Below are 72,089 nucleotides of genomic sequence, written 5' to 3'. Positions count from 1 at the left end.
TTGATGCCCAAAATCTTTCTAAACTTTTGGAGTCCAGTTTATCTATTATTTTTCCTGTTTCTCATGCTTTTAGTATCACAGCTAAGACTCTATTGCCAAATCAAAATAATAAAAATTAACCCTTATATTTTATTCTAATAGTTTTATGAATTTAGCTTTTCCATGGAGGTTATTGATCCATTGTGAATTAATTTTTTATGTGGTGTAAGAATTCAATTTAATTCTTTTGCATTTGGAAATCCAGCTGTACCAACACCACTAGCTGAAGAGCCATTCTTTTCCCGTTAAATGGACTTGGTACTCTTCTCAAAATCCAATTAACCATAAGTTATGATTTTATTTATGAACTGTGAATTATATTCTACTCATCTATGTCTATCATATACCAGTTTTGTACTTAATTTCACATTTTTTGTTAAAGTCACCTGTTTGCTAATTATATGAGTGCATTGGGGTTTCCCTGGTGGCTCAGTGGTAAAGAATCTGCCTGCAATTCAGGAGACCCAGGTTTGATCCCTCGATTAGGAAGATGCCCTGGAGAAGGGAATGGCAGCCCACTCCAGTCTTCTTGCCTGGAGAATTTCATGGGCAGAGGAGACTGATGGGCTCCAGTCCACAGGGTCACAAAGAATTGGACGCAGCTAAGCGGTTAACACTTCATACCTCTCATGCCCTGAATCTTTTGGTCATTTTATCTGAGGAGCTTTGAGAATTATTATTTCCTTATTTCTTTTTAAAAATTGTTTTAAATCTTATTGAAATATAGTTGGTCTACAATGCTGTGTTATTTTCAGGAGTATAGAATAGTGATTCAGTTATACATAAGCATATATCCATTCTTTTCCAGTTTCTTTTCCCATATAGGTTATTATAGAATATTGAAATATTGAGTAGAGTTCCCTGTGCTATATAGTAGGTCCTTGTTGGTTATGTATTTTATATGTAGTAGTGTGTGTATGTTAATCCCGAGCTCCTAATTTATCCCTATCCTGCCATGTTTTTCCTTTGGTGGCTGTATGTTTGTTTTCAAAATCTGTGAATGTTTCTGTTTCTTAAGCAAATTCATTTATATCATGTTTAAATTGCATTCCACATAAGGGTAATATCATCTGACATTTGTCTTTCTCTGTCTGACTTCACTTAGTATGATGATTTCTAGGTCCATCGTTTTTTACTGTAAATAACATTATTTCATTATTTTGTGTGACTAATATCCCATTGTATATATGTACTGCATCTTCTTTATGCATTCCCCTGCCAATGGACATTTAGGTTGCTTCCATGATTTGGCAGTTGTAAATAGTGTAACAATGAACATTGGGGTGAATGTATATTTTCGAACTACGGTTTTCTCTGGGGAAAATAAATGTTTTGTGTACGATTTTGAGTGGGATTACTGGATCAAATGGTAGTTCTGTTTTCAGTTCTAAGGGAATTTTAGTCCTCAAGAATCTCCACACTCTTTTCCATAGTAGTTGTATTAGTTTATGTTCCCACCAGCAATGTAGGAATATTCCCTTTCTTGTATGCCCTTTTCAGCTTTGTTTGTAGATTTCTTGATGATGGCCATTCTGACCAGTGAAAGACAACACCTCATTGTAATTTTGATTTACAGCTTTCTGATCATTAGTGATGTTGAGCATCTTTTCATGTCCTTTTTGGCCTTGTATATGTCTTCCTTGGAGAAGTGTCTGTTTAGATTTTATGCCCATTTTTTGATTGGGTTGTTTTTTATTTCTTTCTTGTGTTTCAATTTGTCTCCTTTAAAGACATCAGCAGTGCCATCTATCTCATCATTTTTTGCATAAACATTAGTATATTTATACAAACCACTGACAACCAGCTTTGCAGGATGCTTATCCTTAAGTTAGAAATCTATCCCAATCTCAGATTTTCTGCATTGAACTCAGCTGTTCTCCAAGTATAATCTTTAGAGAGTAACTGGGAAAAGAATTCAGAACTGCTAAGAGATGTCTATTCTCATGGATAGGAGAGAGAAACTCCTGTTTGAGTTAACTGGAAAATTGTGCAAAGCAGAGAAGAATAACACTATTGTACTGGCCCTTTCTGACAAAGGACATGGGGATCATAATTTCATTTGACTAGTAGTAGCAAGAAGGTGAAACTATCCTGAGTGTCTAAGTTATCTTACCTACCAAGAACTGTCTGAGGAGAGAACAGGAAGGTTACCTAACACTCTGATAAAATGGAAATAACAGAGGATGATAAAGTAAGTGTAAATATTACAGTGAAATACCGTCATAAATATGTTCATGTAGACTAAAACTAAAAGGTACCATAATTACTCCCTTCTGTTATTTATTTAAAAAAAGTCTTGGTGACATATTATGTGCTTGGTATCCTAAGAACTGGGGTCATAATTATGAACTTAATATAAATACTTTAGATAATGAGATAATCACAAAATGTATAATTATAGGAATGATTAGTTAATTATAGTTGCAGCAAGTATTACAAAAGAAAAAATAGAGTGTGCAATGAAGGAGTAAAAATAGGTGCCAAGATTAACTTTAGAATTTGGAGAAAACTGACCTGAAAAAGAAAATTTATGCTAAAACTTGAAAAAAAGAGTAGGGGAAGCCCAGTAAAAATGGGAGAAGAGTCTTGAAGATCCTGAAATGGGAAGGAGCTTACCATGTTAAAGAATGAAGAGATGCTCAACCTAGTCTTTATTTTTATATAAAGAGAACTCATGGCTAGATTCCACTATAGTGCAAAATAGGAATAGACTATCCTTAACATAAAAGGAAATATTTTTTGAGCATACAAAAAAAACTACAAACCTGAAATACACAATAGGTATTATGTGTATGTGTGTTGTATCTATTTTCTATATATTATGTCTACAGTCAAATAGGATTCTGGCGTGAAAGACTCTTGGCTTAAATATACTATATCCTCTTTAAGAATCTCTAATTGGCTCTCTGAGACTTATTTGTGAAGAAGAGCTGCCATTCAAGATCAGTCTTTTAACTATCTATATGTTTATAAGGGCAATTTTCAGGAAGTTGTTTATCTGCAGCTGGATTCCACTACCTTAAAAGTGTTATTTTAAAAATGTTGTTTGGTATTGCATAGCTTATTTGCTCAAACTGTGCCATTTTACTTGATAAGGTCCAATTCTGTTGGTTGTTAAGGTTTCATTATACCCCATTTTTATATGTTCTCTTCTATTTTGTATAGAAAAAATCTCCAGGTGAGTGACAAAAAAACAGTTGGCTATTTTAATACCTATAAAATAAGGAAGGCTTTCAAAGGTCTTCATTTAACTTTATGTATTGGTGGAAAATCTCTGAGTCACTGCAGCATATGCTTATTGGATATGAAGGAATTAAAACCACAGTTTTCTCCAAGTCTGTAATTCAGAATACTGGCTCTGCTCTGAATACTATCTTCTTGTTAATAGTATACCTTTTGAATAGTTTGCATGTAAGAGGCCAATAGTCAAGAGTTGCAGCTGTTCAAGAGATTAGAATCCGAGATAGTATTTCCTGTCACTATATCTTTCCCTAAGATTTTCATGTGTGTTATGGGAAATAATTATAATCAAATAAATTTAATAAGCATGTGTTTATATAGCAATTTTACTTCTTAATTTTCATTTCCTGTGAAAATTAAATAAATCTTTAATGGGGAATGCATATGGTGACTCTGTAAGAGAGTAGAGTCTAGAATTCAGTCTTTCCTAACTCAGATCTAAAAGAGGAGAATCTAGAATTCAGTCTTTCTTAATTCAGATCTCAGAACTAATCTGCATAGGACAGCTTTATCACATCATTTTGGATAATGCTGATCTAGAAGAATATATCTAGAGGATTGAAGAACAGTTGTCATATTGAGAGGAAGAGGTGAACAGCATTATGGAAACCCAGCAATAATGAACTCAGTTTTTTAATAAAACAAGCAGAGCACTCAAAAGTTATGAAATATGGATGGAATATGGTCTAAAAGCCAAAGAAAAAAAGGAAAAAAAAATGTGGGATTGGACCTAAAGTGACTCATGATCTTCATACAGTTTGAGCTGTCATACACCTCTGTAGAAATAGAGGAAAATCTGGTTCTCAGCCATGAGAGTATCCCCTTTTCTACTCCTCCAGCTTACAGTGATTAGAAAGGAAGGGAATGCAACGCAGTTTTAATGGTTGTCACAGTGCATAACTTTGGTTTGTCTTCAGGCATATATAATTAATGTTCATATGTTTAGTTGCTGAATCTGTATGCAACTCCAGTATTAAATTATATTATGCTTGGAAGGTTCCAATGAAAGAAAAGGTCACAGTGGGGTCTAATTCGATGTATTCTAATTTGATGTCAAAAGGCTCTTTTGACAGTAAACTCAAAATACCACACAGGGCAAAACATAAGTTGTGTGACTTTATTGTAAAACTAGGAATGTCTTCAAAAAGAGCAAATGACTGTGTTCCTGAAACCTGCTTTTGTATGGCAAAAATATAGCATATAATTTTATCTCAGGCTTACAAGCAATATTTGTTTGAAAGTTTACTGCTTTTACCTTTAAAATTTCAAAATAGTGAATTTCTTAGAATTTCAAGCAAGCCTCATGCATCTCTGGCTGATTAGTGTCTAAAAAAAATTTTCAGTGTTGTATTCTCTGTGAATGTCATTCAAAATTACAGGTTTCAGGTAGCTGTAAGATTAGCTTGTAGTCTTTTTAGGATGCAAAATAATAATAGTTATAAGCTATTTATCAGCTATGCTTATATGATAAACATACATTATAATACAATATTTTTTTTGTAACATGAACAACTAAATTTGTGGACTTGTGAAAATTCATTGACAGTGTCTATTGTCTTTTCTTGCTGATGATTCAGTATAAAAATACGATCTACATGGTTTTATAGACCATGTTAGTTTTGGAATTTTCCACTATGAATACAGGGGAAAGGAAAAATAAGTCATTGTAGTATAGCACTTTTCCTCTTACCATTCCAAATAAAATATCAGGAATTAAATTTTTTAATCAGGTATTTTTAAAATTTAACCATTCAATTCTAGCATAATAAAAAATATTAGAGCATAATGGTGATTCCCTTTTAAGTCTTCCTCTTAATCAACTTAGGAAGTAGTCAAACCACCCACCTGTAAGATACATTGCCTTTTTTCACATCAATGGGGTCCCTTTCTCCCCATTTCTCAGACATTCCCTGTCACCAGTTTCTTTTCTCCATTGGCCCTACTGGTAGGAGTCAAATCTGTAACTTGTAATTCAGCTAAAACCTAAACAAATTTTAATAGCACAAAATGTTACAGAGCATCAAGCCAACAGAGTTTATTTGTTTTGGAGAAATTTGGGGCATCAGACAGACCAGTTTAGGCATATATTTGGTAACCTATTTCTGAAATATTATTTATAAATACTTCATTCATTTGTAGAATTCCAGTGATCTGTAAAGCCCGGACACCTCATTTGCCTAAAGGTTGGGAACATCATAGGTCTTTCTGATAGCCATCTCTATAACTCTAAAGACTTAATGGCCACATTGTAATGACCCTGATCATTTCTGAACGTCAAACATAATTTCTAATATTCTAGAAATGTCTTGTTTTCCCTTTAGCTTCCATAGGCTCTGGTCCCTATTGCCCTTTCACCATGGCAGACTGAATTCTGCATTATGGTGTTGTTAATTTATCAGTATGATATTTTTAAGCTGTGAAAACCTGTTGTACTTGGTTTGCAGTTATTTAGCACATATATATTATATTTATTGATTCTGGGGAAAAAAACATTTTTTTGACTGTGCTGGGTCTTTGTTGCAGCATGTGGATTCTCTGTTGCAGCGTGCAGTCTTCTTTAGTTGTGATGTGGAGGCTTAGTTGCCCTATAGTATGTGGGATCTTACTTCCCCAACCAGGGATCGAACCCATATCCCCTACATTGGAAGACAGATTCTTTACCACTGGACCACCAAGGATGTCTCTGGGAAACATTTTTTAAGTATAAAGAAAAAAATTTTTTTTTCTATAGATATGCAGAAAGCAAATTAGCCTTGTGGCCCATATACTTAGAGTCTTGCTTTCTCAGAATTCAGAATTCTCTGGAAGGAGAACAGTGGAGAAAGTTTGTTAGTGGCAAAGAATTGATCTGGAATAGAATAAGCCTGGAAAGAAAGTCAGTTCTTTATATAATTTCTCATCCTAACACGCATTAGCTGCATTGCATCATGTTAGCAACTTTTTCCTTTCCTCCCCTGACAGCTCAGCCTGCTTTTCTTCATTGAGACACATCACCTTTGAAATTTAAGCGTGGGACATAGACAGTGAGAATAAGAGGAAGGAGAGTAATGTTTAATTTGAAGAGTAGGTGATGGCAAAGGAAAGAAACAGCTAAATACTACTTTTCCTTAACTACTTATTTTCCTTCTTATCTCTTTCCTGCGGTTCTGCTTACAAAAACCTTTCTGTCCTTGGTCAATAGCAGCTTCATGCTGATGCTGTTCATCATCGGGAGTAATTTGAGTCTTCCTGCCTTCTATTGGTCGGTGTTTATTTTTACCTGAGCACTAGATTTATTCTCAGTCATTTCCTCTCTGGGATTACTGCTTAGAAAGCAAAAGTAAGTACCATCTTGATTCAAGTGGAATTTAATCTTCTGAGTCCTTCCAAGGCAATACCTGGCTCATTGCTACCTGTTTTACCCAAACTCTAGGATGGCAAGTTGAACAAGTGGGAAGAGGTTGTTAAGTTTCTAAAACCTAAATGATCCAAGTATAATTGATTTGTCCCAGATAGCTCAAACCCTTGTAAATAAAGGCGTATATTATTCTAGTGGCCCTTGCCTGGTTTTAGGAGGTCAACCACCAGAAAGAAAATTGTTAAGGGAAAAACAAAAGTTTTAGAAACAACAGTTTAAGTCAATCATGGAAAAGTAGCAAATGAACAAATGATACTATAATGATTTAATAAGCAATGGCTCCTGGACTCAGGACACTAAATAAAACATATATATCTTAGGAAAATCAAGCAGTCATGGAAATAGTAAAATTATTTTTGTCTCATTCACTCATTTTTTTTTTTTTTTTTCCCCCTAGGAGCATATGTATTAAAAGTTCAAAATCTGGTTATATCTGTCAGCTGAATGAATATACCTGGGTTTTTGCTAGGGTAATAGTGATGGAAAACTCTTAATAGATTTGAGAAGAGAAATAGTATAAAGGTCAAGAAATTTTTTTGAATGGGCCTATACAAATTCTGTCTTTACCCAAAGTTCTCAATGTCAATGTCTAAGTCAGTTGAAAGTGAAAGTGAAAGTCTTTCAATCATGTCCAACTCTTTGGGGCCCCATGGACTGCATCCCACCAGGCTCCTCTATCCATGGAATTCTCCAGGCTAGAATACTGGAGTGGGTAGCCTTTTCCTTCTTCAGGGGAATCTTCCCAACCCAGGGATCCTGCATTGCAGGCAGATTCTTTACGAGTTGAGCCACTAGGGAAGCCCAGGAGTACTGGAGTGAGTAGCCTATCCCTTCTCCAGGGGATCTTCCCAACCCAGGAATTGAACCAGGGTCTCCTGCATTGCGGGCGGATTCTTTACCTACTGAGCTACTGAAGCCCTTTCAGTCAAAGACCTACAAAATGCCACTTTTGAAGTTAAATGTGTATTCTCAAATGGAAACTAGTTGAACTGAAAGCAACACTAAACTACTAGTTAAAGGAGATAGATAGAATATCTCCAGAGACTCTTTGCTTTTAGGCAAAAGTTAGAATAATCATAAATTGTACGTCAGACAAAACCTGAAGAATAGGAAGCTATAAGGTACCATGAAACTAAAGAAGAGGGCAATCGAAATGTAGTTTAGATTTTATGGTAAACGAAAGCGAAAGACCAAGGTGGGCCAGAGATCTCCACCCATCCCTTTCTAGAATCAATTTCTTTTGATACCATAGACTCAAGGAGTTTGAGAAACTATGTGTTGCTTCTTTGCAGGAATGAAAACTAAGCTCATCATTGTATTTCCAAGATAATCTCTATATTTTGGTTACTTGTTAGAAAATAAAACATTCCAAACTTTATTGCCTTAATTTTTTTGTACAATGATTACAATCAAGGTATGCCTATGTTCAATGATAAATGAATTTTATTGGTTATAGAACTTCAAATGATGGTAACATCACTCTCTGAGCCCTTTTCCTTACCTACAAAATGAGAATTATACCTTCCCCTTAAGTTTATTTGAAAGGTTATAAGGGTATTTTAAAATAGCATATGAAAAGAATTTGGACAGAAACTCCAAGTAAATGCCATTCTTGAGAAATTTTATTGAATTTTACAGTTATAAACTTGAAAATACAAAGAAAATACAAAGAATTTTCAGAAAAAAATCAACTACCATCATGGTCTAACAAAATCTAGTAGAAAATAGCTGCTATTAATAATAAATTTTAGAAACAGCCATTTGAAAGTCTCAATGTATAGCTAAACTAGTATTTTAATTTTATATTTTCCAATGAGTTCATGATCATTTGCAATAATTTGAAAGATTACATAAGCTTTCAAAGGAGATGACAAGGAGAAATGCATTCATCTTGTTAGATAAAGATCTTTCTACATAGGGTTTGAAAATTTCCATCAGTTCTTAGATGAAATCATTAGAAATGCCATAGATAGATAAATACTTGAACTTTTTGGATCATAAGCTGTCAGTTGATGAAATGTTGGAGCTATAAAAATATTTTTAAGTGAGTGAAAATACTCTGTATGGCAGTGAAGCGTGTATTTCATTATACATTTGCCTAAACCCATAGAATGTAACACTGCAAGTGAATGTTAAGGTACACTGTGAACTTTGAGTGATTATGCTCTGTCAATGTAGGTTCATTATGGTTAAAAAAAAACAAAAGTATAATTATTGTGAATAAAGTGAATAATGGGGGAGGCTATGAATATATGGGGATGGGGGTATTTGGGAAAACTTTCTTTCAATATTGTTGTAAAACTAGTATTAAAATGATATTAACAAATAATCTTAACAACAAAAAAGTATTTTTAATATAATTCTTATGACTCTGATGATGTGATAGCCTCATCCATCCCATTAGATCATTAACAATAACAAAGATGATAAAAAAATAGCAGAAATGTGATACCAATCCATTTACAGGTATACATTTTAGAAATATAAATTAAAAAAAACAACTTGACATGTGTTCTTTGTTAAGCTGCTTTTTAAAATATGTATTAATCATTTAAGGAGTATAGGCCATCATATCCCTCCTTTGCTTAAAAAAAACATGTAGACTGCATATAAATATATGAACTATCCTTGATAACTAAAGAGGATATGGCAACCCACTCCAGTACTCTTGCCTGGAAAATCCCATGGACAGAGGAGCCTTGTAAGCTACAGTCCATGGGGTTGCAAAGAGTCAGACACGACTGAGTGACTTCACTTCACTTCATACTTGATAACTTCAAAATAAAGCTGTAAATAATCATTTTAATGTTCTACCCAAATCTGTGGAGAAGGAAATGGCAGCCCACCCCAGTACTCTTGCCTGGAAAACCCCATGGATGGAGGAGCCTGGTGGGCTACAGTCCATGTGGTCACAAAGAGTCGGACACGACTGAGCAATGCCACCACCCAAATCTGTATATAATATGGACTCCTATTAAATATAATCATTAAATGTCTTCCTATTCTACAGAATTTGCCATCCTAAAGTATGCCTTTTTGGCATAAGGGATATTTTATTTTCAGTTAAGCTGCATCTGATCAAAGCTTTCATATATACTACTCAGAAAGCAGTATCCATGGGGACATTTTGAAATTACTATTTAGCAGATGTTTCTCATTGTTCATGGGAACTTATGGATTCTCATTGTTCACCAGGTGAAGCAGGACAATATACAAGAAGAATCCTGTTTTGTCTCAGGAGCTCTCTGATTTATACTTTACTCAACCATATATTGGTTTGCAAAATGTACTGTTCTAGAGATAAATAGATGTCCTACCCAATGATGGTTAATTTGATTTAGAATGCTTGAGAAATGAATGATGTTTGTAAATATAGCAGTTCTTACTTTGCAAATCTACTCTCATTTTAAATGTTGATTCATAGTCATTTTGACAATATTGATTCTTCCAATCCATGAACACAGTATATTTCTCCATCTGTTTGTGTCTTCTTTGATTTCTTTTATCAGTGTTTTATAGTTTTCTATGTATAGGTCTTTTGTTTCTTTAGGTAGATATACTCCTAAGTATTTTATTCTTATTGTTGCAATGGTGAATGGTATTGTTTCCTTAATTTCTCTTTCTGTTTTCTCATTGTAGTGTATAGGAATGCAAGGGATTTCTGTATGTTAATTTCATAACCTGCAACTTTACTATATTCGTTGATTAACTCTAGTAATTTTCTGGTAGAGTCTTTAAGGTTTTCTATGTAGAGGATCATGTCACCTGCGAACAGCAAGAGTTTCACTTCTTCTTTTCCTATCTGGATTCCTTTTACTTCTTTTTCTGCTCTGATTGCTGTGGCCAAAACTTCCAAAACTATGTTGAATAGTAGTGGTGAGAGTGGGCACCCTTGTCTTGTTCCTGATTTCGGGGGAAATGCTTTCAATTTTTCACCATTGAGGGTGATGCTTGCTGTGGGTTTGTCATATATAGCTTTTATTATGTTGAGGTATGTTACTTCTATTCCTGCTTCCTGGAGAGTTTTAATCATAAATGGATGTTGAATTTTGTCGACTGGAGGAATCAACCTGCCTGACTTCAGACTATACTACAAAGGCACAGTCATCAAGACAGTATGTGACTGGCACAAAGACAGAAATGTAGATCAATGGAACAGAATAGAAAGCCCAGAGATAAATCCACGAACCTGTGGACACCTTATCTTCGACAAAGGAGGCAAGAATATACAATGGAAAAAAGACAACCTCTTTAACAAGTGGTGCTGGGAAAACTGGTCCACCACTTGTAAAAGAATGAAACTAGAACACTTTCTAACACCATACACAAAAATAAACTCAAAATGGATTAAAGATCTAAATGTAAGACCAGAAACTATAAAACTCCTAGAGGAGAACATAGGCAAAGCCCTCTCCGACATAAATCACAGCAGGATCCTCTATGAACCACTTCCCAGAATATTGGAAATAAAAGCAAAAATAAACAAATGGGACCTAATGAAACTTAAAAGCTTTTGCACAACAAAGGAAACTATAAGCAAGGTGAAAAGACAGCCCTCAGAATGGGAGAAAATAATAGCAAACGAAGCAACAAAGGATTAATCTCAAAAATATACAAGCAACTCCTGCAGCTCAATTCCAGAAAAATAAATGACCCAGTCAAAAAATGGGCCAAAGAACTAAACAGACATTTCTCCAAAGAAGACATACAGATGGCTAACAAACACATGAAAAGATGCTCCACATCACTCATTATCAGAGAAATGCAAATCAAAACCACAATGAGGTACCATTACACGCCAGTCAAGATGGCTGCTATCCAAAAGTCTACAAGCAATAAATGCTGGAGAGGGCGTGGAGAAAAGGGAACCCTCTTACATTGTTGGTGGGAATGCAAACTAATACAGCCGTTATGGAGAACAGTGTGGAGCTCTCTCTCTTTTTTTTATCTTTTCTTTTTTTTTTCCATTTATTTTTATTAGTTAGAGGCTAATTACTTTACAATATTGTAGTGGTTTTTGTCATACATTGACATGAATCAGCCATGGATTTACATGTGTTCCCCGTCCCGATCCACCCTCCAACCTCCCTTGCTCCCCGATCCCTCTGGGTCTTCCCAGTGCACCAGGCCCTAGCACTTGTCTCATGTATCCAACCTGGGCTGGTGATCTGTTTCACCCTAGATAATATACATGTTTCGATGCTATTCTCTCGAAACATCCCACCCTCGCCTTCTCCCACAGAGTCCAAAGTCTGTTCTGTACATCTGTGTCTCTTTTTCTGTTTTGCATATAGGGTTATCTTTACCATCTTTCTAAATTCCATATATATGTGTTAGTATACTGTATTGGTCTTTATCTTTCTGGCTTACTTCACTCTGTATAATGAGCTCCAGTTTCATCCATCTCATTAGAACTGATTCAAATGAATTCTTTTTAATGGCTGAGTAATAGTCTATGGTGTATATGTACCACAGCTTCCTTATCCATTTGTCTGCTGATGGGCATCTAGGTTGCTTCCATGTCCTGGCTATTATAAGCAGTGCTGCGATGAACATTGGGGTGCACGTGTCTCTTTCAGATCTGGCTTCCTCGGTGTGTCTGCCCAGGAGTGGGATTGCTGGGTCATATGGCAGTTCTAATTCCAGTTTTTTAAGAAATCTCCACACTGTTCTCCATAGTGGCTGTACTAGTTTGCATTCCCACCAACAATGTAAGAGGTTTCCCTTTTCTTCACGCCCTCTCCAGCATTTATTGCTTGTAGACTTTTGGATAGCAGCCATCCTGACTGGCGTGTAATGGTACCTCATTGTGGTTTTGATTTGCATTTCTCTGATAATGAATGATGCTGAGCATCTTTTCATGTGTTTGTTAGCCATCTGTATGTCTTCTTTGGAGAAATGTCTATTTAATTCTTTGGCCCATTTTTTGATTGGGTCATTTATTTTTCTGGAATTGAGCTGCAGGAGTTGCTTGTATATTTTTGAGATTAATCCTTTGTTGCTTCGTTTGCTATTATATTCTCCCAATCTGAGGACTGTCTTTTCACCTTGCTTATAGTTTCCTTTGTTGTACAAAAGCTTGATCTCTTAAAAAATTGAAAATAGAACTGCCATATGACCCAGCAATCCCACTCCTGGGCAGACACACCGAGGAAGCCAGATCTGAAAGAGACACGTGCACCCCAATGTTCATCGCAGCACTGCTTATAATAGCCAGAACATGGAAGCAACCTAGATGCCCATCAGCAGACGAATGGATAAGGAAGCTGTGGTACATATACACCATAAACTATTACTCAGCCATTAAAAAGAATTCATTTGAATCAGTTCTAATGAGATGGATGAAACTGGAGCTCATTATACAGAGTGAAGTAAGCCAGAAAGATAAAGACCAATACAGTATACTAATGCATATATATGGAATTTAGAAAGATGGTAAAGATAACCCTATATGCAAAACAGAAAAAGAGACACAGATGTACAGAACAGACTTTGGACTCTGTGGGAGAAGGCGAGGGTGGGATGTTTCGAGAGAATAGCATCGAAACATGTATATTATCTAGGGTGAAACAGATCACCAGCCCAGGTTGGATACATGAGACAAGTGCTAGGGCCTGGTGCACTGGGAAGACCCAGAGGGATCGGGGAGCAAGGGAGGTTGGAGGGTGGATCAGGACGGGGAACACATGTAAATCCATGGCTGATTCATGTCAATGTATGACAAAAACCACTACAATATTGTAAAGTAATTAGCCTCCAACTAATAAAAATAAATGAAAAAAAATAAAAAAATAAATAAATGCAAAAAATAAAAATAAAAGTAAATGTTGATTCATTTTAAAGAAAGAAAGAATTTGGAAGTACCATTTTGTAATTCCTTCTTGCTACATTGGATGTCAAGAGAAAGAAAAACAAGGTTGAAATACCTGATTTTAATACTGGAAACAGAAACACCCAATGGATACAATAAAAATGTATGGTTAACGTGCCTCTAGCATCTTTATCAGTTAAGGAATGCTTAGTTAGAACTGCACATGCTCAGAGTCTATCCTGGTCTATTGATTTAGGAATTCTGAAAATGGTACTTGACACACTGTTTTAACACAAGCTCAAGGTGCATGCTAAATGCATGCTAAAGTTTATGAATGATTGTACTAATCATTCATAAAGCCCAGAGATTCTATAGTAATCAAAATTGGGAAATATGATTACCTGATAAACACTTGAAGTATGTAAAAAAGTTGAGAGTATTGGCTGAACTGTACAAAATTAGTAATTAATATGAAGATTAATTCTTTTGTGCCTTAGGCCTAGAGCCAATTAAAATCCTAATGTAGTTTGTTGTCTATATCCATTAACTGGCTGCTCATGAAATAAACATAATTATTATGCAATCCTATCATGGACACATATGCACATACACATGTACGCATACACACATGATGATTCAAATGAGAGATATAAAACAAATACAAATAGAGGTAACTTTTGAACTCCGTTGTTCTGGATTAACTGTGTAATTCTTGTCTTGATTATTAAAAACATAATTCAATATCAAGCCTTGTTTCATAAATTTTGTTTCATCAGCACCTGTTTCTCCAAGTGAAATATTGTGTTAATAAATAGGATAAAGAGAAAATTGCTGAAGATGTGATCATTGTCATTTAATTCTACAGGTTTTCTGTTTATTTTATGCAAGCAGATATTTTGATTAACTTCAGAAATATTTGTCAGTTTTTTAGAAAAAAAAATTGTAATTTCATTAAAAAAATTCCCTAAAAAGAAAGCATTCAGTTATTTTTATAGCCCGGTTAAAGAATTCTTATTGATGGGAAGTTAGTTTGTATATGGAGGTCATATTTCACATAATGTAATTTTACTAAATAAACATGTTTGCTGACACTGTTTCTACACAAATGCCTTAGGTAAAAATAATATTCACATTTTAGATAATTTATTGCTTACTTTTCTTACATTTAAAGTAAAAGAAGAGAGTAAAAGTGCTGCCTTAAAACTCTGCATTCAAAAAACTAAGGTTATGACATCTGGTCCCATCACTTCACGGCAAATAGATGGGGAAACAGTGGAAACAGTGACAGACTTTATTTTCTTGGGCTCCAAGGTGACTGCCAATGATGACTGCAGCCATGAAATTAAAAGACACTTGCTCCTTGGAAGAAAAGCTATGACCAACCTAGACAGCAGATTAAAAAGCAGAGTCATTACTTTGCCAACAAAGGTCCATCTAGTCAAAGCTATGGTTTTTCCTGTAGTCATGTATGGATGTGAGAGTTGGGCCATAAAGAAAGCTGGGAACTGAAGAACTGATGCTTTTGAGCTGTGGTGTTGGAGAAGACTCTTAAGAGTCCCTTAGACACCAAGGAGATCCAATCAGCACATCCTAAATGAAATCAGTCCTGAATATTCATTGGAAGGACTGATGCTGAAGCTTCAATACTTTGGTCACCTGATGTGAAGAACTGACTCCTTAGAAAAGACCCCGATGCCGGGAAAGGTTGAAGGCAGGAGTAGAAGGGGCTGACAGAGTATGAGATGGTTTGGCATCAGTGACTTGATGGGCATGTGTTTGAGCAAGCTCTGGGAGTTGGTGATGGACAGGGTAGCCTGGCTTGCTGCAGTCCATGGGGTTACACTACTGTGAAACTTGATTGATTGACTCTCTTACATTTAGAGGAAAAGAGGGACACAGAGTTTCATAAAATTGAAACCAAGTTGTTTAAACTTAGTTTAATCTGAAATAATTTTAACTTTAGGGACAAATTGCAAAGATAGCACAAAAGTTTCCAGTACACCTTTTACCCAGCATCCCTTAGTGTTAATACTTTATGTAATTATGCCATCTTTATTAAAACTAAGAAATTACATTGGCACAAGGCTACTAACTTGAACCACAGACTTTATTCGGATTTCATCAGTTTTATGCTAACATCCTTTTTCTGTTCCAAGATTCATTTCTTGATAATGCAGTGCATTTAGATGGTGTATCTGCTTAGTCTCTTAAGATCTGTGAAGGTTTCTCAGTGTTTCCTTGTTTTTCATAGCATTGATGCTTTTTAGAAGTAATTGATTTTTTTGAGTCATTCAATGTAGATTTTTGTTATATTTTTTCATGCATTTAATCATAAGCTTTAGTGAATACTGTTATCTCTGACTCTTAATTCACCGCAAAAAGTCATCTTATCCTCCTTCACCTCTCCTTTACTTATTTGTAGCTTCTTTATCTGTTGATGGCAATGATAAACTGATTCCACATACCTAAAAATGTTTTTTTTCCCACCTTAGTATAGACATACAGTGGTTCTGGAAATGTTAGCTGTTGCCCCTGCGAAAAGTAAATTTATCCTCGAGTCCGGTGGCTATGTACTATTCTTTTTGTCTTTAGTCTTATGGCATACTGTGAAAATACTGTTTGCCAAGGTTACTAAATCAGCTCCTTTTTGGACTTCCCTGGTGGCTCAGATGGTAAAGCATCTGCCTACAATGTGGGAGACCTGGGTTCAATCCTTGGGTTGGGAAGATCCTCTGGAGAAGGACATGGCAACCCACTCCAGTACTCTTGCCTGGAAAATCCCATGGATCGAGGAGCCTGGTAGTCTACAGTCCATGGGGTCACAAAGAACCGGACACGACTGAGCAACTTCACTTTCACTTTCCTCTGTTAAATGATTGTTACATGGTTAATTGTTTTTGTATAGTAAAACAGTAATCCATCTTTACTATTTCCAGGTTTCTAGCATTACTTATTTGTAACACCATCTTCCATCTACAAAGTTTCTAATAATGAATGAATATTTATTTTGTCCATTGACATAGTGTTTGTATTTATGCCAGTAGCATATGGTTTAAATAAAACTTGATAAAAACTTTTGATATAAGATGTACTTTTGTGTTTGATCTTTGTTAATTTGATTAATATGTGTCTTGGGGTGTTTCGCCTTGGGTTTATCCTGTTTGGGACTCTCTGGGTTTCTTGGACTTGGGTGGCTATTTCCTTCCCCATTTTAGGGAAGTTTTCAGCTATTATCTCCTCGAGTATTTTCTCATGGCCTTTCTTTTTGTCTTCTTCTTCTGGGACTCCTATGATTCGAATGTTGGGGCGTTTCACATTGTCCCAGAGGTCCCTGAGGTTGTCCTCATTTCTTTTGATCCTTTTTTCTTTTTTCCTCTCTGCTTCATTTATTTCCACCATTTTATCTTCTACCTCACTTATCCTATCTTCTGTCTCCGTTATTCTACTCTTGGTTCCCTCCAGAGTGTTTTTGATCTCATTCATTGCATTATTCATTTTTAATTGACTCCTTTTTATTTCTTCTAGGTCTTTATTAAACATTTCTTGCATCTTTTCAATCTTTGTCTCCAGGCTATTTATCTGTACCTCCATTTTGCTTTCAAGATTTTGGATCATTTTTATTATCATTATTCTGAATTCTTTTTCAGGTAGATTCCCTATCTCCTCCTCTTTTGTTTGACTTGGTGGGCTTTTTTCATGTTCCTTTACCTGTTGGGTATTTCTCTGCCTTTTCATCTTCTTTAGATTGCTGTGTCTGGAGTGGGCTTTCTGTATTCTGCAGGTCTGTGGTTCCTTTTTATTGTGGAGGTTTTACCCAGTGGGTGGGGTTAGACGATTGGCTTGTCAAGGTTTCCTGATTAGCGAAGCTTGCGTCAGTGTTCTGGTGCGTGAATCTTGATTTCTTCTCTTTGGAGAGCAATGGAGTGCCCAGTAATGAGTTTTGAGATGGGTCTATGTGTTAGGTGTGACCTTGGGCAGTCTGTATGTTGACGTTCAGGGCAATGTTCCTGCGTTGCTGGAGAATTTGCGTGGTATGTCGTGCTCTAAAACTTATTGGCTCTTGGGTGGTGGTTGGTTTCGGTGCAGGTATGGAGGCTTTTGTACGGTCACTTATTACTTAAAGTTCCATGTAGTCAGGAGTTTTCTGGTGTTCTCAGGTTTTGGGCTTAAGTCTCCTGCTCCTGGATTTCAGTTTTATTCTTCCTGTAGTCTCAGGACTTCTCCAACTATACAGCACTGATAATAAAACTTCTAGGTTAATGGTGGAAAGTTTCTCCCCCGTTAGGGAGACCCAGAGAGGTTCACTGAGTTACAAGGAGAAGAGGAGAGGGAGGAGGGAGATAGAGATGGGCAGGAGGAGAAAGAGGGGGACTCAAGAGGAGAGAGACAGATCTACGAAGTTGTCTGATCCCAGAGTGTTCTCCGTAGCCCAGACACCCACAAAGATTCACAGAATTGGATTGGGAAGAGAAGGGGAAAGGAGGAAATAGAGGTGTTCTGAGGTAGAAAACAGAGTCAAGATTGAGAGAGAGTAATCAACACACTCCTGAATAAAAATGGGAGCTGAATATTGGATTCTTAAATATTCACAATTTATATCATATACTGAAAAACAAAAATTAAAAATCTAGAGTATAGGTTAGACTCTTAAAAATACTATATTAAAAACAAAAACCCAAACACACAAAAGAAATTTTAGAAATATATATGAAGTTTGGTATAAAAATAGGGCTTCTCTTCTTCTTCTTCTTTTTTTTTTTTTCTCTTTCTTCTGCAAGGTTATAGTGTATTGAAAATGAAGATTAAGGCGTAGTAAAAGGAGTGCTAGAGGGCTTTAAAAGAAATCAGAGAAAAAGAAAAAGAGAAAATAAAAGAGAAGAAGAAAAGAGAAAAGAAAAAAAAAGAAGAAGAAAAAGAAGAAAAAGAAAAAAAAGAAAAAAGAAAGAGGAAAAAAATTGTTTTGCCTAATTAAAAAAAATCGTAAAAATCTATGAAAATGAAAGTTAAGGAGTAATGGGGGAGTAATAGGGAATTTTTAAAGGAAAATAAAAGAGAACCAAGAAAAAAGAAAAAAAAATTTTTTTTTTCCATACTTAAAGAAAAAAAAGAAAGAAAAGAAAAAGAAAAAATATATCTAGGAATTTCTCTGGAGCTGTTGCGGTCAGTGTGGGTTCGGCTCAGCTTCAGATAGCTCCTCGTTCCAGCTTACACTTCTCGATATCTACAGGGATAGAAACCCTCCAGGCCAGAAGGGAATGGCAGGACATACTGAAAGTAATGAAAGAGAATAACCTACAACCTAGATTACTGTACCCAGCAAGGATCTCATTCAGATATGAAGGAGAATTCAAAAGCTTTACAGACAAGCAAAAGTGGAGAGAATTCAGCACCACCAAAACAGCTCTTCAACAAATGCTAAAGGAGCTTCTCTAAACAGGAAATGCGGAAAGGTTGTATAAACGTGAACCCAAAACAACAAAGTAAATGACAATGGGACCACACCTATCAATAATTACCTTAAATGTAAATGGGTTGAATGACCCAACCAAAAGACAAAGATTGGCTGAATGGATACAAAAACAAGACCCCTATATATGCTGTCTACAAGAGACCCACCTCAAAACAAGGGACACATACAGATTGAAAGTGAAGGGCTGGAAAAAAATATTTCACGCAAACGGAGACCAAAAGAAAGCAGGAGTCGCAATACTCATATCAGATAAAATAGACTTTCAAATAAAGGATGTGAAAAGAGACAAGGAAGGACACTACATAATGATCAAAGGATCAATCCAAGAAGAAGATATAACAATTATAAATATATATGCACCCAACATAGGAGCACCACAATATGTACGGCAAACACTAACGAGTATGAAAGAGGAAATTAATAGTAACACAATAATAGTGGGAGACTTTAATACCCCACTCACAACTATGGATAGATCAACTAAACAGAAAATCAACAAGGAAACACAAACCTTAAATGGTACAATGGACCAGCTAGACCTAATTGATATCTATAGGACATTTCACCCCAAAACAATCAACTTCACCTTTTTCTCAAGTGCACACGGAACCTTCTCCAGAATAGATCACATCCTGGGCCATAAATCTGGTCTTGGAAAATTCAAAAAAATTGACATCATTCCAGTCATCTTTTCTGACCACAGTGCAGTAAGATTAGATCTCAATTACAGGAAAAAAATTGTTAAAAATTCCAACATATGGAGGCTAAATAACACGCTTCTGAATAACCAACAAATCATAGAAGAAATCAAAAAAGAAATCAAAGTATGTATAGAAATAAACGAAAATGAAAACACAACAACCCAAAACCTATGGGACACTGTAAAAGCAGTGCTAAGGGGAAGGTTCATAGCATTACAGGCGCACATCAAGAAACAAGAAAAAAGCCAAATAAATAACCTAACTCTACACCTAAAGCAATTAGAGAAGGAAGAAATGAAGAACCCCAGGGTTAGCAGAAGGAAAGAAATCTTAAAAATTAGGGCAGAAATAAATGCAAAAGAAACTAAAGAGACCGTAGCAAAAATCAACAAAGCTAAAAGCTGGTTTTTTGAAAAAATAAACAAAATTGACAAACCATTAGCAAGACTCATTAAGAAACAAAGAGAGAAGAACCAAATTAACAAAATAAGAAATGAAAAGGGTGAGATCACAACAGACAACACTGAAATACAAAGGATCATAAGAGACTACTACCAGCAGCTCTATGCCAATAAAATGGACAACTTGGATGAAATGGACAAATTCTTAGAAAAGTATAACTTTCCAAAACTGAACCAGGAAGAAATAGAAGATCATAACAGAGCCATCACAAGCAAGGAAATCGAAACTGTAATCAGAAATCTTCCAGCAAACAAAAGCCCAGGACCAGATGGCTTCACAGCTGAATTCTACCAAAAATTTAGAGAAGAGCTAACACCTATCTTACTCAAACTCTTCCAGAAAATTGCAGAAGAAGGTAAAGTTCCAAACTCATTCTATGAGGCCACCATCACCCTAATTCCAAAACCAGACAAAGATGCCACAAAAAAAGAAAACTACAGGCCAATATCACTGATGAACATAGATGCAAAAATCCTTAACAAAATTCTAGCAAACAGAATCCAACAACATATTAAAAAAATCATACACCATGACCAAGTGGGCTTTATCCCAGGAATGCAAGGATTCTTTAATATCCGCAAATCAATCAACGTAATACACCACATTAACAAATTGAAAGATAAAAACCATATGATTATCTCAATAGATGCAGAGAAAGCCTTTGACAAAATTCAACACTCATTTATGATTAAAACTCTCCAGAAAGCAGGAATAGAAGGAACATACCTCAACATAATAAAAGCTATATATGACAAACCCACAGCAAGCATCACCCTCAATGGTGAAAAATTGAAAGCATTTCCTCTGAAATCAGGAACAAGACAAGGATGCCCACTCTCACCACTACTATTCAACATAGTGTTGGAAGTTTTGGCCACAGCAATCAGAGCAGAAAAAGACATAAAAGGAATCCAGATAGGAAAAGAAGTGAAACTCTCGCTGTTTGCAGATGACACGATCCTCTACATAGAAAACCCTAAAGACTCTTCCAGAAAATTACTAGAGCTAATCAATGAATATAGTAAAGTTGCAGGATATAAAATTAACACACAGAAATCCCTTGCATTCCTATACACTAACAATGAAAAAACAGAAAGAGAAATTAAGGAAACAATACCATTCACCATTGCAACAAAAAGAATAAAATACTTAGGAGTATATCTACCTAAAAAAACAAAAGACCTATACATAGAAAACTATAAAACACTGATGAAAGAAATCAAAGAGGACACAAACAGATGGAGAAACATACCGTGTTCATGGATTGGAAGAATCAATATTGTCAAAATGGCTATTCTACCCAAAGCAATCTATAGATTCAATGCAATCCCTATCAAGCTACCAACGGTATTTTTCACAGAACTAGAACAAATAATTTCATAATTTGTATGGAAATACAAAAAACCTCGAATAGCCAAAGTAATCTTGAGAAAGAAGAATGGAACTGGAGGAATCAACCTGCCTGACTTCAGACTCTACTACAAAGCCGCAGTCATCAAGACAGTATGGTACTGGCACAAAGACAGAAATATAGATCAATGGAACAGAATAGAAAGCCCAGAGATAAATCCACGAACCTATGGACACCTCATCTTTGACAAAGGAGGCAAGGATATACAATGGAAAAAAGACAATCTCTTTAACAAGTGGTGCTGGGAAAACTGGTCAACCACTTGTAAAAGAATGAAACTAGAACACTTCCTAACACCATACACAAAAATAAACTCAAAATGGATTAAAGATCTAAATGTAAGACCAGAAACTATAAAACTCCTAGAGGAGAAAATAGGCAAAACACTCTCCGACATAAATCACAGCAAGATCTTCTATGACCCACCTCCCAGAATATTGGAAATAAAAGCAAAAATAAACAAATGGGACCTAATGAAAATTAAAAGTTTTTGCACAACAAAGGAAACTATAAGTAAGGTGAAAAGACAGCCCTCAGATTGGGAGAAAATAATAACAAATGAGGAAACAGACAAAGGATTAATCTCAAAAATATACAAGCAACTCCTGAAGCTCAATTCCAGAAAAATAAACGACCCAATCAAAAAATGGGCCAAAGAACTAAACAGACATTTCTCCAAAGAAGACATACAGATGGCTAACAAACACATGAAAAGATGCTCAACATCACTCATCATCAGAGAAATGCAAATCAAAACCACAATGAGGTACCATTACACGCCAGTCAAGATGGCTGCTATCCAAAAGTCTACAAGCAATAAATGCTGGAGAGGGTGTGGAGAAAAGGGAACCCTCTTACACTGTTGGTGGGAATGCAAACTAGTACAGCCACTATGGAAAACAGTGTGGAGATTTCTTAAAAAACTGGAAATAGAACTGCCATATGACCCAGCAATACCACTTCTGGGCATAAACACTGAGGAATCCAGATCTGAAAGAGACACGTGCACCCCAATGTTCATCGCAGCACTGTTTATAATAGCCAGGACATGGAAGCAACCCAGATGCCCATCAGCAGATGAATGGATAAGGAAGCTGTGGTACATATACACCATGGAATATTATTCAGCTGTTAAAAAGAATTCATTTGAATCAGTTCTAATGAGATGGATGAAACTGGAGCCCATTATACAGAGTGAAGTAAGCCAGAAAGATAAAGAACATTACAGTATACTAACACATATATACGGAATTTAGATAGATGGTAGCGATAACCCTATATGCAAAACAGAAAAAGAGACACAGAAGTACAGAACAGACTTTTGAACTCTGGGGGAGAACGTGAGGGTGGGATATTTTGAAAGAACAGCATGTATATTATCTAGGGTGAAACAGACCACCAGCCCAGGTGGGATGCCTGAGTCAAGTGCTCGGGCCTGGTGCACTGGGAGGACCCTGAGAAGTCGGGTGGAGAGGGAGGTGGGAGGGGGGATCGGGATGGGGAATACGTGTAACTATATGGCTGATTCATGTCAATGTATGACAAAACCCACTGAAATGTTGTGAAGTGATTGGCCTCCAACTAATAAAATAATATTTTTTAAAAAAATAAATAAAAAATAAATTTTTACCAAAAAAAAACAAAAAAACAAACAACAACAAAAAAAAGATGTACTTTTCTTTCTTCTAAGTATTTTACCTTTATGGATTTGGAGAACACTGTTTAAATTTTATGAAAACCTCAATTCAGATGTTGATAGGATTAATTTTATAAACATTGCCATCTTTATTGCATTTATTGTTTTAACATCCATTAAAGATAATTTGGTGGTGGTGTTAGTCACTCAGTCTGTCTGACTCTTTGTGACTCCATGGAGTATAGCTTGCCAGGCTTCTCTGTCCATAGAATTCTCCAAGCAAGAAAACTGGAGTGGGTTGCCATTCCCTTCTCCAGGGGATCGTCCTGATCCAGGGATCAAATCTGGGTCTCCTGCATTGCAGGCAGATTCTTTACCATTTGGGCCTCCAGGGAAATCCCTAAAAATAGTATATTCCTTAAAAATATTCCTATATTTTATGTCTTTCTTGGTGTCTTTCCATAACATTTAAAAAGTTTTTCATTATTCTTTCATGACTTCTGTTCATTTTATTCCCAGGTGATTTATAGTTTTTATTTCTATTTTAATAATAAAATATCTGTTTCCTGAAGGTTTTTTATAGAAAAATGATTGATTTTTGTGTAATAAGCTTACATATGTGTAAAGTTGAAGTCACTTGCTAGTTGTAATAATTTCTGGGTTCTCATGGGTTGATGTATGAATATATAATATATTTAAGTGAGCAAAACCTTTATTTTAGTTTATTCTAATTCTTAATCTCTCTTTAATTCTCTCTATCTTATTGTATTATCAAAGTTTTCTAGAACAATGTTGAAGAAGATGATAAAAACAGGTGTCCATGTCTTGCTCCTAACTTTTGAGATATCTTCTAACATTATCATTATATGATTTTTTGTCAAGTATCTTTTATCAAAGAAGATAAATTTCTTCCTTATTCACTCTGATTTTTTAAAAATTCTGAATTACTAAGCTTTAACCACAATTTTTTATACACATATTAATATGGTCATTTATTAGGCATTAAAATTTTGTGGCTATTTGCTGAATTACATAAAGCAATTGCCCAAGGTTAAGACATCTGTTATATTGCTGGGATTAAATTATACTCTGTAATGATTTTCCCTAATTATTTCTATATACTCTTGAATAAAATTTGATAATAATTTATTTGACTTTGCATTAAAATTCATGAGTAAAATTGTCCAACAATTTTTCTGTGAAATGTATATCCGATTTGGCATCAAGATAATAACAGATTTCACAAAATTAGTTACATTGCTATTAATTTCAAAGAGCAAAATCAGTTATCTTATTTTTCTTTTAGGGACTCAAAAATAGGGAAGACAGGGGCAGAGCTAAAGTAAGAAAAATACCACATGAGGATGATCTGTTCCTGGACCCAGTTCTTGGTATTATCAAAATTTACATCCTATTGTTTGAAAGAGAGAGCACAGTTATGAAGAAAGCAAGTTAATGTGGATTTTTTTTTATATGCCTGTGTGTGTAAACTTACAGATCTGTAACTGATACACAGAAAACGAGAGTGTGTGTATGTGTATAAGAGACAGAGAGAGAATGAAAAACTGATTTAGGAAGGCATGAAATGATGCAAGAAATATTGGAAATATTGTAGAAATAAAGGAAGGAATGATCCAGAGAGAAAGAAAGCAACGTTTATTCAACACAATCATGCAGGAATCATAAGTGAATTCTGGGTTCATTACCTACAGAAGGAATGTTGGTGTGTTTGTGTGTGTGAATTTAGTGGTGTATGACTATGCAACAACATAAACAATAGCCCACCATGTTCCTCTGTCCATGGAATTTTCCAGGAAATGGTACTGGAATGGGTTGCCATTTCCTCCTCCAGGGGATCTTCCAGACCTGGAGATTGAACTTGCATCTTCTGAATTGCAGGTGAATTCTTTACCACTGCACCACCTGGGAAGCCCCACTGAAGGAATACCATGATTTGTTGTTGTTGTTCAGTCACTAAATTGTGTCCAGTTCTTTGCAACCCCATGGACTGTAGCATGCCAGGCTTCCCTGTTCTTCACTATCTCCTGGAGTTTGCTCAAATATGTGTCCATTGAGTTAGTGATGCTATCTAACCATCTCATCCTCTGCAGCCCTCTTCTCCTTTTGACTTCAATTTTTCCCAGCATCAGGTGGCCAAAGTATTGGATCTTCAGCATCAGTCCTTCCAATGAATATTCAGAGTTGATTTCCTTTAGGATTGACTGATTTGATCTTGCAGTCCAAGGGACAAGAGTTATCTCCAACACCACAATTTGAAAGCATCAGTTGTTCAGCATGCAGCCTTCTTTGTGGTCCAACTCTCAAAATCATACTGGAAAAAACATAGCTTTGACCATACAGACCATTGTTGGCAAAGTGATATCTTTGCTTTTTAATAGGCTAGTTTGTCATAGCTTTCCTTCCAAAGGCAAGCTTTTTTTTAAAATTTCATGGCTGCGGTCACCATATGCAGTGATTTTCGGACCCAAGATAATAAAACCTGTCACTCACTGTTTCCACTTTTTCCCCTTCTTTTTGTATGAAATGATGGGACCAGATGCTAAGATCTTAGTTTATTGAATGTTGAGTTTTAAGTCAGCTTTTTCACTGTCCTCTTTCATGCTCATCAAGAGGTTCCTTAGTTCCTCTTCACTCTGCGATTAGATTGGTGTCATCTGCATATCTGAGACTGTTGATATTTCTCCCAGCATTCTTGATTCCAGCTTGTGAGTCATACAGCCCAGCATTTTGCATGATATGCTCTGTATATCAGTTAAATAAGCAGGGTGACAATATACAGCCTTGTTGTAGTCCTTTCCCATTTTGAACCAGTTCATTGTTTCATGTTAGGTTCTAATTGTTGCTTCTTGACCCACATACAGGTTTTTCAGGAGACAGGTAAGGTGTTCTGCTATCCCCATCTCTTTAAGAATATTCCACAGTTTGTTGTGACCCACACAGTCAAAGGCTTTAGCATAGTCATTGAAGCACAAGTAGATGTTTTTCTGGAATTCCTTGCTTTCACTATGATCATGCAAATGTTGGCAATTTGATGTGATCCCTCTGCCTTTCCTAAGTCAGCTTGTATATCTGGAAGTTCTCGATCCATGTACTGCTAAAGCCTAGCTAAGAGGATTTTGAGCATAACCTTAGTAACATGCAAAATGAGTGCACTTGTCTGGCAGTTTGAACATCCTATGGCATTGCCCTTCTTTGGGATTGGATTGAAAACTGACATTTTCCAGTCTGGTGACCATTGCTGAGTTTTCCAAATTTGCTGACTTAATAAATGCAGCACTCTTCACAGCATCATATTTTAGGATTTGAAATAGCTCAGCTGGAATTCCATCACCTCCACTAGCTTTGTTTGTAGTGATGCTTCTTAAGGCCCACTTGAGTTCACACTCTAGGATGTCTGGCTCTAGATGAGTGACAACCATTATAGAAGAGAAAATTTTACCAAGAAATCATGCTGGGGGATACATTGCATGAGAACATTTTAACATTATTCTTCCACACTAAGTAGAACTATCTCATAAATAAAATATTGTTTTTGGTTTAGTTACTATTTTAAAACTGTAGTTGTTACTTTTTAGAGCTTTTTGACAAAAATCCATCATTACCTCTTTGAATTTGTACCTAGTCAACTCCCAGTGACTTTGTCTGTTTCTGCTGATTTGCTAAAAATATAGTGACCTAAGGATAATGTCTCCTAATTACCCACAGCATAAATTGAGATCGAAAGACATTGCTTTGAAATCTATAATTCCATTATTTTGGAAAAGAAAGGAAAGAAAGAAGGATGAGGGAGAACTGATGAAAGATAGAAACAAACTGTGAACCTTTGACTTGAAACTAATGTGTCTTTCTTTACAAATTTTATTTATTTATTTTGATGATGCTGGGTCTTCATTGCTGCACAGGCTTTTCTCTACTTGAGGAAGAGTGGGGGCTACTTCTAGTTGTGGTACACAGGCTTCTCTTTCCTGAGGCTTCTCTTGATGCAGATCACAGGCTCTAGTTGCTCATGGCTTCAATAGTTACAGCACATAAGGTCAATAATAGCAGCTCCCGGGCTTAGAGCACAAACTAAATAGTTGCTGCACGTGGCCTTAGCTGCTCTGAGGCATGTGGGATCTTCCCAGACCAAGGATCGAACTCATGTCTCCTGCATTGATAGGTGGATTCTTTACCATTGAGCCACCAGGGAAGCCAGAAACTAATATGTCATATACCTAAAAATATAGAAAGATAATAATAGCAAATAATAAAGTTGTTTAACCTTAAAAAAAAAAACTCCCCTAAAATTACTAAAGTCTTGGTTTAATCAAATGAATGCTTGTCTATCATTATCATATACTCTCCTTGAAGGAGAATGTATAGGAAATTTTTTTTTTATTTTCCACCAGTAATTAACACACTTGGGCATGATATCTATATTTGGCCATTAGAAAGAAATATGTATTGATATCAATCTGGTTTACATTGGATGCCCAGAAAACAACAGAAGATTCAAACACTGTCCCATAATTCACAGTCAGATTAGATATTCACAATATATAGTCTTGTTAGGAATATTTTAGAAAATATAGTAAGAAGTACAATGGACACAAGAAATGTTGGGAGGTCAGAGAATAGACTTTTTTCCCCTTTTGGTTCTTTTATTTCAATCCTATAATCACATTTCTGAAATCTTTAATATGCAATAGAGATCTCTCACAATGAAGTAATGCTAATAGCTGATATTCACTTTTCTCTGAAAATTTAACAGTTTATATCCACTGCTGAGTGCTATCACTTGTATATATAAATGGGGCATGCTATAATGAAAGCTATTTAAAAAATTTAAAATTTTAATGGAAAACAATTGTCTGTCCTTTGGAAGTCTCTTTGCAGACATAAGCTGTTATATGATTATTACATATATAAGAACAGTATATGCAATAATGACATTATATGTAGCCACAAAATTAAAAGACACTTGCTCCTTGGAAGAATAGCTATGCCAAACCTAGACAGTGTTTTAAAAAGCAGAGACATTACTTTGCTGACAAAGGTCCATATAGTTAAGGCAATGGTTTTTCCAGTAGCCATGTACAGATAGGAGAGTTGGACCATAAAGAAGGCTGAGCGCCGAAGAATTGATGCTTTCAAGCTGTGGTGTTGGAGAAGACTCTCAAGAGTCCCTTAGACTGCAAGGAGATCAAACCAGTTAATCCTAAAGGAAATTAAGTTGAATATTCATTGGAAGGACTGATGTTGAAACTGAAGCTCCAATATATTGGCCACTTGATGCAAACAGCTGACTCACTGGAAAAGACCCTGATGCTGGTAAAGATTGAGGGCAGGAGGAGAAGGGGGTGACAGAGGATGAGATGGTTGGATGGCATCACTGACTCAATGGACATGAGTTTGAGGAATCTCAGGGAGATAGTGATAGAGAGGTCTGGCATACTGCAGTTCATGGGGTCGAAAAGAGTTGGACATGACTTAGTGACTGAACAATATACAACAAGGATACCACGAGAGAGCAAAGAGGAACAATTCTTGTTATATCAGCAATGGAAGTTTTAAAAATAAGTAATGTAGGATGTTAGGTATTATGTAGAAGAATGTATAACATTGCCTGGTGTACTATCCTACTGCTAAGTCGATTCAGTCGTGTCCAACTCTGTGTGACCCCATAGACAACAGCCCACCAGGCTCCTCCATCCCTGGGATTCTCCAGGCAAGAATACTGGAGTGAGTTGCCATTTCCTTCTCCCATGCATGCATGCATGCTAAGTCGCTTCAGTTATGTCCGACTCTGTGCGACCCTGTGGACAGCAGCTCACCAGGCTTCTCTGTCAACGGGATTCTCTAGGCAAGAAAACTGGAGTGGGTTGCCATTTCCTTCTCTGCTGCTATACTATAGAGAAGAAAAAAAAGTGAGAAGTTAAAAATAGGTAAACAAAGATTTAGAACACATCCTATCTTGGATTTGAATAGTTAACATTAAAATAAATACCACAAATTCATCTATGATTTCTAATATGTTTCACCTATGATTAAGACACAAGTTTATTATCGGACTTCTAAGCTGGTTTGTTTGGCCATTTTTATATAATAAAAGTGTAATTTTTGAACTATAATTTGGTTATATTTAAGATATGGAAACAAAGTAAATAAATATGGAGCCAGCTGTGTTATCTCATGGAAACAACCTTTTTTAGTGCAGGGTGGGGGGTGCCTACATTGCTTTGCATTCTTAAGTGTTGCTTAGTAAAGGATGTCAGTCAAAAGACCCAAGTCAAAGGAAAACATTTGACCACAGCAATCCTTTAGTTAGTTCCCAGGACAGGTTCTGTAGCACCTCAGTATGCATGAGCATTCTCAGTTGCTCTCAGTCATGACTGACTCTGCGACCACAAGGACTGTAGTCTTCCTCTGCCCATGGAATTTTCCAGACATGAATACTGAAGTAGGTTGCCATTTCCTCCTCCGAGGGATCTTCCCAACCAAGGGACTGAACTCCCGTCTTCTGCATTGGCAGGCGGATTCTTTATCACGGAGTCACCTGGGAAGCCCTTAGTGGAGGTTTGTTTATATGGAACACTCACAAGATTTGGTTTCTTTTATGTTTCTGCGCATGTTTGGGTCTTTTATATTCCAGCATTGCAAGTTATGATTAGGATTCATTTCTTAAAAATGTGATAATGACATAGATTTGGTAAGTATGTAATAATGTGACTAGCAGCTGTAAGGTTGACATTAAAGTAAAATGATGTGTTTTAAAACCTTATATTATATAAATTACATTCCTCACACAGTGATCATATAAGCTTTCATGTATAAAAAGCTGTTTACCTCTTAAAGAATATAGCCTGCTATAAAATAGTATTTGAATTTAAATATCAAGTCTGCAAATCTCTGTGAATAGAAAGATCCTAGACACAGTCCTGTTTCTTTCATAATTTCTCATCTTGAAATAATGCCATTTTCAGCAACATGGATGCACCTAGAGATTGTCATCCTAAATGAAGTGCTGCTTCAGTCGTGTCCGACTCTATGTGACCCCATAGACCACAGACCCCCAGGCTCCTCTGTCCCTGGGAGTCTCCAAGCAAGAACACTGGAGTGGGTTGCCAGTTCCTTCTCCAACGCATGCATGCATGCTAAGTCGCTTCAGTCGTGTCTGACTCTGTGCGAACTCATGGACAGCAGTCCACCAGGCTCCTGTGTCCACGGGGTTCTCCAGGCAAGAATACTGGAGTGGGTTGCCGTTTCCTTCTCCTAATGAAGTGAGTCAAAGACAAATATTGTATCACTTATATGTAGAATCTAAAAAGTAATAAATGAGCTTACTTACAAAACAAGAACAGACTCACAGGCATAGAAAACAAATTTATGGCTACCAAAGGGGAAAGGGGAACGAGGGATAAATTAGGAGTTTGGGATTAACAGATACACACTCCTATATATAAAATACGTAAACAATAATGACACTGTGAGCTAGGTGTGCTACTGTAATCAAAGTGATAGTAATTGGTAATTTCTGTTTACTTTTGTATCTTGAATTTAACCCAGCTACCCTCTCATCACTTTTGGCAGAATACACAATATTAGCAATTTCTCAGAGCCACCTTTCCAACACAAAGATTGGGATTAGGTAATGCAGGAAATGTGGAAGAAGAACTTCAGTTGTTCAGTCCATTATGGTCACTGATGAGGGACTCAGGCCAAGTGAATCTGTTCTAAGGCAGGAGCCCCAGAAATGTTAATTTGTCACTGTCATGGTTATGCCAGGTTGCTGACCCTTGGTCATGGCTCCTAAGAGTAAGGAGCATCGTGTTCAAATTGCAGGTATCTGTCTTGTTCCTCACAGGTACTCTGCATTCTTTGGGCACAGTGAGGGGGTTTTTAAAAGAAGATATTTGCTTTTCTAGGAAGCTTCTCACTTCCTCTTTAATCTTGACATTTAGTTCGCTTTCTTTCTGTAGTTGAATTTTTTCCCTCCTCTCTTGAAGTACTAAAGCCATTCTAGGATATCCCGGAACTCCAAATACTCCCTTCAGATTCTAGGGAAGTCCAGATATCCAAGATCAAAAATGTGGCTGCTCTGAGGAGACGTAAGACATGAAAGGAAGAAAAAAAAATTGTTATGCACAATTAAGTGAAGTCGCTCAGTCATGTCTGACTCTTTGTGACTCCATGGACTGTAGGCCACCAGTCTCCTCCATCCATGGGATTCTCCAGGCAAGAATACTGGAGTAGGTTGCCATTTCCTTCTCCAGTGGATCTTCCTGACCCAGGGATCGAACCCAGGTCTCCTACATTGCAGGCAGATGCTTTAACATCTGAGCCACCAGGGAAGCCCTGGTTTTACACAATAAAAAGAACCAAATACAGCATTTTCAGGATTTTTTCTACGAAATTTAGTCAGCAAACATTGCTTAGCTATTTTTGTCAGTAAGCAGTCAAAGTGAACAATCTCAGGCCCTAACAAGGGAATGTCCTTTCTAGAAAGAAAGGTAACAATCAAGGAAGAAGATTCATCAAAAATATGGAAAAGAGATGCAGAGGTATTCAGATTGCCATTGAAAGAAAATGCAACCTCTTACCTTCAGTTGGGTGGTCTAAACAGCGGGCATTTATTTCTCATACTTCTGCAGGTGGGAAGTCCAAGGTCACCCTGAAGGCCTACAGTCTCTTGTAGACAGCTGTTTCTCTCTGTGCTCACATGGCCTTTGGTCAGCCTGTGCTCCTAGAGAGAGTACTTCTGTCCCTTTCTGTTCTTTTATGTCCCTTTTTTAAAGTTACAGTCGATATACAATGTGTCAGGTGTGCAAAAGGGATTCAGTACTTTATTTATAGATATATATCTATTTAAAGTTATCATAAAATATTAACTATATTCCTTATGCTGTACAATCTCCTTATAGCTTATTTATTTTATAATTAGTATGTTGTACCTCTTTATCTTTTATCCAATTTTGCCCCTCCCTCATAAATCTTCCCACGGATATTCCACTGATATTTTGTACCTATATCAGTGTGTCTGTCTCTGTTTTATCATATATGTGGTAATAGAAAGCATTTCCTTCTCTGCCTGACTTATTTCACTAAGCACAGTTCCCTCCCAGTCCATCCATGTTGTTTCAGGTACAAACATTTCATCATTTGACCCCATGGACTGTAGCCTGCCAGGCTCCTCTGTCTGTGGAATTTTCCAGGCAAGAATGTTGGAGTGGAGCTCTTCTTCAGGGGATCTTCTAGACCCAGGGATCAATCCTGATCTCTTATGTCTACCTGTACTGGCAGTCAGGTTCTTTACCACAGGTGTCACCTGGGAAGCTCCCCACCTCCATTAACTGACAGCTGAGTAATATTCCATTTGGATGTATATATGTGTACACACACACACACACATCTTCTTTATCCATTCATCTGTTGATGTGCACTTCGATTGCTTTTATATCTTGGCTATGGTAAATAATTCTGCTATAAACATTGAGGTGCATGTGTCTTTTTGAATGAGTGTTTTTATTTTCTTTGGAAATATACTAAGGAGTGGATATACCTAGGAGTGAATATACCAAGGAGTGGAGTTGCTGGATCTTATAGTAGTTCTATTTAGTGTTTTGAGGACCCACCATATTATTTTTCATAGTGGCTGCACCAGTTTACATTGGTAGCAACAGTGCACAAGGGTTGCCTTTTGTCCATGTTCTCACCAACATTTTTTATTTGTGGTCTTTTCGAAGATAGCCTTTCTGATAGGTGTGAGATGATACCTCACTGTGGTTGTTGATTTGCACTTCTCTAATGATTAATGATCTTGAGCATCTTTTCATGTGCCCATTGTTCGTCTGTGGGTCTTTGAGAAAATGCCTATTCTGGTCTTCTGCCTGTTTTTAAATTGTGTGTATATATATATATGCCACTGCTGCTGCTGCTGCTAAGTCACTTCAGTCATGTTGACTCTGTGCAACCCCATAGACGGCAGCCCACCAGGCTCCCCCGTCCCTAGGATTCTCCAGGCAAGAACACTGGAGTGGGTTGCCATTTCCTTCCCCAATGCATGAAAGTGAAACGTGGAAGTGAAGTCGCTCAGTCATGTCCGACTCTCAGTGACCCCATGGACTGCAGCCTACCAGGCTCCTCCATCCATGGGATTTTCCAGGCAAGAGTACTGGAGTGGGGTGCCATTGCCTCCTCTGGTGTGTGTGTGTATATATAAATATATATATATATTTGCTTTTGGATGTTTGTTGTTTGGCAGTGAGCAGTTTGTGGGATCTCATTTGCCCAACCAGGGCTTGCACCTGGGCTGTGGCAGTGAAAGCCAGGAACCTAACCACTAAGCCAACCAAGAAACTGCCAGTTTTTGATATTGAGTTGTATGAGTTCTCTGTATAGTTCTATATATTAGCTCCTTATCAGGTAAATCATTTGTAGACACTTTTTCCTACTCAGTAGCTTGTCTTTACATTTTGTCAATGGTTTCCTTTGTTGTACAAAATTTGATTAGAGTCTGCTTGTCTATTTTTGTTTGTTTTATCTGAGGAGATAGAGTAAAAAATGTATTGCTACATCTTATGTCAAAGTGTGTTCTGCCTGTGTTTTCTTCTATGAGTTTTAAGGTTTCCAGTCTTATATTTAGATTATCAATCTATTTTGAATTTATTCTTGTATTATTGTGTGAATAAATGTTCTAACCTCATTCTTTTACATGAAGCTGTTGACTTTTTCCAGAACCACAAGAAACTGTATCTTTCCAATTGTGTATTTTGCATACTTTGTCATAAATGAATTGACCATATGTGTGTGGGTTTTTCTAGTCTCTCTATTCTTCTGTACTGATCTGTGTGTCTGTCTTTTTCCAATATTATACTCTTTGGATTACTGTAACTTTGTAGTATAGTCTGAAGATAGGGAGTTTGACACCTTTAGCTTTGTTGTTTTTCTCACAGTTGCTTTGTCAGTTTGGGGTTTTTTTTGTGGTCCCATATAAATATTAGGATTATTCATTGTAATGCTATGAAAAATGTTATGGATATTTTGATAGGGATTTCATTAAATCTTAAGGTTGCTTTGTGTGGTATGGATATTTTAACATTATTCTTCTGGTTTAAGAATATGGGGTATCTTCCCATTTCTTTTCATCATCTTCAGTTTCTTTCATCAGTGTTTTATAGAGTATGGGTTCTTAATCTCTCCAAGGCCCTCTTTGCAGTCCCATAGCTCTGAATCTTGCAAATACATGAATTTCTCTCCAAACTATTATTTCTGACAAGAGCTTTTAAAATGCGTCTTAAATATTAAGTCCAAGCAATTATTTTTTTTTCTTCTAAGCATCATGTTCTCTCTTCCTGATTAATAGATACTACTGGCTCTATGTGTTCATAGATACATTGCAGTGAGAAATTTTTTAGAATTGCAAACCTTATTCAGTGGAAATCATCTGGTCATCTAATAGAGGAATGAAAAATAAATTATGATATGTATTCAGCAGTTAAAATGAGTGAAATCTATCTTTATCTCAACATCAACATGTAAATGTCTAATGTTTAGTGAAATTATACTTCTGAGGAGACAAATATAGTTTTAGCTGCATGCTGAATTTATGGACATTTTTCTTTTTTTATATTAGTGTCAGTGTTCTCAATGTTTGAAATCTTTCACAATATTTTTTAAAGGAAAAATTAACCTCAATTTAATGTTCAGAATATTACCCCTCTACACAGGATAGGTATTTGACTTGGGTACTAAAATGTAATCTCTTGGGCAAGGTCTGTCTATATGATTGGCCTTCTTCATATCACTAAATAGGTGTCATGCATGTCATAGTTTCTTTTTTTACTCATTCAATAAACATTCATCAAATTGTTGGTATAATCATGCCACATTGATAGTGCATGATCAGCATAGTTTTACTTATCTGTATAAATAAGCATTCACTAATTTAATACCATTTTGCCTTGAAAAATAGCTTCAGTGAATCTCATTTTGTGTTTACTTTTCTGCTCAGTTTTTAAAGATCTTAAATCACTAGTGCTTTGTTTAAAAATCTATGGCTATTAGTTTGTATATAGTTTTTGTTTTTTTAGGGGGACGAGAAAGAATTTATTTACAGAGATCAAAACAAAAGAGAGGGAGTTGGTTCTCACAAATAAATGATCGAGTGTCTGTTGCTGTTCCCAAACCCTGCCTCCTTCTCACTTGTAATCAAATCACATGTATGTCTCATTACGTATCAGTCACACAGAGTAACAATTGCTAAAATGAAGCTGTAATCAGAATTCCTGAGTACTTCAGTAAAGAGAATTTAATTTTGCTTCTGTAGGTGAAGGAATACTTTTTAAATAGGACATTATTGGCCCTCAAAATTGGGGATGGTTTTAACAAGAAAGATTTCTTTTCCTTCTGTTGTCATCAATGACGCCATGAGCACTAAAGCAGAGAACAGGTGACCCATTTCCTTTATGGTTTTCATTAGGCCCTATCATTTCTTCCCACCCTGCACCCCCAAGATTCTGCTATAAGTTAAAACTGACTTTGCTTAAAGCCCAGTCAAGAGCAACAATGTAAAGATGGATGTCTGCTCCACTGGGATCATGCTTTGGGCTGTGCAAGTCGGAGTGAAGGAAAATTAGTCAGTATTTACCTGTGTTGAGTTCAGATTAACTTGTGAGTGACTACTTTTAGCTAACTTTTAAATTTCTTGAAGCCATGAATGACTCAGTATGTGTGCATATGTGTGTGTTTGTGGTACTTAGAGGTGGCTGTGAGTGGTAGAGCCCTGAATGGTGATGACAACTTACGCAGACATGTTCAGGCCTGGCCCTACACCCCAACCAACTTGCTTCCCCCACCCTTATCCCCACACTTGTGCACTGAGGCAGAAGAGATCTGCCAGTTAGGTAGATTGTCATTCTCTCCTAGGCTTTTTTCCTTCTCATATCTCTGTGAAGGGTGGAATCATATCACTTTCCAGGGCCTGGCTCAATAATTCTTTCATTTCCACTGGAAAACCCTGAAAGGACAGCTACTCAACAAGAGGGACTTGACTTTCTTTTAAAAAATTACTCGTGATACTCAAACTTGGGAGAGCTTCCCAATTCATACACCTATTATTACCAGTGCAGCGGGCAAGAATGTGGTTTCTTATTTAAATATACTTTAAAAAACTATTGAATAGTAATAATCCAGATAGTCTAAGTTAATTTTATACCCTATGAATTAAAGCATACTTCCCCAAATTAACAGTCATGATGATTTGGGTTTTTTTTATGAAAACATAAGAAAAAAATGTAAAAACTAAGAAGGAAATGGTTCTAATTCAAACAACTTTCCAATGAAGCACAATATAATAATAACAGCATAATTAACACATTTTTTTCACTGACAAATTATTATACTTCATTTTGTTGTAGAAATCTCAGCCTATGATAAAAATTTCTTAGCATATACTCATGATTACTCCTCTGCACAAAATGATTTTTTTTTTCATGAAAGAGCAAATTTAATTTTGGCTCAGGGCGATAGGACTTGTTAATCATTCACTGTCAGCAAATTCAGATACAATTTTTGGAAAATGATGATGGTGTTCCGAAAGCTGCCTGGCAAACAGAAACCATCCCAGCATTTTCAGAATAAACATATCAATATCTGACAGTGCAGGCTCTTAGGACTCTCTCTGGCTTTGGTTTTAGAAAATTCTGTTAAAGCGAGAAGTAGCATTAGTCCTGATCTCCCGTGCATTCTAGGTAAATGCATTCACAGCAATAGCCTATGTGCCTTCATTTGGGGAAGAAACAAGAGTATGAGCTCTTCCTGATTTGAAAAGCAAGGAGCTAGAGACCAGCATTTCCCTTTCCCAGATCATCTGACCCTACCCAGGCAAAACTATTAAAGTATTTCTGCAATGAGAATTGGCAAATATTTTCTCTTTATAAAGGGCCTGGCAGTGAATATATAGACTTTATAGGCCATTTTGTCTTGGTCACAACTATCCAAAGATGTGTGCTATTGTAGTGCAAAAGCAGCTACTGACGGTATGTAAATGAATTGGCAGGGCTATGTTCCAATAAAGCTATTTACAGCAGCAGAATGTCAGCTGGTCAAGGTTTACTGACCTCTACTCTAGACAAATGGCTTATCTTTTAGGTCCTCTCTCAAGTTAGCTCTGTAAATGATTTCCTTTAAAAAAGAAAAATATGAAGAATTCTTTACTACTCACATTTTACACTCCTTTTCCTAGATTAGATTTCCAGCTAACATGATAACATCAAGGTGGGAAGTATTGCTCACTCTGGCAAGCAGTAGTCCCATATTCTTTCTAGATGTGAATATGAGTTAAATTTGAAAAATAACAGTGAGATAAAGCTCTCAGCAGGGGCTGCCAGGGAAAGTAAATGTTTGGTTCAAGAAAGAACTGGGAGTAATTCTGAGAATACTATTTTGATAGTTACTACTTTATGAACAACTCTATTAGGCATTGTATGAACATAACCTTATTTAATTTCAGAATTGCTCTTTCAAGTGAATATTTGGAGACCTCATTTATATGAAGAAAGGAGGACTTAATGATTCCGAAGACTTGATTTTAATAAACCAGAGGGAGATGATGAACTTAGGCTGTGTGTACCTGAATTACAACAAATAAAAAGTGAAGAGTAGAAAAGTTTGCTATTTAAAATCTGACAGTGTCTGGGACCATGACAATAATTTATCTTACAGAGTCTATCATCCTAGCAAACAGCTGGGGCAAGGGACAGGAGTACTGAGGGGGAAGGAATTTTTAAGCACTCTAAATTCAGAGGAAGAATCGAGCTCTATTAGTGATGAGACAGTTTACATAACAATTTTGGATAGTCCATGGGTTAGGATAACCAAGTATCCCAGTTTGCCTATGGCTAAAGAGTTTCTTGGAATCCGGGACTTTCAGTGGTAAAATTTGGGAAGTTCCTAGCAAACCACGAAGGGTGTTATGGGTATACAGGTGTTTGGGACTTACTAGAAGCTCATGAGCAGTGCTGTGCTAAAGCTGGTTCACAAGCATTCTTGAGAGCTGATTGTTAAATTTTCAGGAACTTTGTAAGCCATTTTTAAAATAACTATCATTCAAAATTAAATTGTAGAAGTTATAACTTAACTCAAAAGTTACTGCTTTCTCATTTTAGGGTGGTTTTCTCTCATCTATGATTGTGAAGTTATTTATATTCATTGCATCAATCTATTTGATAGTTCTTGTTCAGTCACTAAGTCATGTCCAACTCTTTGCAACCCTATGGACTGTAGCATGCTAGGCTTCCTTATCCTTCACCTTCTCCTGGAGCTTGCTCAAACTCATGTCCATTGAGTTGGTGATGCCATTCAACCTGCTCAGACTCATATGCATTGAGTTGATGATGCCATACAACCATCTTGTCCTCTACCCCTTCTCCTCCTGCCTTCAGTCTTTCCCAGTCTTCTCTAGTGATTCAGCTGTTTACATCAGATGGCCAAAGTATTGGAGCTTCAACTTCAGCATCAGTCCTTCCAGTTAATATTCAGGGTTGATTTTCTTCAGGATTGACTGGTTTGATCTCCTTGCAGTCCAAGGGACTCTCAAAAGTTTTCTCCAACACCACAGTTCAAAAGCATAAATTTTTTGATGCTCAGCTTTCTTTATATTCCAACTCTCACATCCATACATGACAACTGGAAAAACCATAGCTTTGACTTGATGGACTTTTATTGGCAAAGTAATGTCCCTGCTTTTTAATATGCTGTCTATGTTTGTCATAGTTTTTCTTCTAAGAAGCAAGTGTCTTTTAATTTCATGGCTGCAGTCACCATCTATATGATTTTGGAGCCCAAGAAAATAAAGTCTGTCACTGTTTCCACTGTTTCCCCATGTATTTGTCATGAAGTGATGGGACCGGATGCCATGATCTTAGTGTTTTGAATGTTGAGTTTTAGGCCAGCTTTTTCACTGTCCTCTTGGCTTTCTGCTACTAGGGTGGTATCATCTGCATATCTGAAGTTATCGATATTTTTCCCAGAATCTTGATTCCAGCTTGTACTTCATCCAGCCTGGCATTTGCCATGATGTACTCTGCATATAGGTTAAATATATATTACATAAGCAAGGTAAGAATATACAGCCTTGACATACTCCTTTCCCAATTTGAAACCAATGTATTGTTAAATGTCCAGTTTTAACTGTTGCTTCCTGACCTGTATATAGGTTTCGCAGGAGGCAGGTAAGGTGGCCTGGTATTCCCATCTCTTTCAGAATTTTCCACAGTTTGTTGTGATCCACACAGTCAAAGGGTTTAGTGTAGTCAATGAAGCAGAAGTAGATATTTTTCTGGAACACTCTTGCTTTTTCAGTGACCCAACAGATGTTGGCAGTTTGATCTCTGGTTCCTCTGCCTTTTCTAGATTCAGGTTGTACATTTGGATGTTCTCAGTTCATATATGGTTTAGGCCTAGCTTGGAGGATTTGAATGTTACTTTGCTAGCATGTGAAATGAGTTCTCTTGTGCAGCAGTTTGAATATTCTTTGGCATTTCCCTTCTTTGGGATTAGATGAAAACACCTTTTCCAGTCCTGTGGCCACTGCTGAGTTTTCCAAATTTGCTGGCATATCAAGTGCAGCACTTTTACAGCATCATCTTTTAGGATTTAAAAGAGTTCAGCTGGAATTCCATCACCTCCACTAGCTTTGTCCTTGGTGATGCTTCCTAAAGCCCACTTGACTTCACACTTCAGGATTACACCATCATGATTATCTGATGAAGATAAGATGAAGATCTTTTTTGTATAGTTCTTCTATGTATTCTTGTCACCTCTTCTTAATATCTTCTGCCTCTCTTAAGCCCATACTGTTTCTGTCCTTTATTGTTCCCATCTTTACATGAAATGTTCCCTTGGTATCTCTAATTCTCTTGAAGAGATCTCTAGTCTTTCCTATTTTATTGTTTTCCTCTATTCCTTTGCATTTTCACTTAGGAAGAAATACTGCAAAATTGTGGGTAACTGTATCTTTTCCCAACCAACTGTGATTTGGTGACATCATGCTAGACGCTTGAAATAGGAAGAAAGGTGCTTTGTTTTTTCTCTTGAAAATGACAGGGACAATGTTAATAATGCAGATTAAACTTCCTAGTGCATGGTGTCTATAAGTGTTATATTATGTATTGTTGCTGTTCAGTCTCTAGGTCATATCCAACTCTTTGGGACCCCATGGACTGCAGCACGCCAGTCTCCGCTATCCTTCACTATCCCCCAGATTTTGCTTAGATGCATGTCCACTGAGTCGATGATGCTATCTATCTCATTCTCTGCCACCCCCTTCTCCTTTTGCCTTCAATCTTTCCCAGAATCAAGGTCTCTTTTCAATGAGTCGGCTCTTTGCACCAGGTGGCTAAAGTATTGAAGCTTCAGCTTCAGCCTCAGTCCCCTTCCAAAGATTTTTCACCGTTGATATTTTTTGAAATTGACTGGTTTGACCTCCTTGCAGTCCAAAGGACTCTCAAGAGTATTCTCCAGCCCCACAATTCGAAAGTGTCAATTTTTCAACACTCAGCTTTCTTAAGGGTGAGTTCTTACATCTGTACATGACTCCAGGAAAAACCGTAGCTTGACTGTATGGACCTTTGTTGGCAAAGTGATGTCTCTTCTTTTTAATAATGCTGTCTATGTTTGTCATAGTTTTTCTTATAGCACACACAAAAAAGAGGAAATGTTATTCAGTATTTGAGAACTCTTCAGCAAACAGTAGCTTACATCATTGATAAATGAGTGAAGTTCCAATGTGTGTATTATTTCACTTTCATTTTACTCAGTAAAGAAAAATATCAACCAACATTCATGTAGCAACTACACTGGTTCATCAATTGAAGCTATAAATTGGCAACAATTTTAAAAGGTTGGGAAAAATCAACTAAAACATTATGAGAATTAATTGGCTATATGGATATTACAATAATGAATATGTTTTATTATTGTAGATTGTGTGCTTCGTATCCTTTACATTAGTACACTTTTGTGATATATCTCTATAAATCTATATCTGTAGATCTATAGCTATGTACCTTTCCCCCCAGAGAGCAAGTCGTTAACTATTTGCTCATATATTACTACTCATAAATTCAGAAATGTATAGTAGCAGCAAGAAAAATCCAGACTGTAATAGCTGGTGAGTTTGAGCTTGTACTATCTGCTTTATTCAAAATGTGTGTAGCTGTATCTGGCATTACATTTGTCTGAGAAGAAAGGGTCTTACAGAGAAAGTCCTGATAGTAAACAACATAAGAGACAGCATTCTTTGTGATACTCATGTTCCTCTTTCTCCCCAGATACATAATTATATTCTGAGATGGTACTTAACTGACTGAAAGTCTTCTGTGATTTTATCCATTTATGCCACAGTATAGGCCACTTACAATGTAAATTCTATGAAAAGAGAGATCAAAATTATTTTTTTCCTTGAAAAATTCACAAGACACATAGATTCTCAGCGCCTATGCACTGGGTGCAGGAATGCAAAATTGAATCAGTAAATTCAGTTTCATTATCCCTTCTTAATGCTGCAGCCAAGGGTGTCTCATTTCCTAAGACTTATTTAAGAGGACAGGAGTACCAATAATATTACCATTATTATTTTCCTCTCAAATTAAAGCTAGGCTCCCTCCCTACCTGTAAGGACAGAGCCAGGAGCTTGGTCTGGGATTGGAAGTGTCCTGCTTTGAGAATAACATTTCTTTGCACTTTTGTATTTCTAGTTAAAATCTTTGCATTTTTCTCCAGAGAGCAACATATTTTATTACCCTAATATATCCATCAAGAGGTTTTTATAAACTACATTAACTTTTTCTCTGTAAATCTTTGAATAAGACTCATGTTCTAATTAAATATGCTTTGCTTGTCCTATGAGAACTTATGCACATATACTTGACACATACTCCAAAGTTTCATGTAACTCAATTTGAGAAGTTTTACACAACTAATATTAAAATCCTCTGTGAATAATTTGTGCAAATAATAGAATATTATCCTGAAAAATCTTATATTTAAGTTAAAAACATAAGCCCATAGATAGTGCTTCTTCTATTAAAGATCAAAACATTAAAAAATACAAAATATTTTAATGAAATGTCTATGTCTTAGAGTGTTTAAGGACCCAAGTGTGAATTATATTTTGTTTTAATTTATTCAAGAAATTAATTATAATATCCTGAGGGGGTCAATTAGTTATCTATTAAAATAGCATTTTAAATTCCTTGAATGCTTTATATTATTATTTACTCAATTGCTTAAAAATTTAAACAACAAAGAAAGAGTATGATATAAAGTTACTGTGAAAATATATTCCAGAGCCAGTTACTGACATTTCTGATGATAAAATTAAGCAATATGGCTGTAATACTCTTAGGCTTTGTTAGTTTAGTAATCATGATTTTCTAAATTATTTTTGGAAGCAAGTTGTACCAAGAATAGTAGAATCATCACAAACACAAGTGGCCTATATTATTTCTTGGCAGAAATTGTCTTTTTCTCCTTTAACTTGCTGGTGTGAGGTTGTAGGCAGCTATATCATTTAGGGCATCTCCATGCTACCCAGCAGAATTCCCCTTTAAACATGTTTTAGAGGACTGTTAATTTTTGTGTGTGTTTTTAAGGCACAAGAATTAATAATGTCTCAGAATCTCAGGACCTACTGAAGCTCAAAACATAAAACTGTTCTCAGCCCACTGATGAGTCCATGTGTATGATTTTTAAATTTCATTAAAACTGGATAAGCATGTTTTAAAGTGTTGGTTGCTCAGTCATGTCCAGCTCTTTGTGACCTCATGGACCGTAGCTGCCAGGCTCCTCTGTCCATGGAGATTCTCCAGGTAAGAATACTGGAGTGGGTTGCCATGCCCTCCTCCAGGGGATCTTCCCAATCCAGGGATCAAACCCGGGTCTCCCTCATTGCAGGCAGGTTCTTTAACCTCTCAGCCACCAGAGAAGCTCTTTTCATAATTCACCTGACATTTTTTCGACTGAAAGTTGCCTGTAATCGTTTGCCCCATAGGATGAGTGAGAAATACCATCCACTCTCAAATAAATTGCCCAGAAAATACTGAAAACACTGTGAACCAATGATCTGTTAGTTTAGAGCAATTTCAACAAATGACATAAATTTTCAACTAGAAACAAATTGGTTATGAAAGTTACATGTAAGTTGAAAGCTCTTTTGAAAAATATTGCAAAACAAAAGTCTTCTCCATTTCTTTCTAAATGCCCAGTCCTACGGCTTCCCTGGTGCCTCAGTCAGTGAAGAATCCACCTGTAGGGCAGTAGACCCAGGTTTGATCCCTGGGTTGGGAAGATGCCCTGGAGAAGGAAATGGCAACCCACTCCAGTACTCTTGCCTGGAGAGTCCCATGGACGGACGAGCCTGGCAGGCTACAGTCCATGAGGTCAGAAAGAGTCAGACATGATGTAGTGACTAAACCACCCATTCCTAATGAGACCTCAGAGGCAGGATATTTATGTAATGACTTCTGTAAATTATAAATGAATCTCTATTTCCAGAACTATTTGTTGAATCACTGAAAGAGATGTGTAGGATCTGGAGAGTCCACGTACTTTTATTTATTTTTAAAATTAATAGACTTTACTTTTTAGAGTAGTTTTAGAGTTTAGAGTTATGTATTTACACACTGCTTATACTTTATAGAAAACCAAGTTTTTTGTTGTTTTTTGTTATTTTTTCCCCTTTGAAACTGCAACACTGAGAACTGCTAAAATGATTTCTGAAGATTTTTTATTTGGAGCATCTGCTGTTATTTTCCCTAAAATTAGTTGATATTTCCAGGACCCTTTTTTTCTGTTTACCATCATCACCATCCAATCACCACTGGAAACTCAGAAAAAGCTGATAATTTGCAGGAAATGTCATAAAAGAAAATCACAGCACCTTTGAAGCTGCCCTAAACCACTTAAATAAAATTCACACTTTCTGATTCTAAAATGTTTTGCCAGGAGCATTGCCAAAGCCAGAACACAGTGAAATCTGTATAAATTTAATGTGATGTTTATAAATGTAATGTGATGTTTCTTAGCAGTTGATGAGCAGAGAAATATTTGCAATCAACTTTTAAAAATGCATATATTTCTATACTTACAAGATTCCCCTGAAGAACACATAAATGAAATATTTAATTATTTACTTAATTATGTATTTGTGTTTATGTGGGAGAGAAAAAGACAGAAATAGTATTTGCATTATCTATAAATAATCTTAATGATTGGCTTTTCATTCAGTATTTTCAATAACAGAATCAAGACTAAGTTTTTACAGTAAAATTCTCTTTTGGAAGGTATATTACTATTTTTTCTAACTAGTTAACAATATTGCAAAATTTAAGTAATGCTTGATTTCCAAAAATTTACACGAAATTCAAAGTAAATTGCTGTCAAATTTTATTAATATATTATAAAATTAATCAGCCTCAAGGAAGAAATGATTATTGCTCCTTAGCTCCAGACTTCTTATGCAACCCTCATCTTCACTGTGACTCTTTCATCTCTAGATTCAACTTTATCTTGGCCTTCCCCATCTTTGTCCATTCTTTCACTCCCCTGCTTCTACTCATTTGAGACTCCTTCATGTACAGCATAAAAGTTTTTGAGTTAAGTTTCACTCCATAATCTTATGAGGTCCAGGAAACAGCTTCTCAGTAAATTTGAGAAAACTGCTGTAAGGAACTCGGGGAGTGATGTGTGTGTGTGTGTGTGTGTGTGAGTGTATTTTTTTTTAATACATGTTATCAAACATATATTTTATTAAAAGATTACTACTAAGCCCAAAGAACAGATATCTCAAGTTAATGATTATGATGCTTTTCTATATATTGGAAGATACAAGAATTTGGAGTCAAATTCTTCCTTAGATATGCATTTCAACTACCTTGGGGTCTGTATATCCAAAGCACAGAAAGTGTAATCCCATTGTTCATCTTGAATTTACCTCGGATTGCACTGGTGGTGGAGATGGGAGACTGCAGTAGGTTGTGATTTACCTGTTTATATAATGGAATGATGAGTGACACTCTTTGTTATTTTGTTTACAGTTGCCCCTCTTTTGATAAAGTTGACTGAGGTTTAGGAGACATTTCATCACCAATTTTCCTATGGCATTAGGAAGGTTTATTCCTAAATCAGGGGAGATCAGGTCATCCATGTGCTGTATTTGGATTAAGCCCTGTTAATAACCTAAAAATTCTCTAAATCCTATCTTACTAGTCTTTTATGATCCAGGAAATGTCTGTTTATGCTTCTTCCCATGTATAGAGTAGTACTATTGCAATTTTATATAGAGCTATTTGTTGTTGTTCAGTCACTAAGTTGTGTCTGAGTCTTTGCGACCCCCATGGCCTGCATCTTGCCAGGCTTCACTGTGCTTGAGTACCTTCCAAAGTTTGCTCAAACTCATGTCCTTTGAGTTGGTGATGCTATCTAACCATCTCATCCTCTACTGCCCCTTTCTCTTTTTACCTTCCTTCTTTCCCAGCTTTGGGGTCTTTTCCAGTGAGTCAGCTATCCACATCAGCAGGTAAAGAATCTGACAGCAATGCAGGGGACACCGAGGGAGGAAATGACAGTCCCCTCCAGTATTGCCTGAAAAATCCCATGGACAGAGGAGCCTGGCGGGCTCCAGTCCAGAAGCTCTCATAGAGTTAGACTATATATGACTATATCTAGAGTCTATACATGTCTACTGTATATATATAGTCTATATATGACTATGCAATCCATATAGAGCTATGTATGTGATCAATGACTTCAAGATGCTCAGCCATCATTGATTTTGTCCAAGACCTAGTTACACAATAGATAATGCAAGAAACAACAGTTCTGTCTTACAAAATTGACAGGATATAAGGAACATAGCTAGTAGTGTGAATGAGGTCATAACTAGAGATTTAAGCCATGAGATTTTAGAACCAAACCAGCTCCTTAAAAGATCAAAAAATCACCAAGACTAGGAAGTGAATCACTGCAGGCAGAAATGTTTCCATGTGGGTCATTAAATGGGTCATATCAGAATATTCATCTGGTGTAGAGCACACCAATTAGTTTGAATTGTGGTGCTGATGTCTCCTTGAGATGCTGTTAAGGATATTAAAGGCCATGGGATTTTGTAATACTGCTTTCCTCATCATAAAGACGTTAGAATTCAGTAGGTTAATAGCCTGATTACTATCATTTAAGGCCTGTTGGGTGAATTTTATTAAGACTTTGATGTGGGCAATTGCATCTTCCAGTTCTACAGAAGGCAAAATAAAAAAAAAAAAATAGCTGATAAATGGTAATACAAATGGAATACAGAATTCTTGATCCATCAGGCTTGTACTGAAGGTAAATTTGTTGGAGTCATATCTGAAGTGGCACACTTGTTTCAAACTCAAGGGTATCCTAAGGTGTATCTTCCTATCGATAGTGGTGGAAGCCAGGGTGACAAAGCCATTGACTTCCTTTAGGTGTGACCTGGTATATCGCTGGTTATCTGACCCAGTCTGTTCCATACTGACTGCTTTCTTTAAGGGAAATAACATGTTGGTGTTTTCATAAAGCATCAGGCTAATCAGAGAATGAGATTGTTGGATGGCATCACTGACTCAGTGGGCATGATTTTGAGCAAACTCCAGGAGATGGTGAAGGACAGGGAAACCTGGAGTGCTGTGTTCCAGTTCAGTTTAGTTCAGTTCAGTCCCTCAGTCTTGTCTGACTCTTTGCAACCCTTTGAACTGCAGCACGCCAAGCTTCCCAGTCCATCACCGACTCCTAGAGCTTGCTCAAATTCATGTCCATTGAGTCGGTGATGTCATCCAACCATTTCATCCTCTGTCATCCCCTTCTCCTCCTGCCGTCAATCTTTCCCAGCATCAGGGTCTTTTCTAAGGAGTCAGTTCTTCACATCAGGTGGCCAAAGTATTGGAGTTTCAGCTTCAACATCAGTCTTTCCAATGAATATTCAGGACTGATTTCCTTTAGGATTGACTTGTTTTATCTCCTTGCAGTCCAGGGGACTCTCAAGAGTCTTCTCCAATACCACAGTTCAAAAGCATCAATTCTTTGGCACTCAGCTTTCTTTATAGTCCAACTCTCACATCCATACATGACTACTGGAAAAACCATAGCCTTGACTAGATGGACCTTTGTTGGCAAGGTAATATCTCTGCATTTTAATATGCTGTCTAGGTTGGCCATAGCTTTCCTTCCAAGGAGCAAGTGCCTTTTAATTTCATGGCTGCAGTCACCATCTGCAGTGATTTTGGAGCCCCCATAAAATAAAGTCAGCCACTGTTTCCACTGTTTCCCCATCTATTTGCCTTAAAGTGATGGGCCCAGATGCCATGATCTTAGTTTTTTGAATGTTGAGTTTTAAGCCAGCTTTTTCATTCTCCTCTTTCACTTTCAAGAGGCTCTTTAGTTCTTCTTCGCTTCCTGCCATAAGTGAAGTGAAGTAAAAGTTGGTTTGAAAAAAACTACAGCTTCTTTCTTCTAGTGCAAATTTTCTAAGGGTCATCCAAACAGCCTGGGAGAGGTACAATCTACAAAGATAAGCCAGAAAGTAGAGGATTAGATCTGGTAGACAGAACTAATTACTCTTAATCCTGTTAATTCCATTTCCCATACAGTTAGGCCTAAATAAGGAGTCTTCTAATACCACCTTAAGTGAGAAGCAAAGAGGCTTATCTAGTCTATGACTATTAATTTTTAGGTATTACATCATTAACATTTTCACAAAATCAAATTTCCTCTTAAAACAAGTCATCACACTCTTTTTAGATCTTTTTTCAAGAGTTTCTGTATTTATCTCATATTTTCATTTCTTCTACACCATGAACTGTAGCCCACCCAGGATCCTCTTTCTACGGGATTTCCCAGGCATGAATACTGGAGTGGTTTTCCATTTCCTTCTCCAGGGGATCTTCTCACCCAACTCAGGGATTGAACCCATGTCCCCTGCATTGACAGGTGGGTTATTTAACACTGAGTCACAAGGAAGACCATTTGTTGTCTAATTATCTCTAAATTGATGCTCTCCACCTAATATTATTTTGATTTATCCTACTATTTCCTTGGCTAATTCTTCAAACTGTGCTCTTGCTTGCCTGCTATTATGCACTTTAAGAATATATGTTCTATCAACACATTGTCTTATCTCTTCATTAATTCTTCCTTCTATGTTATAGTGATTCTCAGAACTTTGCTATCCTCAAAATTTAATCACAGGTATAAGTGACAGAAAGACCAGAACCAGAGAAGAAAAGATTTCATTAGGTTGATGTTTGTTTGTATTATATGGCTGGATATATATTCTATGTGTCACCAATTAACCTTATGACCTAAAATCTTATATATATACATATGAATATATTTTGTAGATTTGGGAATATTTTCACTAGTCAAATATGTCTGTTTGGCTTCATTTTTTTGATAAAAGCATGTAGATGTAAAATTTGAAGGAACAAAATATTTAAACTTTACAAGCTCCATTGAGTTCTCTGCTATACCATAAGGACAGATGCCACCAAAATCTTTCCTTTACAAACTGTATCAGAAGAAAGGATTTAGATTGAGAAATAGATAAATCTGTTTCTGAATATGACTCTGTCAATTAACCTTAATATATTTGTCCTTTTATATCCACTAATTCCTATGTAATATGAAAATATATAGATCCGATGCAGGGACCTTCATGAGGACTGTTTTTCATTTGACAACCCTGCTTTTAATTTACTTATTTGGGATATCTGCTTTGAGTTTTGCTGTGTTTGGTACATTAGTATTTTTTAGATTTCATAATGATACAGGCAAAGAAAATAAAATGACAAATCTTTTTTATTGTAGAGGCTTCAAATAAAAATTTGAAAACAGTTTCTATGTTGCTTGTAGGTGTAAACTTAAATTTGGAATCATATCCAAGAACACTAATTGTATCATTATCTTTCATAAATTTTCTTTTGCTTTTAATCTTTCAAGTCAAATGTTGGACCAATTTTTTAAAAGGATTCCATTTTTTTCTAGTTGAATTTTGATAAGTCTTTGGTTAGTAGCAAGTTCATAAGGCTTTGTGTGTGTGTGTGTGTGTGTGTGTGTGTGTGTGTGTGTGTATGTACATATGTGGTGGGGAAGCTATTTAACAAGCTCTGGGTTCAGCACTATGCTTGTAATTTTGAATTCACAGATTATGGCACAGATACTGTCTTTAATAGAAAAGATGTTCTGGATAGAGTTCAATAATACACCAAACACTTCAGAAAAAAGATATAATCCTCTGTCTTTGCTGTAAATTTAACAGTTTATCAAAGTATTAGAGTTGCTTCAAAAGGGGAATTGATTTTATCTTTAAAATGGCATAAGGGAAATGATTGATGCTAGTATATATAGAGCTGAGTTCCATGTACACTCTCCCTTAGAGCAAAGGGAAATCTGTACTATAAAATCCTTATAGTGGAGACATCACCTGTAAAGATAATTGAGTGTGTGGAGTGAATTCAAAGGAAGAAAGAAAAAGACAAATAGTGTATGGGCACATGAGATAAAGAGTTGAGATTGATATATGTGTGAGAAGCAGGAGAAAATATTATGAGATTGAAGGTTTTAACATATAAAGATGGAGTTAGAAATCCCAATTTTAGGAAATGTTATTTAACACATGTTTCTGAGTATTTTTTTTAATCTGTAGAATATAATAGGTTTGCTGTGATGATGAGGCCACCATCACCCTAATTCCAAAACCAGACAAAGATGCCACAAAAAAAGAAAACTACAGGCCAATATCACTGATGAACATAGATGCAAAAATCCTTAACAAAATTCTAGCAAACAGAATCCAACAACATATTAAAAAAATCATACACCATGACCAAGTGGGCTTTATCCCAGGAATGCAAGGATTCTTTAATATCCGCAAATCAATCAATGTAATACACCACATTAACAAATTGAAAGATAAAAACCATATGATTATCTCAATAGATGCAGAGAAAGCCTTTGACAAAATTCAACACTCATTTATGATTAAAACTCTCCAGAAAGCAGGAATAGAAGGAACATACCTCAACATAATAAAAGCTATATATGACAAACCCACAGCAAGCATCACCCTCAATGGTGAAAAATTGAAAGCATTTCCTCTGAAATCAGGAACAAGGCAAGGATGCCCACTCTCACCACTACTATTCAACATAGTGTTGTATCATCTTCTTTGTGGGTTTATGGAAAGTACATTTGAGAAGAGTGGCCCCAAATCATTTTGGGCACAGTAGTGGGGGTTGAAGTTTTGGAGCAGCTCCTTGTGTTGTAAATATTTATATTTCATGTTTTTAGATACTTCACAGTTCTTCATCAACTGTCATTAAATTTGTTTGTGTTTTCCATAGATAGCATGAGCCATCTCTAATTCATTGTTTCTTCTTACTTGAATCCAATTATCCTTTCCTCTTTTCCTTTGATTGAAGGCTCACTACATCATAAGCAGGTGAGAGTATTAAGAGAATTTCATTTAAAGCTTCCTTTTATCTTTTCTCTAAACTTTTACAAAAACACTGTTTTGGGCCAGATGGAAAATCATTGAGAAAGTTAACAAGTGAGAGAAGCAAATGTGAGACAACAGTTATCTTGGTCTGAGATAACTTGTACTGTTTCTAGGGAAATAAGAAAATAATATGCAAAAAAATAGCAGAAAGTGAAGGAATAAATTTTTGTAGATTATGTTAATGAAAATCATATTTTTAGGAAGCAAGATTTTTATTGAGGTCTTGTGAATTTCATTTTTGGTTTAAATTTTAACTATATGTTGTTCCATTTAACATATAGTCTTTTTCACTTATATTCTTAAGCTATGTGTTAAAGAAAATAGTACAAAAGTTATAAATTCTAATTTTTTCAATATTATTAATTTATGAAACCAGATTATATAAGCATAATAATTTTTCTTTACTGATAATAAAATACTTTCCTTTAAAAATTAGATATCAATTGAGAAAGTAGATATTTACCATTTGTCATCGCAGAAGGATATAGTGTATGGCTAAGAAAGCAATAGTAGAGAATATTGATAACTCGTTTCCATAATTATTGCAAAAAAGATTAGCCAAGTTCGTAATATTGATGTACACTTTTAAACTCTGCTCTCTGATCCACTCATTATGAAAATGATGTTATATGTTATTGTTATAAATTGAATATATCTTTGATTGTCTACCAGTAAGAAGATATTTATACTATAATTATAGGATTATTCTCCCTCTAAAATTTACTTACTAATCTTAGAATACTTTCAATCACTTTTTCTATCAATCTTGAAAACAGAACTGAATTTTAGTTTATTTTTTTAATTGAAGAAGAATTGCTTTACAATATTGATTTCACTTCTGCCGTACATCAACGTGATTTAGTACCTCCCTCCCACCTCCCGCTCTTTCCTGCCCCTTTAGATTGCTACAGAGCCCGTTTGGTTTCCCTGAGTCATACAGTACATTTCTATTGGCTGTCTGTTTTATACATGGTAGTATATCTGCATCTATGCTACTTTCTCTATTCATCTCACTCTATCCTTCCCTTAATCTCACCCATGTCCACAAGTCTGTTCTCTATGTTTGTGTCTCCACTGATGCCCTGCAGACAGGTTCATCAGTACCATCTTTCTAAATTCCATACATATGCATTAATACACAATATTTGTTTTTCTCTGACTTACTTCACTCTGTATAATAGGCTCTAGGTTCATTCACCTCATTAGAACCGACTCAAATGAATTTCAAAAAAGGAACTGAATTTTTTGGGAAAAAATGGCTGAAACCATAGCTAAGAATGATGAAGCAAACTCAGTTTTCCTCTTCCTCAACTCTCCACTGATGTTTCACTATCTCTCACTCCAGATATAGTTATTTAGATTTTACCTCTTTATTCAGTTTTACTATTTTTCCATTAGAACTTTCAAAATTTAGTCAGGGTATTACTCATCACTGTGTAATATCATTAATACTACTCTTTGAAGCAAGTTGATTGGATTGACTTTTAATATAAAAAAAGACTTCTTTCAAAACTCATTTTAGGATAAAGTATAACTAAAATCTACCCTAGGTTAAATCATTTAAGATGCTGCAGCAAATATGGTTTTATAGGACATTTATTTCTTGGTATAGACTGAGTCAAATGTCATAGATTTGTCTCTGTGATTGAACCAATCATGAAAGTGGGTATAAACAATGGATTAAATGAATATTCAAATTGATATTTTTATCTTTAGATGTAATGCTCAAAATCCTTCAAACTAGGCTTCAGCAGTAACTGAACCAAGAAATTCCAGATGCACAAGCTGGGGTTAGAAAAGGCAGAGGAACCAGAAATCAAACTGCCAGCATCCAATGGATCATATAAAAAGCAAGGGAGTTCCAGGAATACATTTACTTTTGCTTCATAGACTACAGTAGAGCTTTTGACTGTATAGATCATAAGAAGCTAGAAAATTCTTAAGGAGATGGGAATACCAGACCACCTCATCTGCCTCCTGAGAAACCTGTATGCAGGTCAAGAAGCAACAATTAGAACTGGACATGGGACAATGAACTGGTTTAAAATTGGAAAAGGAGTACATCAAGGCCGTATACTGTCACTCAGCTTATTTAACTATGCAGAGTACATCATGTGAAATGCTGGGCTGGATGAAGTTCAAGTTGGAATCAAGATCACCAGGAGGAATATCAATAACCTCAATATGCAGATGACACCATGCTAATGGCAGAAAATGAAGAGGAAATTAAGAGCCTCTTGATGAAGGTGAGAGCGAAGAATGATAAAGCTAGCTTAAAACTCAGAATTCAGAAAACTAAGATCTTTTATCTGGTCCTATCACTTTGTGGCAAACAAATGGGGAAAAAATGGAAACTGTGAGAGACTTTATTTTCTTCAGCTCCAAAATTACTGTGGATGGTGACTGCAGTCATGAAATTCAAAGATGCTTACTCCTTGGAAGAAATGCTTTGACAAACTTAGCATATTAAAAAGAAGAGACATCAGTTTGCCAACAAAGATCCATATAGTCAAAGCTATGCTTTTTCCAGTAATCATGTACAGATGTGAGAGTTGGATCATAAAGAAGTCTGAGTACAAAAGAATTGATTCATTCAAACTTTGATGCAGGAGAAGACTTGACAGTCCCTTGGACAGCAACGAGATCAAACTAGTTAATCCTAATGGAAATCAACACTGTATTCATTGGAAGGACTGATGCTGAAGCTGAAGTTCTAACACTTTGGCCCACTTGGTGCAAAGAGCTGACTCACTAGAAAAGACCCTGATGGTGGGAAAGATTGAGGGCAGCAGGAGAAGGGGACTGCTGATGAAATGGCATCATCAACTCAATGGACATTAGTTTGAGGAAACTCCGGGAGATAGTGACAGACAGGGAATCTGGCATGCTGCAGTATTTAGGGATGCAAACAGTTGGACACAACTGAGTGACTGAAAAACAAGATGTATTCTTTGGAAAATTATGGAGTAGGCAGAGGGTAAACATGTTCAAGCAGTTCGTTAGAATTACCTTTTAAAGAAGAATGATTAAATGATTTTAGGATGCAGTTTTGATTTTTGGGCTTCCTTGATTGCTCAGTTGATAAAGAATCTGCCTGCGATGCAGGAGAACCCCTTTCAATTCCTGGGTTAAGATCCACTGGAGAAGGGACAGGCTACCCACTCTAGTATATTGCACTTCCCTTGTGGCTCAGCTGGTAAAGCATCTGCCTGCAATGCGGGAGACCTGGGTTCGATCCCTGGGCTGGGAAGATCCCCTGGAGAAGGAAAGGCTACCCACTCCAGTGTTTTGGGCTGAAGAATTCCATGAACTGTATAGTTCATGAGGTCCCAAAGAGTTGGACACGGCTGAGTGAATTTAAAAATTTCACTTTTCACTTTTGATTTTTGATGTCCACTCCCACCCCCACACTTAACTTCAACTCAACTCTCAGTAGCTACTGTGGACAGTAAACATATGGGACAATATATTTCTACATCAACCCTGTAAATCTTTCTGTTCTTTTTCCTGAGAGCTTTTTCCACCACATCACGGTGCTTGTAAAGGAAGTGGCCCAACAAAACAGAATTGTGAAATATTATTCTGGAGTTGAATTGTTCATTAGTCGGATGGTAACAAGGAACCTTTTTCAGTAGTATGGGGAAAGAGAGGTAATAACTATTGACTGTTTATGGACCGTCTTTACCATCTTTCTTGCCATGAACTCCATGAGTAGTAATTTGAGATGATGTTTAAACAGAAGAGTAATTAGTTTATGCAATAGCTCTGATAATTGAAAGATGTAAGGGCAATGGTGATTTTAAAGCCTTGGCTGGCTTTTGTTAACTGCCATCACAGTTTTGAAGACAAATAATACAAGATCAGTGCAGTCAACTCTTTACTCATAGCAAGCTCTGAAAGCCAGAAGGTATCTATGGCAACATTTAAAGATAGTCTCATATCCTGAAGCAAGAGAGAAGATCATGCTATAACATTAGGTCCAGAATTTGATTGTAAGAATGGTGCAACTATAAAGTAGATGGAATGTCATAAACTTGAATGCTTCCTATACTAAAGCAGATGCCTTGATAGGGAAATAAATAAAACCCTATAACATTGGCCCAAAGAGAAGATACTTAGTATAAATGAATATTCTGAGGTGGCAGGAGGAGACTGTAGTAAACACATACATCCACTTTCATCACTGCTTTGGAAGAATTTCTTTTTTCCCCCTGGAAAACCCTGAGAGTGATTAATTATCAGTTACAAGCTGAATGTAAAAGCTGGAAGTCTTCCTTGGTAGCATATGCAGAGGCTAATGTCTCCTATAGTAGGAGGGAAGGGTAAGCTGAGAATAGGTCCCAGGTCCTAATTATCAGAAAAGCCAGTTTCCAAAAGAGATTAAATTCTCAACAAAGCAAGATTTGCTTTCTAAGATTAGAACCCTGGTTGGGGAAAAAATGGGACCCAGATATAAAGAATGAGAATGGATTGATGTTCACCAAAATAACAAGTTACCAGATTCCTCTGAGTTCTCTGAGACTGCAGAAGTGGTATAACCTTCCCTATTAAGAGATAGAATTCTCTCATTGCCTTAAGATGGTGTAAATACTTTTTCTCTACAAGTCATGTATGGCACTTAAGATGAAATTCCACCTTTCTTTCTGGCATCTAGGCCTTAAACTAGAATTGAGTTATAACCTAAGCTATCTTATACACTATGAGAATTGTAAACCGACCAGCAAGAGCCAGAGGAGTGTAAGTGGGATTGTATTCTTGAGTTTACTTATTTGGGACCAATCTCTGAGGATATAAGTCTAAATAACCAGGTAAATTCAGTTCCATCCCTCAGTTGTGGCTGGCACTTTGTGACCCTGTGGACTGCAGCCCACCAGGCAGGCCACCCTGTCCATCACCAATCCTGGAGTTTACTCAAACTCATGTCCATTGAGTCAGTGATGTCATCCAACCATCTCATCCTCTGTCATCCCCTTCTCCTCCCGCCTTCAGTCTTTCCCAGTATCAGGGTCTTTTCCAATGAGTCAGTTCTTTGCATCAGGGGCCAAAGTATTGAAGTTTCAGCTTCAACATTAGTTGTTTCAATGAACACTCAGGACTGATCTCCTTTAGGATGAACTGGTTGGATCTCCTTGCAGTCTATGGGACTCTCAAGAGCCTTCTCCAACACCACAGTTCAAAAGCATTAATTCTAGCACTCAGTTTTCTTTATAGTCCAACTCTCACATCCATACATGACTACTGGAGAAACCATAGCTTTGACTAGATGGATCTTTGTCTGCTTTTTAATATGCTGTCTAGGTTGGTCATAAGTTTCCTTCCAAGGAGCAAGCAATTTTAATTTAATGGCTACAGTCACCATCTGTAGTGATTTTGGAGCCAAATAAATAAATAAAGTCAGCCACTATTTCCCCATCTATTTGCCCTGAAGTGATGGAACCAGATGCCATGATCTTAGTTTTCTGAATGTTGAGCTTTAAGTCAACTTTTTCACTCTCTTCTTTCACTTTCATTAAGAGGCTCTTTATTCTTCACCTTCTGCCACGAGGGTGGTGTCATCTGCATATCTGAGGTGTTTGATATTTCTTCTGGCAATCTTGATTCCAGGTTGTACTTCCTCCAGCCCAGCATTTCTCATGATGCACTCTGCATAGAAGTTAAATAAGCAGGGTGACAATACACAGCCTTGACGTACTCCTTTTCCTATTTGGAACCAGTCTGTTGTTCCATGTCCAGTTCTAACTGTTGCTTTCTGACCTGTGTACAGATTTCTCAGGCAGGTCAGGTGGTCTGGTATTCCCAACCCCTTAAGAAATGTCCAGTTTATTGTGATCCACACAGTCAAAGACTTGGCATAGTCAATAAAGCAGAAATAGACATTTTTCAGGAACTCTCTTGCCTTTTCGATGATCTAGCAGATCTTAACAACTTGGTCTCTTGTTCCTCTGCCTTTTCGAAAACCAGGTTGAACATCTGGAAGTTCACGTTTCACATATTGTTGAAGCCTGGCTTGGAGAATTATGAGCATTGCCTTATTAGCGTGTAAGATGAGTGCAATTGTGTGGTAGTTTGAGCATTCTTTGGCATTGCCTTTCTTTGGGATTGGAATGAAAGCTGACCTTTTCCAGTCCTGTGGCCACTGCTGAGTTTTCCAAATTTGCTGGCATATTGAGTGCAGCACTTTCACAGCATCATCTTTTAGGACCCTGGTAAGGACCTTTGGAAAAACTGATGGCTCATGATAAGTGAAGTAGAAATGGCAGAATTGCAGTGACACTTGGTATTAAGAAGTATTAAAAGTTTCAGAGTAGTGGGCAAGCTGGAGTAGATACTAAATTTGGAAAACCTATTGAAATATGATGTTCATGGGGAGGTCAAGGGGGTATACACAGGCTCATAAATAGCAGTGGGGTGATGGAATCATGAAAGAAACAGAGGCCACATAGGAGCACTTAACCTCCAAGAGCTGGGTGGATACAGTTATTGTAGAGTAGTAGGGTAGGAGTGGAAGCTAGAGGAATTTGACTAGCGTGCTATGGAGATGGTTAACAGAATATGCCATCACTAAGGGAAAAAGAAATGAGCAGCCAACAAGGGTGCCATTCAGTTTACACCAGGCAGAAGGAGGTAAGGATATATGTCTTAAAAGTCAAGTTCTGGCTTTCCAATGAAAAGTCACTTTTTTCCTTGTCCAATTTCAGAACTGAGCAAGTTTTTCAACCGAAAACTAAAGTGGTCATGGTGGCAGAGAGGAGACTATATGTAGGCCCAAAAGCATGGGCTCCCTTTCATAAAGGTTCATTTAGTTGCTGCTGAAACTATGTTAATTGCTCAGTTGTGTTTGAGTCTTTGTGACCCCATTGGCAGCCTACTAGGCTCCTAAGTCCATAGCATTCTCCAGGCAAGAATACCGGAGTGGGTAGCCACTGTATTCCTCTGGAATTCCTATTGTCCACTTAGTGGCAAGTTTATTCTTTGAATCCTTTCATTCTGGAAAGGTCATATATTTATTCTAACAGGAAAAACACATTCTGAGTATGAGTTTGCTTTTCATCTTTACAGGGCTTCAGTTAGTACCATTATCCAAACAGGATGTTCAGTCTGTCAACATGGGATATCATAGCAGACCTGATCAGGGAACCTGCTTTCCCTCAATGGAAGTGTACCTAGGATCATGGAATCTATTTCTCTGGCACATACTCCACTACTCAAAAGTTCCTAAAGTATTGGAATTAACAACAAAAGACAAAGTTAAAACACCAATTTAGAGGCAATACTCTGCAAGTTTAGGAAGTCCTTCCTCAGTTACGCAGTATATAAATTGTGGCAAGTACTTTAATACTACACTTTTCCTCTAAAAGGAAGAATACAAGGTGCAAAGCAGAAGCTGTCCCACTTAGCATCATTCCTCTTGACTTACCCCAGGATGTTTTATTTCTTGTCTCTGAAATTCTGTACTTTGCATGATTAGATGTCTTGGCCCCAAACCAACCATTTTCCAGGGAATGCTTCAGAAGTTCCGTTGAACTCTCAGCTTTGGCTGCCGCCTGGTTCTTTTAGTGTGTGTGCTGTGTGCTCAGCTCTTTGCGACCCTGTGGACTGTAGCCCGCCGGGCCCCTCTGTCCATGGAATCTTCCAGGCCAGATTACTGGAGTGGGTTGCCATTTCCTTCTCCAGGGGATCTTCCCAACTCAGGGATTGAAGCCTTCAGCTCCTGCATTGGCAGGCAAATTCTTTATCACTTGATCCACCTGGGAAGGGCTTTATTAATTAAAAATGCACAAAAATCTGATGTAAATGTTTTGGAAATTTAACTCTTTTCTTCAAAACGTGTTAAGAAATGTCAAATATGATTTTAGAGATTCCCGTAAATGTAGTCTATAATATCTAGTCCTCTCATTTGTAGCTCTTAGACTGAAAAAACATTGCCTTTGACTTTGGAATATGTTCTTCTCTGCCACAGTCTGAGACTATGAAGCTCGTGCCTGTTGGTTTTAAAGGGTGACTCTGGCTTAGAGCACAGATGGTTGTGGTAATGATATCATTGGCGCCATTTGGGACAATAAGGTCTATAAAGTCAAACCATCCTGAAAGTAAAATATTCTATGTAGAATGTTAAATCCACTATCCTTGAAAAAGAAATATCTTGAATTTTATTCTTGATTATTTACCGTCACTCTTTTTTTTTTCCCCTCTCAACAATCAAATTGTATAATGACTTTCACAAGGGACAGTGTGAAGGTGATATTTTAAGTATTAGTTTTTACCCAAATGAATGGATCTCAGAAGCAGTGAGATTATTTGCCTACCCTGTGTTTTGAATTTTACTATCATAGACATCATTTCTCTCCATCACTCCATAAAATACTGTAATAATTTACTTGCAAACTAGTAAGTCAGAAAAACTTTCCTTATGTCTAATTAAAACCGGTTCTACCACAATTACCAATTTTTTCTTCCTCTCAAAGTTTCAATTTACCTGATGATTTTCATTTTAATACTCTCTAATACTTTTCCAGAGTTTTTTTTAATTGAATTCCCAGATAACAATTACGTGTGGGTGAGTAACCAAAGAACAGTTTAAGAATTCTTGTATGTGTTGTGTACTGGCCTGTTGTAAAGTGTTTTTCTTTCCTGCTTGCATTAAAGCATATTGAAAATGATTATATTTTATAACCTACTACAATAAACAGAAAAGACTGATCACGGTTGGATGGAGAAAACCCCTTAGGAAGTCTGGCTAGTTCAGGCCCTCACTGAACACACAAAGCCTGATGGGATTAATATCTAATATCTAATTAATGCTAAATCATTAGCATCATGAGTATAGTCTGACACATTTGTTGGGAAGTTTTTGCTATAACACTGTATAAGACTTGCTAATTAGCCAGCATTTCATATTTTGACTCACATTCAGTTTAAGATGCAGGATAATCTAACTCTGGAGGGTAATTTTTAATTTTTCAATTTTAGTGGAAAAGGCCTACTTCTTTTGTCTATTATTTGTCTAACGTTGTCTATTATTTCTGTTCAGTGAAAAACATTAAGCAAATTTCTTCTTCCCTTTGTCTCTTCTTCTTGTCTCCACCATCTGATATTAGATAATAATGCTATATTTCTAGGATGATTTTCTTGAAATTGTTAACTATGTTATTATATCTTTAATTTTTTAAAATTATTAATGGTATGCTTTGACTTCTCACTATTACATTTGGTTATAAGAAATTAGCAGCAGTTAATCAGCACTTACATTATCTAAAAATAACTTTTCATTCTTTTCTTTCCAAGTTCTTAGTTCTAACTATATAAATTCTTGTACCATATTTGTATTCTTTGTTGTAATTCTAATACATTTGTTTTAGACATAGTCCTATACTTAAATGCAATGATCCTTGTCAATCCTTTTGCAGTGGTTTTCAAATCAATATTTGATTGTCTGAAATTTATTCTCTAATAGTCTTTTTGAGAAAGACTCATGAAAATGAATTCTTGCATACTCAAAATTTGAAGCTCCTAAACTTGAAGGACAGACATGTGAAAATAAACTACTTGACTTACACTTTCTTTCCTTGATTACCTTGTTGGATTATTATTATTACTTGTTTGGATATTTCTGATTGGAAATCTGAGGCCATCTTACTTTTTGCACTTTTCTAAGTCAATCAAGTTTTTGTCAAAATTCTTTATTTTTAGATTCCACTGACTTTTTTTAAAGAATATGTTTCAGCATGAACCATTCTGAATTCATCTTATCTAGAATATAGTATACCTTTTAATATATATATTTTAATCTTCTTTTCTTCCTTTTTTATTTCTAGAAAGTTATTTTTTTCTAAAAGATATATATCCTTTATCCTGTTTTATTTTTTTCAGGTGAAGTGGGGAAGAGCTCTGAATTTGTACATGTTGGATTTCCTTTGCCTCTTTGCCACATCTAAATTTTTTCTCTAATCCTTCCAATATTTTAAAATTTATTTATTTATTTATTTTTTCCTGTGCTGAGTCTTCATTGCTGCATGGACTTTTGCCTAGTTGCAGAGGGAGGGGCTTCCCTTTGTTGCAGTGCATGGAGTTTTCACTGTAGCCGTTTCTCTTGTTTTGGAGGACTGGCTTTAGGGCACTCGGGCTCAGTAGCTGTAGCTCCTGGACTCTGGAGCACAGACTTAAGAGCTGTGCTGCATGGACTTAGTTGTTCCTTGGTGTGTAGAGTCCCAGACCAAGGACTGAACCTGTGTCTTCTGTATTGGCAGGAAGTTTCTTTACCCCTGAGCCGCCAGGGAAGCCCCCTTATGCTATTTAGATCTATTACTTTTTACTGTGCTCAGTCATGTCCGACTCTTTATGACCCCATGGCTTGCAGCCCACCAGGCTCCTCTTTCCATGGGGATTCTTCAGGCAAGAATACTGGAGTGGATTGCCATGCCCTCCTCCAGGGGATCATCCCAACTCAGGGATCGAATGTTCCCGCATTACAGGTGGATTCTTTACTGTCCGAGCCACCATGGAAGCCCCATTACTTTTTAGTTGCTTTTTAGATCATATTTGCACAATGTCTGTTTCCTTTATGTGCTGGCCATTATTGTTTTCAATTTTGTGGGAGATTTGCTTTCCGTTTCTAACTTCTGGCTATCTCAGATCATCTGTCTGTTCAAAACCCACTCATCTTGACTTCTTAGATCTTACATAGCCATGCTGTCCTTTCCCTCCTTGACTTAATTTCCTACTCCTCTTCCTTGATTTTCTCAGCTCCACTATGCTTGAGTGACTTGGCTGTTGTCTCTTGCTATAGTATGCTCCCCCCTATTTTTCAATATCACTAGCTGCCTCTCTTTGTTCAGATCTTTTACTCACAAGAAGCTTTCCCTGGCTAATCCACTTATAACTTCAATCCTATTCCAAAAATTTCATATTGTTGTTCTGCTTTTTTCCCTTTAACTGCTATCACGCCAGGTACACTGTTTTATTTCTTTACCTTGATTATGACTTTCCTAATAGAGTAAAAAAAAAAAAAACTCCTTACAAGATTTTTGTCTCTTTACTATCACATCCTCAGCACCTGGCAGAGATGTCATTTCTTACAAAAACAACCAAATGTTATCATCAGAAGAAAATGCTTACTGAAACATCAAAGACTGTTCTGTTTAGATTTGTTCAATTATTAGAATTATAGTAAAGAAATAATAGCATTTTAGAATGTTTACTCTCAGAATTTATCACTTGCCAATTGAATATAACATAAAATGATTTCATTTTAAGACATACTTTTTTCTTTCAAGCAAAAAATAAATCTTCACGAGTAGATATTTTCAATGATATGATAAAAGCTACTAGCCCAGGGTAAGGAGGGAGGAATTTAGTTTCTTAAGGTGAATGTGCTTTATGGCATAATTTATCAGAGTATAGCTCTTCTCTGTAGGCAGTAATACTCATTTGGGAAATGTCTTTCTTGTATCTTTTTAAGTAAATAATAAATGCCCTGTGTAATATCAAGAATGGCAATAAAAATGGTAGATTAGGAATGAATATGTATCAGTAAACCCACTCATTTTCATTAAATGTCTGCTAGGCTCTGTGACACAGGGAGCTCAACCCAGTGCCCTATGATGACCTAGAGGATTGGGATGGGGTGGGAGATGGGAGGGAGGTTCAAGAGAGAGGCCACGTATGTATACCTGTGGCTGATTTATGTTGATGTATGGTGAAATCAGCGCAATATGGTAAAGCAATTATCTTTTAATAAACAAAAAATTAAATTTCTATTAGGTACCTAATTAGATTTTGCAGTTTCAATAAAAAAGAGCTTTCCCATTTATGAAGTTTTTACAACAAATTTCTTGAATTCCTAAATTATAAATTCTCATTTGGTCTTGACAGTATTTCTCCTGATGATAGATTCTATTCCTTGAAGTTAGGAGAAAAATACTTCTATAACAGTGATGAAAATGTGATCCTATCCACCCTGCTTTTTCTTTAAAGATTTTAAGCGAGGTGTTCATCTATACCATAAATAAAACTATTCAGTAAAATACAAAAGTCAAGATTAATAATTATAAAGTTATTTTACACTTTGAAATTTTAAATCAATCCCACTGGATCACAGGACTCACAGCTTAATATTGACACAAAAATTGTAGAATGCTCTTGAGTGTTTCCTTCCTTGATGTGGCTCTAAAGATACAATTTGAGTCAGTCATCTCTATTTCATTTTTATTTACTTTTGTTTCTATAGTTTTGCTACTTTCAGCTTTGTAACAGTACATTTTTCTCTTAGCCTTCACTAATGGAAAACAGCAAGCCTTTTTCTCTTTCTTCTTGAAAATAAGTGATTTCTCACTAACATTACAAATCTAACCGAAGGATCTAACAGAACTTCGAAGTTAAAAGGGTCGTAGGGAAGCAGACGAAAGACATGATAGCTACTCCAACTTATCCTTGTTCAGTATATTTCATGGATGTTATTCAATGGCTTTTCTTTTTCTAACCTTATGTTTTGTTGTTTTTGTTCAGTCACTAAGTCGTGTACAACTCTTTGCACCCTCGTGAACTGCAGCACACCAGGCTCCCTGTCCTTCACTGTCTCCTGGAGTTTGCTCAAATACATGTCCATTGAGTCGACGATGCTCTCAAACCATCTCATCCGCTGCTACCCGCTTCTCCTCCTGCCCCCAGTCTTTCCCAACATCAGGGTCTTTTCCAATGAGATAACTCTTCACATCAGGTGACCACAGTATTGGTGCTTCAGCATCAGTCCTTCCAGTGAATATTCAGGGTTGATTTCCTTTAGAATTGACTGGTTTGATCTTCTTATAGTCCAAGGGACTCTCAAGAGATTTGAAAGCATTAATTTTTTGATGCTCAACCTTCTTGATTGTCCAACTCTCACATCTGTACAGGACATCTTTTAGGATTTGTTAAATTTCTTTGTTCAGATACAGATATGGTCCAAATACTAAAATAAAGATACTTTCAGAGTGGGGAATAGCGAGGATTATAATTAAAGAAAAGAGAAATCCAGATTGATTGTTCTGTGGTCATGGGAGACTTTTATGTGTATTAGCAATCTTTGGCAGTGAAGGTAGCATTTTCACTAGGTTAATGCAGTTGTGTGGCTATATTGATGAAGGAGGCCGGATTGTGGAAGATTCTTCACTCCTGTGTACCAGCTTCTCATTTCTTCCTCCAAAAAAAAAAATTGATTTTAAAAAGAAAACTTCCATGTAAAAAGAAAGGTAGCCTTCAAAGGAAGTGTTTATATGCAGCATATGATCTGAGTGGTATGTGAAAATGCAGATTTCTTAATACTGGATTTGTTTTTGGATATCACGCTCCATTTAGACTCCATCCACATTTTTTTTTTTACCTTTCATGCCAGCACAGAGTCCAACACCTATTTGATTCCCAGGAGCTAATGTTGTTTCTTTGGTGTAATTTCCATATATTATTTAGTACCGTCTAGTGAAATTGGAGAAGGAAATGGCAACCCACTCCAGTATTCTTGCCTGGAGAACCCCAGGGACAGAGGAGCCTGGTGGGCTGCCGTCTATGGGGTCGCACAGAGTGGTACAGGACTGAAGTGAGGCGGCAACAGCAGCAGCAGTAAAATTGAATGGTTTTATAATATCTACAAGATCTTCTAGAATTAACACCAAAAAAGATGTCCTTTTCATCATAAGGGACTTGAATGCAAAAGTAGGAAGTTAAGAGATACCTGGAGTAACAGATAAGTTTATCCTTGGAGTACAAAATGAACCATGTCAAAGGCTAACAGAGTTTCACCAAGAGAATGGACGTCAACAGATTGTCAGTACTGAAATCAGATTGATTATATTCTTTGCAGCCACACAGCCACAGGAGGAGAAGCTGTATACAGTCAGCAAAAACAAGACCAGGAACTGACTGTGGCTCAGATCATGAACTCCTTATTGCCAAATTCAGACTTAAATTGAAGAAAGTAGGGAAAACCACTAGGCCATTCAGGTATGACCTAAATCAAATTCCTTATGATTATATAGTGGAAGTGACAAATAGATTCAAGGGATTCGATCTGATAGAGTGCCTGAAGAACTATGGATGGAGATTCATGATATTGTGCAGGAGACAGGGATCAAGGCCAGCCCCAAGAAAAAGAAATGCAAAAAAGCAAAATGATTGTCTGAGGAGGCCTGACAAACAGCTGAGAAAAGAAGAGAAGCGAAAGGCAAGGAGAAAAGGAAAAGTACATCCATCTAAATGCAGAGTTCCAAAGAATAGCAAGGAGAGATAAGAAAGCCTTCCTCAGCAATCAATGCAAAGAAATAGAGGAAAACAATAGAATGGGAAAGATTAGAAATCTCTTCAAGAAAGTTAGAGATACCAAGGGAACATTTCAGACTAAGATGGTCAGAATAAAGGACAGAAATGGTATGGACTTGACAAAAGCAGAAAATATTAAGAAGAGGTGGCAAGAATACACAGAACAACTATACAGAATAGATCTTATGACTCAGATAACCATGATTGGTGTGATCACTCACCTAAAGTCAGACATCCTGGAGTGTGAAGTCAAGTGGGCCTTAGGAAGCATCACTACAAACAAAGCTAGTGGAGGTGATAGAATTCCAGTTGAGCTATTTCAAATCCTAAAAGATGATGCTGTTAAAGTGCCACACTCAGTACGCCAGTGAATTTGGAAAAATCAGCAGTGGACACAGGACTGGAAAGGGTCGGTTTTCATTCCAGTCCCAAAGAAGGGCAATGCCAAAGAATGTTAAATTACCATACAATTGCACTCATTTCACATGCCAGCAACATTATGCTCATTTGTTTTATTTATTTTTGTTTTTATTTTTTAGGGGAAAAGTGTTATATTATTTGGAAATTTACCCAAAACTGTCAAAGACTGTTTAATTAAGATAGCTCTGCTGAAAGTCAGCAAGAATAGCTGGGCTGTTATCAAATAAACTCTTCAGGGATTGGGCAAATACATCTGCATGCTTGGCAGTCCTTCTCAGTATTTCTGATATACATGGAGTAGGAGGACTATGAACTAGATTAAAAAAAAAGCTAAATAGGGACCTGGATGTTGGAGCATGATGAGACGTGAAAAAGAGAAAACAATTCTGTATATTTGATTCTTTACAATATTGTCCATTGCTTTTATAAATTTCTCAAATTAAGAGGAACATATGAAAGTGAGACTGTGGTGCTTATTGCTGATTTTTAGAAAACATAAGATGAGAAAATTATGTATATTCTAAAGTTAAGTGCTATATAAAATAATACATATATGAATAAGACATATGATCTTTTTCTCAAACAGTAATACACACCTAAATATATTAACTACTTTTAAACTCATACATCTGAAAAGATTTACCTCAGTGAATAGAATGAATTAAATAGAATTATAAAGGTGAGAACTCTGTGATATTTCTTTCATTGCTTTTGTATTTCTTTCCTTTTTCTATATAGAAGAAAATAGCTTATATAAATTGAAAACATACTTTACTATAAAACCAAGCAAGATATTGCAAGTTTACTGTGTGCATATATGTGTACTTGGTTCTATCTACTTGAGTGTGTAGGAAGGTTGACCTAGCTAAATGGTACCATGGGCAGGGGATTTTTATTACCATGAGAGCTGGAGAGAGAGATAGGTTCAGGGAATAGCTTCTCTTTTAAAAATCTGTCTCTGAGTATTGTAATTTTCCTGAAATGTCATTGTTATACATTTGGAAGTTAGTAAAAATGTTACGGGTACTCACAGAAGCAGTGACTCACTTTTCACTGTTGCAGGATTGTTCATTGATTGGTTCCACTGTTAAATTCGTCTTTCATTTTTCTTTTGAGCAAAGTGCATTTGCTGAGTCACTTTTGCTCTGAAGCACTTATCTCTGTTTGAAGATACATTGGTATCCCCCATATAAATATCTTTACATTTACTGGGATATAAATAAATTTGAAATTATATTTAAGTATAGCATTCTTTATACAATAGCTGTGTATATTTATTTTGTAATTATAAATATATATGTATGTGTGTGTGTATATACATGTGTATGTATATATATACATATGTATGTATGTGTATGTATATGTGTGTGTGTGTGTGTATGTGTTAAGAGTTGTAGTTTCCATCATGTGGTAGTAAACATAGAAAAGTGTTCTATCATTCTTCTTCTTTCTTCCTCTTTCTCCTTCATTTTGTTTCCTCTCTCTCTGTTACTATTGTTATTGCAGCTCATCAGCCCAATAGAAAACATATTGATCATTTGCAGTGTCTATGTTTCTTATGACCTAGTGGGATAGTTATTCTTAAAGAAAGCTGAAAGGAGAAGACAAATATATTAAACCAGCTTATCTAAGACTGAAGCTTCCTGGGAAACTAGACTTTGAGTTCTAATACAGAGATAATCCAGGGAAAACTGAGTCTTTCTGGCAATATACTGCAAGCTTTTATGGAAAAAAAAAAGTTCTTTTATTTAAAAAATATATTTTTCTAGAAAATAGAAATTTGTTTTATGAAAACTTAAGTGATTGTTTACCTCCAATCATTGTGCAGCACAAAACACCTAGCATATTAAAGAAAGAGAGATTTGTGTACATAAGATTAATTGAACAAACTCATCAGAAATCAGTGTTTTTAGGAAGAGAATTCTCTTCATGGAAGTACCACAAAGAATTATAGACAAATTTAGTAACAAAATTTCATATATGTTTAGAATAATCATACTGTTGGTAAAAAAAAAAAAAAAAGAAAAATGTCAAAAAGATTGCAGAGAATAAACAGATTCAGTTCAGTTCAGTCACTCAGTCGTGTCCGACTCTTTGTGACCCCACGGACTGCAGCCTGCCAGACTTTCCTGTCCATCACCAACTCCCAGAGCTTACTCAAACTCATGTCCATTGAGTCGGTGATGCCATCCAACCATCTCATCCTCTGCCGTCCCCTTCTCCTCCCGCCTTCAATCTTTCCCAGCATCAGGGTCTTTTCCAGTGAGTCAGTTCTTTGCCTCACAGATTACCAGTGGGTAATTAACTTTGTTAAAGAAAAAAATGCACTGGACTGAGTTAAATAGGTGAAGAAAATTTTATCCAATGCTATTGCAGAAAGGGAGAGAGAGTGACTTCAAATTGCCTCAGACAAAAAGCAGGAGAATTTTTAAGCACTAGCATGAGTTAGTGGAAAAAGAGTGGAAGAAGTTAGGAAGGATGCTGGCCAATAGAATTTGGACATCTGTGTCTGAACCTTCTATGATAGGCTCCAATCTTCCATAGGGAGGGTACGATACGTCTCAGTCTCCTCAGACTGCCTTAAAAAAATGCCAGAGGCTGGGCTGCTTAAACAACAGAAATTTATTTTCTCACAGTTCTGGATGCTAGGAAATCCAAGATCAAGGTGTTAGCAGAGGTGGATTCTAGAGAGGGTTCTCATTTTTGCTTGCAGATGATGACTGTGAATACTGTGTCCTCATAAAGTGGGGAGAGAGAGAGATTTGAGATCTCTGGGTGTTTTTTTTTTTTTTTTCTCTTTCATAAGGACACCAGTTATATTGTATCAAAGCTTCGTGATTATGATTCTGTTTAACCTTAATAACCTCCTTAAGGGGCTTATCTTTAATACAGGCCCATGGAGGGAAGGTTAGGGTTTCAACATACAAATTTTGGGAGGACACGATCAGTCCATAGCAGGTACTTTCTTACTTAATGATTACATTTCAAAGAGAACTTCCAAGTTCTTAAGAAAAATGCTTCTGAGTTGTAATATGGCAAGAGGCCGAGAAAAGATTTATATCTCAGAGGGTTAGAAAAAAAATTATAATTACAAGTTTTCTAAAGTAAATGTTCTGAGAAAAGAGAGGTTAGGATCTCTAGTTAGCAAAAAAGACTGTCTAAAGCTGAGCAAATTAAGAGGAATGTTAAGGCTGTTAAGGCCAACCTGTGGGTCATTATTTCATAGTACTCTCTAAAATAGAAATTGTCATAAGTCCTTGTCTTTTCATTCATTTATCATAAAGCTGGCCATGTAATATCCTGTACGTTAGCTAAGTCATTTGAAATGCTGCATAGTGCAGTAAATGGTAACATTTCAACTAATATACATAGATTCTTTTGCTACTTATTAGCTAAAGGGGAAAAAAGTGAGGTCCATGATAAATAATAAACTTTTTATGCTACTTGGGATTTCACTGTCTTTGGGCCAATTATCCAATTAAAAAATAACCTAATAACAAAAGACTAAGAGCCTAGGTCTAAGAGCAGAGGTCATGCCTGATTTATCTCTGACTATAAAGAGCAAGATCAGATTTGTTTGTTTATGTCCTGAGGAAGAAAATGTAAAGGGAATATAAAGAGAAGGAAGGGAGGTGGGAAGTGGAGGAAAAACAGAAAGAAGGAATGTCCTTTCTTAGACTGATAGTATCAATATCAACTACTTGTGCTATTGTTGGCAAACTGCCCAAGGTTCTCTTACCCTGTTGAAAGTCAACTGCTCACAAAGGGGCTTTTCAACTTCTTTACCGTCTGATGAATTTTGAGCTAACTAGCAAAAACGGTGGGATGAGGATGAGGTAAGGGACACACCTGCCTCTGGACGCAAAATTTAAATGGACAAAAATACCAAAATTAATTCAAAACAAGATTGATATTAATTTTTCCTTTGGTTCAGGGTCTAATATGGTTCTACAAGGCACTGTTGCTGATCTTTATTGGAAATCTTGATATTTTGTTTCCCATGGATTTTTGCATCAGTTTTAGTTTTTTAAACTATCACTTTAAGCATTATTTATCTTGATTGCTAAGCTTTTTGGCATACCCTTAAATTTTACAGCCAAGGCAGATGCCTCACTGTATCATCCCAGTCCCTACTCTGCTAGAGAAAACAAAAGCAAACAAAAGTATTATCCTCTAGATTTTTTAATTTGTTTTCATTCTTTCTAGATGGGTGAAGTCTGTCTAGAAAGCATTATAGAAGCATCGTGTTCCTGCTGGTCTAGTTAAGAACAGTATTGTTCTGTCCTTGTATATGTCACTCAGAGACACTCAGAAAGATGTGAGTTTGGCTAAGAGGGAATTTGATGAAAAGAAACATCCGTGAGAGTGTGCAGATAGTTCAAAGTACACAATTTCATGTCATTAATAGAACATATTAATAGATAAGCTATTGATTAAAAGGAACATAACAATAAATGCAACAATTTCATCATATCATATGTGTGAATCTTTGAAATCTGTGTCTTTAGTCTTCTAAAGAGGGGATATAATCTTTGTCTCTTAGCCTCATAAGGAGAAAAAAGAATGTACTTTAACAGTCTGTAAAAACTTACATTTGTAATTTCCTGTAGGTTTAACTGAATATATTTTTCATTGCTTGATTAGCTGAGTAGTTGTTTTGCAGTCACTCAGTCATGTCCAACTCTTTGAAACCCCATGGACTGTTCAGAAAACTAAGATCATGGCATCCGGTCCTATCACTTCATGGCAAATAGGTGGGGAAACAATGGAAACAGTGAGAGACTGAATTTTGGGGGCTCCAAAATCACTGCAGATGGTGACTGCAGCCATGAAATTAAAAGACACTTGCTCCTTGGAAGAAAAGTTATGACCAACCGAGACAGAATATTAAAAAGCAGAGACATTACTTTGCCAACAAAGGTCTGTCTAGTCAATGCTATGGTTTTTCCAGTAGTCATGTATGGATGTGAGAGATGGACTATAAAGAAAGCTAAGCACTGAAGAATTGGTGTTTTTGAACTGTGGCGTTGGAGAAGACTTTTGAGAGCCCTTTGGACTACACGGAGATCAAACCAGCCAATCCTAAAGGAGATCAGTCCTGAATAGTCACTGGAAGGACTGATGCTGAAGCTGAAACTCTACCTTGGCCACCTGATGCGAAGAGCTGACTTATTGGAAAAGACCCTGATGCTGGGAAAGTTTGAGGGCAGGAGGAGAAGGGGATGACAGAGGATGAGATGGTTGGATGGCATCACCAACTCGGACATGAGTTTGAGCAAGCTCTGGGAGTTGGTCATGGACAGACTGCAGGCTGGCATGCTGCAGTCCATGGGGTCGCAAAGAGTCGGACAAGACTGAGTGAATGAATTGTACTGGACTGCAGCAATCCAGGCTCTCCTGTCCTTCAGCTTTGGCATCACTTAACTGGGTGCCTGACAGCAGTTAATATCATCTGCTACTTATTTAAATGATCATTTTCCTTTTTATTAAATCATAATTATGCTATGTGTAATTAAAATACACAGAATCTTGATTTTAAAAACAAAATAATCTATCAACTAGAGAAGAGAAATATAGTATTTCCGTTGACTTGGGAGAGCTCTTTTACCAACAAAACAAAATATGGTGGTTCACCTAACTCTTCTATATTTTGCATGGATCACAAATTAGCATAAATTAGTATGTCCTATCAGAATTGGCAAATTTTTGTAAGGGGCAAGTTGTGCAGAATTTCAGCTTTGCTTGATATTGTTCATCTGATAATCTAGTATGCCTGATCATATTTCTAAGATGCCATGATTTATGTTTTTTTCCAATGTAAAGCATTCATGACTTACAATAATAATGGCTTTATTTTTCTCTCATGAAATTTTTAAATTATAAAGGTTTCAGTTTTTTAAATTTTTATTGTATTTTTTCCAGTTTTGTTGAGCTACAACTTATGTACGGCACTGTATAAACTTTGGCTGTACAGCATAATTTTTTGATTTATATACACCATGAAATTTTTACTATAAGAAATTTGTTAAATAACCTACATCTCATATAGATACAAACCTGAAGAAATACAAAAAGTTATTTATTTTGTAATGAAAAATTTTAAGATTCACTCAATAATTTTCATATATAATATGAAGCAGTATTGATTGTATTTATTGTATTATATGTATACATTCCTAGTACTTATTTTTCTTATATCTGGAAGTTTGTACATTTCCATTGCTTTCATCCAATTTTCCTTCCTTCTAGTGACAACAAATATCATCTATTTTTCTTTGCATTTCTTTCTTTTTGAAATAAAATGGCCCCATACAGCACATTAGTTCTTGTTACACATCATAGTGATACAATGTTTCCATCCAGTTCAAAATTATCACCAAGATAAGTCTAGTTGCCCTCTGTCAGCATACAAAGATGTTACAATTATTGACTATATTTGCCCCTGTATATTTCACACTTGGGACATTTATTTTGAAACTGGAGGTCTGTACCTCTTCATCTGTCTCACCTATTTCTTTCCTTCCTTCTCTGCCAACCAATTGTTTTCTATGTCTTTAACTCTGTTTCTGTTCATTTAGTTTTTATATTTCATATATAAGTGAAATCATACTGTGAAATCATGCATTTGTCTTTTTCTGTCAG

The sequence above is a fragment of the Muntiacus reevesi genome, chromosome 1 (assembly GCF_963930625.1).
Source record: "Muntiacus reevesi chromosome 1, mMunRee1.1, whole genome shotgun sequence".
Lineage (NCBI taxonomy): Eukaryota > Metazoa > Chordata > Mammalia > Artiodactyla > Cervidae > Muntiacus > Muntiacus reevesi.
This window is presented reverse-complemented; position numbering follows the sequence as displayed.